The sequence below is a fragment of the Hibiscus syriacus genome, unplaced genomic scaffold, assembly GCF_006381635.1.
Source record: "Hibiscus syriacus cultivar Baekdansim isolate YM2019G1 unplaced genomic scaffold, ASM638163v2 tig00112699_pilon, whole genome shotgun sequence".
Taxonomy (NCBI): domain Eukaryota; kingdom Viridiplantae; phylum Streptophyta; class Magnoliopsida; order Malvales; family Malvaceae; genus Hibiscus; species Hibiscus syriacus.
Genome location: NW_024063387.1, coordinates 539,457 through 611,545, shown reverse-complemented (window position 1 = coordinate 611,545; position 72,089 = coordinate 539,457). Strand labels below are relative to the sequence as shown.

Here is a 72,089-nt window from a genome sequence, read left to right as displayed (position 1 = left end):
ATCCAAGACTAAAAAAATGGTTGGATGGTATGTCAAAGAATCCAAAACAGTCAACAAGATACCAGAAATAACTGAAGTAATCCCGATAGAATACAAGCTAAACCGCAAACATCTGTTTCCAAATGTTCAGTTAAGACGGCTAGCACTCTGTAAACACTTGCATATGCATCCCACATCACAAGTACCGCTGATTAATCTCATCAAATTCCTTGAGAAGTGGATCAATGGTTTTGATGTATGAAACGACTAAAAGGAAAAAGTTACTTCAAAGCTTGTACAGTCCACGCATCATAGTCAAGTGGCTATCTTAGCAAAGTTTCGAGCATTTTAACCGCTATTTCTTCTTCGTTTTGAATATACTCGGTTAACATCAATATTCTTTACTTGAAACAAGGTACATAGACAAATGTTGTTAGATCTAATTAGTTTAAATATATTACAATGGCTCTGTCACAATTATAATTTATAAGCATCATGAATAACCTTAAAACTCGTACCTCAGAACCCGAAGTGAAAAGAAAAACAAATAACATAACTATTTTCATCCAAATTTCAACAAGTGTTTGATCGATTACAAATCAAAAACCAAAGGAAAAAGACAAGATCTTTAAGGAATTTTTAATAAAAAAAACTTGCTATAAAATATCCTGTAAAAATTTCACCACAAAGGCTATAAAATTCTCACCTTGAATATTAAACCAAGCACAAAAACTCCATCATCAAGCATCTAAAAACAAGAACATTAAACTAAATAAAAGAACATCAATATCAATATCAAAACCAAAATCCTATTTCTACCAAATCCAACGATGATCACTCCCCTAGGAAAAAACCCAGAGATGCATACACTTTCAAAGCAACAACAACAACAGAATAATAACAAAATTTCAGGGATAACAGAAAAAGAGAGGAAATTTGAGTAACAAATAAGAGAAATATAGGTCTTTTCAAATCGGGTTTCGATGACAAGATCAGATCGAAAGCCTACCAACGATAATTTGATCCGTCGTCAGAGCAAATACGCTACGTGGACATTCCGACGATAATTTCTCTTACTCTATCTTTTTGTAAACTAGTTCATATCTTGAACAAATTTTCCCAAAAATAGACGGATCAAGAAGTAAACATTCAAGGATCAAGAAGGCTTTACAAAATCAGGGGAGAGTGGAAGTTTCTCAGTTTCGCGTTGTAACATAGAAAAATGATGCTCCTGCATTAAAAGGAAATGATCATAGCAAAACCGCATAAAGGCTACAAGCCAACAAGTATTCGCAATATAATCATATGATGGTACTGTGAAAATTTAATTAAGAATACATGAGTAAGAAATAAATAGAACATTTACAAGCATTTATACTGAAAAAGACATTTACATGAGAGAAAGTGAACAAAACAAAACCAACAATTAAAGAACAATAAGAATGGAAAAAGCATGAACTAACTCCGCATTGCAATGAAGACAATCATATTTAAAATGAAGAAAGCAGTAATTCTGGTTTCACCAGTATAGACCAAAATAACATCATAACATAATAATAACAAAGGAGTGGAACATTCCAGAGAAGCAAAAGAAGTTATATTTTGATCAAGATGAAAATGAACAAATCAAATAATACATACAAGGATGAATACGTTTAAGCATTTTTTATATCAATGAAGTTGTGAATCACCAACGGAAGTTAAATATACAATGAACTCTGGTATTAAACTAGCACATAACAAAATTTTCTTCTTTCTCCTTTGCAACTTGCTTTTTTTTAATTAAATATATAGATTAGTATCTGGGAACTTTTTACTTCCGATTTAAACTTTTTACAACCACAAATTACACCGTAAAAGCAAACAATCGAATCCAAAAACCCAATTAAACACACCGGGGCCAAGCTTCACACATATAACACAAACCACCCCAAAAAACACAAATTGAACTCTCACTAGTGCATCCCGGCCAAAACAGACTCGAAACTAGCTAGATCTAACCATTACCTCTCCTCCCAACAAGAAACTTTGGCATAACAGTAGGAAACGACCCTGGGACAATTGAGTTAAGAACTAATAGGAATCAAAACGGACATGCACTACACCGCACCCCTAGCCACTCTTGTTATTCTTAAATCATATTTCAAAAAATGATTCTTTTATTTTCTTACTTTAGGACATATTTGTAGTTTTGTACAAATTGTTGGAGCCTCGAGGATAATAAGAAAAAGAATAATAAATCAAGGCACAAAATGGAGTAAAAGAGATAACAAATTGAACCTGCACTGCAAAAGATAGGAAGATCTTTCTGGAGATCCTTGAGCTCCTTCAAAGCCGCTTTGCATAAATAACCTAAACCCTAAAACATCATAAAAATAATTTGGAAAAAAAATAAGGAAAATGAAATCCAAGGTAGAACACCTTTGAAGATTTTAAAGCAAGCCCATAAATTTTTAAATTTAAAGAGAAACAAAACAAAGAAGTGAATGAGAAATTAGAGAGAGGAAAAAGAAGTACCCGATAGAAATCCTCCTATCGTAGCTATTGTTTGGTAAACGGGGAAACCTTTGATGATAAAATATCCAAAACATGCGGTGTTTGTATTTAAAAACACCACTTCACTAACTTATTGCGGCGTTTGTTTAAAAACGCCACTACTGCACTGATTTATTGCGGCGTTTGTTTAAAAACGCCATAAAAGATAAGTAAATAGCGACGTTTTCCAGAAACGCCGCTAATGTACTGATTTATGCGGCGTTTGTTTTAAAAACGCCACTATATGTACAAAAATTATCGGCGTTTATTTACTAAACGCCGCTAAAAATGCCACAATAGTCTCAACTTGGTGTAGTGTCTGTAGCAGCGTTTGTATAAAAACACCGCTAAAGTACTATGTTGTCGTGGTGTTTTTTTGTAAAAAAATGCTTCTAAAGAACCCTATTACAGTGTTTATATAAAAACGCCATTAAAGTACTACTCTATCGCGACATTTGTTGGAAAAATGCCAATATAAACGATCCCTATTGAGGAGTTTGTATAAAAACACTGATAAAGTACTACTCTATCGCGGCGTTTATTAGAAAAAATGCCACTATAAACGATCCCTATTCTGGCATTTGTATAAAAACGCAGCTAAAGTACTACTCTATCACGGCGTTAGTTTAAGAAACTCCGCTAAAGTATCGTTTTGTGGCGTTTGGATTGTAAACGCCGCTATATGCTTAAATTTTACGACGTTTACTCTCCAAATGTCGCTAAAAATGCCTCTACAGAATAGTTTTGCTGTAGTGCAAGTTTTTCTTTGAATAAGTAGATTACGTATGCTTTCGATGGCTTCATAAAAATATCTGCTAATTGATTTTCAGTTCAACAGTAGATTAATTTTACATTTTTATTCTTCACCTGCTCTCGTATATAGTGATACATTGTATCAATGTGTTTGCTTCGGCTATTGGAGACATGATTCTTGGCAAGAGAAATTGTAGACTTGTTGTCGACATAAATTGTAGTTGGTTCTTCTTGTGCCAAGTTTAACTCATTCAAAATATTCTTTAACCATAATGCTTGGCAAGTGCATGATTCAAAAGTGCTATTGTTTGTTTCTTCTTTGAAGACCATAAAAAATCTGTAAGGCCAATATATAACAAAGATCCATAAGTACTTTTTCAATAATCAAAGTCTTCCCCATAATCATTATCATATTTACCAATTATTTTTGAAGTTTTTGAATGTTTGTAGTACATGCCATGATCAGTCATACCTTTGACATATCTTAAAATTCTATTTGCTACAATCCAGTGATATTGTTTTGGCTTCTCCATGAATTTACTTACCAGTCCCACAATGTATTTCATATATTGTCGTGTAATAGTCATATACATTAAACTTCCAATGATGATTTTAAACAATGTCGGATTTACTGGCTCTCTTATTGAATTAACACTTAATTTTATGTCTGGTTCTGCTGAAGTGGCAATTGGGTTGCAATCTTCTATTCTGAATTTACTTAAAATTTGCTCTACGTATCTCTTTTGTGAAATAAATATTCCATCTTGCATTTACTTCACCTCGACTCCAAGGGAGTATGACATTTCACCAATATTTTTCTTTTCATTCTTTAATCATAGCTTTCTTGAAATCAATGAACATACCTGGATTATTTCCTATGAAAATCATGTTGTCCATATATAAACACACGATCATGATATCACCATCTTCATTTTTCTTCGTATATAAAGCATGCTCGTATGGACTTTTCATGAACTCGTTTCTCTAGAAGTATTAATTTATTCTCGTGATACACGCTCTTGAAGCTTGCTTTAATCAGTATAAAGCTTTATTCAATCGATATACTTTGTCTTCATTGCCTTTTTAATGTATCTAAGTGGTTGCCCAATATAAACTTCTTCTTCTAGGTAGTTATTTAGAAATGTTGACTTCACATCCATCTGATAAATCTTTCATTTATTTTGTGTTGTTGCTATTGTAAGAAGTATAATGGTCTCGATTTTTATTACTGAAGGAAATACTTCATCATAGTTTATCCCTCGTCTTTTTTTTGTAGTTTTTTTGTTGAGTTAATCGATCTGATGAATCGGCCAAGAGGGGGTGCATTGACAATTAAAATTTTGGTGGAAGCTTTTGTAGAAAATTGAAAATATTTGCAGTGGTTCGATTTTCTCAACCAAAGTCTACGTCCACTACCTTAGCTATCCACACTAAGGATTTTCCACAAATTCACTAATTTGTCTTTCTTTTGAGGACAAAGAGTAACCTTACAACTCCCTCAAGAATTATACCCCAAATTCTTGAGAACACTCTCTCCCAAAGAGAAAATTACAAATTCACAAACTTTACAGAAAACCTCACAAGGTAGATTGTTTGCACAATTCTAGAACAAGGAAAAAACACTCAAAGATAAATACACTTGAGCACAAAATGTGTTCTTGAAAGCAAAATGAATATTGAATGAAAATTGGCTTGAATTTCTCAAACCTGAGGTTTGAAGCTTTATCTCTTGATTTTTTTTCAATTTTTATCGATCATAGGCTTCAGAACTTGTTTAAATACACCTTGGATGAGTTTTGAACGTTGGGGGTCATTGGTGAAGTCGATAGAGCCATTGTGGAGTGAATTCTACTTCAAAAAGATGTTGGGAGCGTAGGGCTATCGGTACACCTTCAAGGGGTATCGATACATCCTGTGTAAAATTCAAATATTTCGACCGTTATTACACTAAGTGTATCGATACCTCTCAGGGGTATCGGTGCCCATTTGGCATTCTGTTTTTCTCGGAGCCAAAATCAACATGAGGGGTATCGATACCTTTAGGATAGGTATCAGTACCTCTTTCCATAGGGGTATCGGTACCCTATGGGGTATTCGTACCCTTTTTGCATTCGATGTGTGAAAAGTATCAGTACCTCCCTATTTAAAACTCATTTTAGCTCGATTTGGTTCGAAATAATTTGTAAAAATTATTTCAAAAATATTCTAAGATTGAAGCACAATTTTTCATTTAAGTAAGGAGTTAAATTGACATTTGAAAACTTGGAGTAATATATGTGATATTCGATTAATTTGATCGAATATTATTTTTGAAATTGAATATAAAATCTTAAAATTCATTGACACTTTATTTGTTATATCGAAACATCAAAATGTTTTCAACACTTTTGCAACTAATCTTGCTTTGTATTTCTCAACTTTTCCTTATTTGTTGGTGTTCGTCTGATATACCCATTTGACTCCAATTAGGTTGTGACTTTCTGATCGATTTATTAGCTCCTAGCTATCATTTTTTTTCTATCAACGTAATTTCTTCATCTATAGCATTCCATTTGCATCTTTAATCGCTTCTTCATATTCTATTGGATTATTGTTTGCAAGTAAGCAGGAAAAGTGAAACATTTTGTAATTCATAATCATTGTACCTTTTTGGTATTATTCTCTCTCTTAGATCTTCGAACTTTAGTGGGAGATAATTCAGAATTATCTTTTATGATGTTACTACTGTTGTTGCTGCTTGTTAATGGTGATGCAGTTAAATTTTGTTGAAGACTTTAATCATCATCTTGTTCATATTGATCGATAAGATCAATATCATCTTTATCTTCATTAAAAAATAATCCTTCAACTTTCCTTTTCTTCTTTGCTCCTTCTGCAGTATTTTGCTTCATCGAACTTAACATCCCTTGAAATTATTACCATCTAGTTAAGAGGATTATATAGTCTGTAGGCTTTACTTCTTTCATCATACTTAATGAAAATACACTTTTCTCCTCTATCATCGAGCTTCTTTCTTATTTGCGCAGGACGTGGGCATATGCAATGCACCCAAAAATTTTGAGGTGTCCAACTCTCGGTTTTCGACCGCTCCATGCTTCAATTGGTGTCATATACTTTACACTTTTTTTTGGACATCGGTTCAGCAGGTAAATTACACAATGAACAACTTCAACCTTAATATTTCTCGGTAAGTGCTTACCTTTGATCATACTCCTTGACATGTCAAGGATTGTGCAGTTATTTCTTTCAGTAACTCTATTTTGTTGAGGCGTGTATCAAACTGTCGACTGATAGATGATGTCATGTTCTTTGCAGAAGTCTTCAAATAAATCTGATGTATACTCTCCTCCTCTATCCGATCTGAGTATTTTAAAATATTGATCACTTTATTTTTCCGTCATTGCTTTGAATTCTTTCAATTTATTCAATGCTTCTTATTTTTATTTCAATATAAACCCAACTTTTTCTACTAAAATCATCATAAAAAGTCATATAGTATCTATTAACTCCAAGTAATAGTATGTCGAAAAGACCAACTATGTCGGTGTGTATTATCTTTATCAGTCTTCGCGCTTGTCAGGATCTATCATTTCGAAGCTTTGTCTGTGTTGTTTTCCTTTAAAGGAGGCCTCACATAATTGATTTGGAGGGTTGATTTCTTTTTGCTCAAGTGTTACATGGGTATAATAAACTTGAAATGAACTGGTAACTATCTTGTTTTACATCTATCAAAATTTCAAAATGCTAAAAAAATGTTTATTGGTTCCTTTTGCATGGTTTATTGAAGTTGTTGTATCTTTTTCTTAGTTACCAGCAAACAAGGTCTAGAGCAATAATACCACACCTATAATACATAGACACCATGAGCTTTATAATAAGTATAAATAATTATAGTTCCAATTATGCGATCTACACAACCATGCAGTGAACACAGAGCGAACTATTCTTTCGCCTTTTACTAAAGAATACCGTGTGTTCGTTGCAGAAAGTGGCATACGCCTATTTTTAGAGGGCTCTTTCATTGGAAAAGGCCCTAAAATTCGAGTTTAAAGCTTCTTTTTATAATATCTTTATTTACCTACTGATATCTCCCTAAACACCATCCTGGCTCAAACTTAGTTGTTTTCTCTTTGTTTACTCATCATTACTTTGTGTTGATCATTATGGTCATAATATGTGCATGACATGTTTTGCTTCTTGCTGGTCAAGAACAGATTAGTGGTACTTTGATGTTTTTATGTTAAAGGTTTTATGTTCTTGTTATTTGGATTTAAGTGATAAATATATATTAGATGCAGCCCCGATCCTGTTCTTTTCGGGGCCTTAGGCAATATGATAGACTGGTGCCCCTATTTAAATTGAAAAAGAAAATTACCGTTGTCATTGATTAGAGAAGGTTTAGGAGCTTTAATGTTAATAACGGTTTATTTTTTTGCGAAATAAGGAAATTTTTCATGAGTTTAGGTGGGTGGAGATTTAGATTGAATTTTGGATCTTGGAGAGAGAGAAAACAAAGAATTTGAAGAGTTTCTAATGATAGTGATGAAGCATCTGTGATTCAAGGGTCTTTGATGAAGCTTAAGAGTTTTTTGGGTTTTTGATAAAGGCGTACGTGATTGATGAGAGAGTAGCAATACATCAGTTCTTTTCCCTTTATATTTTTGTCTTAATATGTTTTTTATTTATTTTATTTTTAGCTAGAACTATTTTTAGATCCAACATTATATCCCTGCCCATCTTGGACCATTGCCTAACTCATACACCCCTAAGGGTCGGGACTGATTAGATGTGTCAATTCTTTTCCATATTAAATAACCGAAACTAGTCTAACCGTAATCTAGTATGAATTAAACATAAATATTTAAATATTGAAACAAAGATTTAAGAGTCTATATGATCTTTTTATTGTGTTTGGAGTCTTTTAATCCTTACTTTAAATGAAAAGGTGTCGAACTCATTAGTAATCATTTGTGTCGTTTACCCTAATTTTATTGATTATCCTGCCTTCGTTTTCCTATTAATTAATTGAGTTGTGTATTCATTATATTTGATTGTTTACTTAATGGGAATAATTTTTTATGGTACAAACTTAATGGGAATATTAGAATCTTTAATTTTACTTGGTTACTATGTAAGTTTCTAGGGTAAACTACGTAATGGTCACTAATGTTAGGGAAAGTTTCGTTTATATCACTGATGTTTAAAAAGTAACAAATTGGTCACTAATATTATTGTTTGTTATAAAATGGTCACTCGACGTTATCAGTCGTTAATATGCGTGACGAAAAACACACCTAGATAGTTATCTGCTGAGTTGGATCATTGACCGACATGACACAGCTGGACCATTTTGACCGGCTCTTATTCTTCTTCAACCCGTTCCCATCTTCTTCTTCACTTTTCTTCTTCATTTTTTCTTTTCACTTTTCTTCTCCTCGCCACTTCAATGGAATCTGTCCCATTCCTTCATCACTAAAGCTCTTCGATTCCAGCCAAACGCCTTCACAAAACAAAATTATCAACATCACATTACACTATCAACATTTTCTTCTCCTCGCCACTTCAATGGAATCAAGACCTTACAAGTTTCGATTAGATACCCAATCATTATCTCAGGAAAATGATCCAAGATTGCTGCGCGGAGAATCGGAGCCATGGCGTTGAAAGGATCCCGACGCCGAGAATCCCCGTAAGCTCAGACGAGGTCTCGAGGTTCTGTTTTCGGTTACCGATTTGAAGAGACGATTGGACCGATGCGACTGTCTAACTTCTGTTCATAAAATCAAGAAATGGGGTCTCGAAAGCGAGTGAAACAGGCGATGCATCATTGCGAACGATGTCGCCGGAGTCCTCGATGCTGCATTCGCAAGCGACTCATTGAAGGACAATGCCAATGTGTTGGAGGAAATATTGTATGTAATGAACTGGATGTTCCCAGTTGCTCAAGAAGCTCAATTGTTACTTGGATCAAAACCTTCTTTGCGTTGCATGGTCTGGTTTTTGAAATCAAACGACATTTCAGTGAAGCAAAACTCTATTAGCATCCTCAAAGAGCTTACTTCTTGCGACCAGCTATACGGAGAATAGTAGAGGCGGATGCACGCACTAAACCCCTAGGGACCCATTATTTAGGGGGGAAATAAAATTTAGAATAATATGTTAAAGAAAAATGAAAAAATAAACATTTTTACACCCACATTATTTTTAAGAAAAGAAAATTAAAATGTTAGACATCCTTTTATAAATTTTTGGATCCGTTACCGACAATAGTTGGCCGCAATTGATGGGGTCAATGGAATCCTATTCAAGTTCATTAAAGACCCAATTTCTCCTTCGATCACGAAAGCTTCCCTCATGGTGATTTACCACATGGTTTCATCACCAAACGAGAAAACCAAGGCTGAACTTGTAGAAATGGGTCTGGTTTCTTTGAAAATCCAAGTTGAAAGTACTTGGGTTCATTCCTTTGGGGGTTTCATTTTGTTGTAAAAAAAAACTAATAGATAACAATTTTACCAGAATAATTTGTTGTTTTTGTTTATATATTTGATGGGAAAGAGAAAGAATGAGGTCAGAAAAGAAGAAAAGTGAAGAAGAAGAAAAGAACTTGATACAATGTATTCTTTGTCTCTTTCTCATGGTCTTATTGAAGTTGCCATCTTTTTCTTAGTTGCACCTACGAGACAAAGTCCACAGCAATAATCCCACATAGGCAGTACACAGCACCGTGAGCTCTAGAACTAGTATAAATACCAGCAACTCCTAATTGGCAAATCACGCAGCCATGCAGTGAGCACAAAGCGAACTATTCTTTCGCCTTTTACTAAAGAATACCGTGTGCTCTCTGTAGAAAGTGGCATACGCCTATTTTTGGAGGGCTATTTCTTCGGAAAAGGCCCTAAAATTTCAGTTTAATGTACGTTTTTGTAGTATTTTTCCCCTTCTATGACGCGGTAGTTCTGAAGTAGTTGGTTCTAATACTTGCGTTGTGCTGAATCTGCAGTGGTATTTGTTATCGAAAGAACAAATATAAAATAGGTGAGCTTTTATAAAAGAGGTTTGCTAATGCTCTGCTTTGCGAGTTAAAAATGAAGACAAAACTGGGCCATGTGAGTTAAAAATGTACAACTATTTCTTTGTTAATGGCTGTGTACCATGTAATCGAAGTATATTGTTAAGGATTAGCAGGTGGTTTGTAAGTTGCTACTTGTAATGTTTCCTGCAGGACGATCCGAAGATATATTCATGCAAGTTCCAAAAGCTTTCATGTTGGTCCATACTCCATCAACGGTTCTTTTCACACGGTATGCACTCCATATCTTATTTCTGTCTATTCTTATGGTGGTTGCTCTTGGATGATCTCAAGAACTCAGCCACCAACTTCGAGAACGAAGAAGAATTGTCCTCGAGTAATATATTCGGCGTATCGTATTCCATTATTTCCCCTGCCATTAAACACCATATTTGTCTCAATCAGTTAAATCTGGCCTTCTGCAATTCTTATTAGCATTTAACCATGTTTCAAAGGTTCCTTTATGCCTATGGACTTACCTTTATCAAGAACCAGAACCAAATCATTGTCGATAACGGTTGGTATCCGATGTGCCACGGTGATGACCGTGCACCCGCTTGTCTCATTCCTTATCGTCTCCTGAATTACATTGTCTGTGGCTGTATCAATGGAAGCCGTTGCCTCATCCAACACTAAAATTCTCCTTTTCTTTAGGAGCACCCTTGCCAGGCAAACAAGTTGCCTTTGTCCAACACTCCAATTCTCTCCGTCTTCAGCCACTGACAATTCACCACATTTTAGTATCAACTACACTGGAAATTATACAGAGTCGAATATATATACTGAAATTATTAAAATTTTAAACCTGGAGCGTCGAGAAGTCGTTGATCCCGTCGCACCATGTCTACAAGATGACATTTGTTGATGGCCTGTCATGAGTTTATATCAGCAAAACTGGATAGTTCAATAGAAATAATTTCAGGGAAACCAAGTTTTTAACATTTACCTCCCAGATTTCATGATCGGTGTGTTGTTGCAATGGATCCAGATTGGCCCTTATGGTGCCTTGAAACAATGTTGGATCTTGTGGGATTATTCCCAATCTGGACCTCAAATCCTGCAGACCGATCGTCGTGATATCTACTCCATCGATCATAATATGTCCTCCAGAGGGCTCTACCACCCTGAAGAGAGCCTGAATCATAGTGGATTTCCCACTTCCTGTTCTGCCAACAACTCCGATTTTCTTTTCTCCAGGGAAAGTGCAAGTTATACCCTTAAGAACCATAGGAAGTGTAGGCTTGTATTGCACCTGAAGGTTTTCGAGTTCGATTCTTCCTTGGGTTGGCCAGTCAGGCATCGGTCTGCAATCCTCGATCACCAGGGGAGCTTCACTAGGTATGTTTGAGAATTGAAGAATTCTTTCGACTGATATCATTTTGTTCTCGACGTTGCATAAGTTCCATATTACCCATGCCTGCAGTACATTCAAGTTCAAACCATATGTAGCTGCCAATCCTGCCATGCCTGATACCAGATCAACATGCTAGTCAGTTGCAAACTCAACATTATAGAATCAAACTGAACAAACTTGGGATAAGATCAACTATCAGGATGATCAAGAAAAGAGAAAAGGTGGAAGGAAAGGAGCTTACTGGGGTCAATAGCAGACCGGGGCAAGCTCACCAGGATGATCAAAACTAAGAAGAAAACGAAGTTGAACAGAAAGTTGATTCGAACGCACAGCCACTCCATTGTGCCAGAGTTATGGAAAGCTACACGAGAGTAATCATCGATTAAGTTCAAGTTTTTCTCTGTGAACCTGTCTTCCTGACTGAAACAACGGATTGTTGCTGCCCCTGCGATAGATTCTGAGAAATGATGCAAAATAGGAGCCTTTCGAATCCCAACCATTCTGGCTAGCTCCCTAGCAGTCGTAATATAATAGGTCTGTAGATGATTTAGCTCGTTTAGAATATGTAACATCAAGAAGAAGTAAATAAAAAGGAACATTCTAAGTGTCGGTGCAAGTTACACTAGTCATTGTACACCTTTTATGTTGTGTGAGCCATGTAAGATATGGATTCATGATGGTTTGGTACTTGCCTGATACCAGAAGGATATACCGAGGACGACAAGGAAAAGAAGAAAGATCTGCCATGCGACATGGGACATAAGGATGATGATGCTGAACAGCTGAATCAAAGCAAATGCCAGTCCGGCTACCCTGTAAGGAATGTCCGTGTCTAATGTGCTTTGATCCGTAGAAGACTGTAACAACCAGAAGTAGCCAGTTAAGTTTGATTTCTAAAACGAATTAGGCGATATTATGGATTCGAAAAGCAGTTGAATTTTGTAGACTAACCCTGCTGAGGATTCGACTAGATGGAGTGGAGTCGGAGAATGAAATCGGTGCCTGGAAAACAGATGTTATCATTCCAAGGAAAAGACTTTGAGCGGTCTCAACGGCGATAGTTGCCAGCAAAACTGCCCTTCCCAGTATAAAAATTGAGCTTCCACCAGACAGCAAAACAAATATGCCTATTAATTGTTCTCTTGATACAATGTGATTGTCATCAGTTGCCCAAGCAATCCAGTAATTGCTCCCCATCTGCAGCCCCTGGAAGAGAACTTGACAAAGGAGGACAACCGGCACAAGAGCTCCCTTATAAGCAGCAGTAACGAACGTCGAGTAAACACTCCATTTGACCCGACCGGTTTCAATCTCTTCTTCTTGACTCCTTTCAAGAAGCTTGTCATAGCAATTGGATTCTCCATGTTTTTCTTCTACGACTTCGGTTTGACTTATTTGGAGCTGCCCGGCAACGCCTTCTCGGTGGTTCACTTGGTCTAGTGATTTCCTGTGAGCATTCATCTGCCTCACAAGTTCACCATCAGAATCAGCTATCAACTCCTCATATTTTCCTGACTGAACAATGAGGCCATCTTTCATCACCTACAAGAAGAATCATAAAGAGCAGAATGAGAGACTACAACAGTATGCTCATGGTATTTTATCTATACCATCACAAGATTATTTTACCAGAACAATATCTGCAGCATCTAAAAATTCCAGTTGGTGTGTAGCATAAATGACAGTCTTCTGAGACAACAATCCTTTGAGACATTTCTGCAAAAGAATGATCATAGATGAACACGGGAGAATGCAACTCGAGTAATGAATGGAAACCGAAAATGTGTTACCATTTTTTACCTTGAACAAATGTGTTCCTGTATGAGCATCAACTGCACTAAAAGGATCATCTAGGATATAAATATCAGAATCACTGTAAACAGCCCTTGCTAATTGAATCCTCTGCTTCTGGCCTCCGCTCAAGTTGATCCCTCTCTCTCCCACAACGCTCATATCTCTATCTTCCCACATCTCGATATCTTGGTTCAACGCACATGCTTCAAGAACAGCTTCATAGAAAGCTTTCTTCAAGTCCTTCCCAAATAATATATTCTCCCTGATACTGCCTGTCTGAATCCAAGGCCTCTGAGGAACATAAGCCTTTTTCCCATCAACCTTAATGGGTGCACCCAAAATCCTTGGGATCTCACCTAGTATGCTGCAAAGTAAGCTTGATTTACCTGAGCCAACAGAGCCACAGACAGCTACCTTGTTACCTTCCATTATTTTCAAATTGTTGGTGATTTTGATGGTTGGTTTCTTCATCTCTTGGCCACCTGTTTCCCAAGCATATTCTCCCATCTCGATTTCAATAGCGACATTGGATGCTTTTGCACTATGTGTAGATATGGCCTTCCTTTGTTCTTCTCCAAGGAACTCCTGTATTCGATCAAATGAGACTTTTGTCTGAGTAATCATGGAAATGAGTTCTGGAAGGTTGTATATAGGTTCTTGAAGGACCCTAAAAGTTGCTACGGCTGAAAGTACGGTCCCGGATGTTAACGGTGCTTTTACCAGAAGGCAGACACCGAATGTGACGACGGATACTAAAGTCGGTGAAGCCCAAAACAGGAAGGCAATAGCTGAGCATGTATATAGATACTTCTTAAGCCAGCTTCTCTCTGTTTCTCTAAGTCGAAGAAGCTTCTTCAAAAAGGTGGGTTCCCATGAGTGTAATTTCAAGACTCTCATGCTCTTTAGAGTCTCCGAAGTTGCTTTCGTTCTCGAATCCTTAGCTTCCATGATCTTGGAGTGAAACCTCTTTTGCCTACCGGCTAATGGAGTGTTACTCACCATCACCAAAATCGTAGAAAACACGGCTGCAAAAGCCGGAGCCGCACCCATGTTCCGGTATAGTATAACCAAGGCCAGAAACACTTGGATTGGTAGCAGCCACACTCCATGAATGTACCAGCAGAAGTCTCCTATTCTCTCAGCATCCATATTGATGAGGTTTATGATTTTACCATTGCTGGGACCAACAAACTTAGTTGAAATCGATTTTTTGTAAATCAAAACCGTTAGAGCCGCACGAACCCTTATTCCGATTCTATGAGCACCAAAGTACCACAGCCGTTGAGTTAGCGATTCCACAGTCTTCGAAAAGAAGAAGATAAATGCAAGAACCAGCCCATACTGGTAGCTTGAACCATCAGATTTTCAGTTAAGAAATTCACAAAGCTAGTGATCAGGAAAGGTCCAATATAGGAGGCAACTGTGTTAAGTCCTACAAAATGTAAAAAATAAGCATTATAATACGCTGCATACAGAATCCGAAAACAAATTCAATGAATTGAGAAGAAAAATACCTGCAAAAACTGCATTTACCACCAGGGATTTCCATATGGTACGAGCTACTCCTTTTGGCAATATATAAGATTCCGCTTTATGTTTTCCAAGCGAATCTTCGAGCAAGGACGATGCGTTATCTGCGGTTTCCGACTCTGGAACCGGAGAAATATGGTGCAGTTCGAGTTTTTCAATCCGACCCCTTTCGAAAAGAGGGTTTAGCCATCGAAACGTGAGTTGACTCCATATGCTAGCACTAGCAAAAGTAGCATCATCCTCATCATCTTTCGATGAAATTTCATCGTCTTTATCGAGCAATGGACGTCGAAGATCATCGTTTTCACCAACAGCAATAGGTAGGCAGCAGAAAAGCAATATCATCAACAAAGGAAAAGAAGCAACATCAACGATGTCGGCTTCCGGAAAATGATAAAGCAGTTCCAAGGATTTGAAGTGATGCATAACATAAACCGATACCAAAAACATCACAAGTATGCCGGAAAACGCCCACCATAGTACCAAAACTAAAGGCCACCGTTTTTGCTCCGTGAAAGTTCTGTTTTTCGAACAGAACGAAACTGAACTTGCTAGAAACCAAGTGACGGCTGAGCAGACATGTTTTGTAGAGACGAAACCACGATTCCAATAAACATAAAAACCAAAACCCAAGTTCAAAATAAAAATGAAAACATTAGAGATCACACTTATAACCCCAAAAACTCTTACTTTTCTCCCTACTCTGTGTTTAAAATCTGGGATAACATCACTATGACTAAAACTACCAGTACCATTTCCAAGCCTCAAAATATGTACGGTAATCCATGTCAGTAAAGCAAAAACAAATGGTACATTCACAAGTTCTAAAAACACCTCCATGAAAGCTGGATAAGGATCCTACTTTCCCTCTCCCCAATCAAGAACCATACATTTAGAAAGAATAATGGCTCTTTGCAAAAGAAAAAAAAAACCCTACTCAAATAACAAGATATTGGTCACACTCACGTTCATGGCAACAAGACAAAACTGTAGCGGTGGGTTCAAAAGGAAGCCGAAAGATGCAAAAAGAGTATGGGAAAAGCCGTTTGAATGTGTGAAGAAAGCATGTGGCGCTTTGCAAGGTTCGAGGATAGTTTCAACAGCACTTTCATTAAAGCCAAAAACATGAATACAGTCGCTGGGAAAATTAAACCCTAAAACAGTTTTTTTTCAACTTTGGGTCGTAAAATCCGGTGGCCTCTTCAAGCTATTTTATAGGGTTCATTGGGGAGGCCAGAATCTTTGGAAATATGGTAAGTTTCGGCAAACATGCGTTTGTCAAAATCACAATGATTTAAACAATGTCGACATTGTAATGACATTCATAATTGATTTCTACTCATGGGGTGGTCACGTGTAGAATTACAAAATATGATGACCATCCAGCTCAGTTGGTAGAGCATAAGGTTCTTAATCTTGAGGTCGTGGGATCGAGTCCCACGGAGGGCATTTCATAATTCAGAGGTCTCTTACGGAAGCTGCTCTCAACCTGGTGTTGGGGGTAGCCTACTATCTTACCTCCCCCTTACCCCATACATATAGGAAAAAGGGACAGCTATTTTGTAGGTAGTTGAAAAAAGTAATGCAAACTCTAAATATAAATATAGAAAAATAATAAATAATGGTATAATTTTTTTTATAATTCAATCTTTTTGAATCTTGCATTAAATCATTTATATTCTTTCTATATTTTAATTAGTGATAAGATTTGAGAAATTAAAAAAATAAATAAATCACAAACACTTCAATTTTAAAAACACTTCTATTTAAAAAAAAAATTAAATTAACGGAATAATCTTCATTTGATAAACTATATTTACATGTTAAATTAATTTATTTTAAATAATAATATTTTTTATAAATGAATCTTAAAATATTAAATTGATATATTCGGTTTAACCAATTTTTAATACATAGAAATGACACGATGAAATATCCACCCTAATATAATTATGTTTTTAAGAGTCCACTTAAACCAACTCTAAAATATTAGTCAAATCATCTAACGGTTAATAACACGATGATCAAATATCAATGGATGAGATGGAATTGTGCACGCCAAACTCAAACCAATGTGCGCCACCATATCTGATGTGTAGGCTCTAATTTATGTGTAGGCTCTAATTGACCGATGACTTTAAAAAAATGAATCTTTCCCTAGCAACTCCAATAAAAGATTCCATTATAATTTTTTTGGGGTAAACTACATTCATGGCTACTTGGTTTTCTGTGAATTTTTAATTTGATCACCAAAGTTTCATAAATAATGTTTTGATCATTATAATTAATGATAAATCACAAAATGATAACTCTCTTATTCTGAACATTAACCAAAAAAGTTAACATTCAATTTGACTCCTAAAATATAGTTTAAACAACACTTTAGTCCTAAACGAGTTTTAACTTTTTTATAAAATAATTATATTCTTAAATTAATTCATCACAAACACACTGACCCTCACCACTCAACCAGTATATCATATTGATCAAATAAAAAAACATCATTTTTTTATATTCATATTTAAATTTTTAAACTTATGTATTCTATTTATTTTGTCTTAAATTTAAAATAATTTAATAAATTTATTTTTTTATTTAAAAATTCATCAATTTAATCATTCTTTTAAGTGTACCCATCAAATCAAAATAATAGTTGGATAATTGCGTCCTACCATAAAACAATAACAAATTATTATTAAATTGCAATTATATCATGAAAATAACAAAAAAATATAAAATTTATGAGAGAAGAACAAACAATTTAGGAGGAAAATAGATATTAAAATGATGACATTTTCAAATATGAATGGTTGAATTTATTGGTTTATTTTGAATTAGGATGAACTTGATATTATATATATATATATATATATAAATATAAAAATAGGGTTTAATTTTATTGGTATATTTGAGGATTAATATTATTATATCATCAGTGATGGATCTAAAAATATAAAAATAGGTTTAAATTAAACTTTAATATTTTTTTAAGAAATAGGTATGCAATTTTACTTATTTTTCTTCTTCTTTTAACATATTAAACTATTTTTAATTTTATTTTTTTAAATAATGGATATGCACTTGATCCCATATGGTGTCAAGCGCATCCGCCCCAAATTATCGTATCAAATTTTTTCATTAATATCATCCATAATTAAGTGGTTTAGAGTGTAATTTACCTATAGCCCAATGCCCAAAAGTAAAATTAAGTGATTCAATGTCGATTTGCATTCCACCCTCTATTATTTTGGTGTAAGGGGAAATGTGTTCCTTTGAAGGTCATATTAATTTGCAGTTAAAAATTGATGAATTTTCACTCCAACATTATGGTATGGTGGTTGAGTTGTGAGGGTTGGTGACATTGATGATAAGTTAGTTGAGGAAGATGAAGATTTTTTTTAAAAAAATATTTAGTTAAATTATTTTATTAATGATTAAAAATTGATATTTTAGTTATAGTTTAAGGATCAAGTTGGATATTAATTTCCTTTGTTAATGTTTCATACCATCAATCTATCGAGAGCCAACAACAGAATGATCATTTTATAATTTATTGATAACATTAATGATCACAATGTAAATTTTTGACGATCAAAATGAAAACTCATCGAAACTTTAGTGATCATAGGTTTAGTTTACCCACTATTTTAGAAAATAACATCAAACCATATATTTATTTTAATAAATTAGGTATAAATCAGATTTCAAGACATTTTCCTAACATTTATAGACAATTAATTAATAAGAGAATTATGGAGATATTTGAATCGCATGCATAACTTTTTTTACCATTGGAATCTCTTTTATTTAAATAAAAAAAAAAGAATAAAGGTAGTTGAAAAGATTAAGGTAGGAAAAGTACAAATGGCAGCTAACATATGACTCACGTCTCTTTCAAGAAATATCAAAGCATTCGAGTTATTAGATAAGACTGTTTACGTCATCCTTTGTCGTCATTCATAGTTCTTTTTGGATAATATTAGGTTAAAGTTTCATAGACCTTTTTGGATAATATTTGGTTAAAGTTATTCAAATAGTTTTTTTATCCTAATTATTTACTAATTATTGACATATTTGTAACTTATATAAATTTCACAACTAACAAAAATTAGGGTAAATTACTAATTTAGTACTCTACATATTCATAGTATTATATTTGGTTATATTTTGATCAATTGTCATTAATTTTGATCATTGACTTAGTAGATATGATAATATAGATCGATATAATAATAGTAGCAGTCTCTAATATTATATATGTTACTAATTGCACGAACCAACTTACCTCAGTGGTTAAAGGAATCGTTGTTGTTCCTAGAGGTCAAAGGTTGGAGCACTAGCGAGTGTAGCAGAGTGATTGAGTGTTCATTGTCAAATGGTTGAGAGTATTTAGAACAGACACTATATTGTAATCACCTTAGCTTAATCAAAAATATATTTTACTAATTTAGTTTGAATTTAAAACGACTCAATAAATTTAATTTAATTTTTAACATTTAAAAAAATATTAATTTAACTCTTCTTCTTCTTCTACTATCCTTATTTTCCAGATAAATATATAATTATCTTGTTTTCCATCATGATTATATTATACCTAACTCATATACGTGGAGGAAATGCTCGCATGATTAGGGATGAATAAATGATTTTATATTTTTATGTTAAAAAGATGAATATTTAAAATTTTAGAATATGGTGAACAAATAAAATTCCAGGAAGATTGAAAATAAATTATAAAAAAATACAAAAAATCTAAAATATATGATAATTTGATTTTCTTAAGAGGGACGATTACCCTCACATGCTCCCCTTCGGTCTATCATTATGTATGATTATATTATATCTAAGCACACACAAAAATTCAAAATCATGATTCACGTCAGTATCGTGAACCACCATATCAACACCGTGAACTACCACATTAACATTGTATGATCAACGACGAAAATTGTTGATCAAATGACCAATTTTTTTTTGAGTTTGAGGATCATATTGAGTGCAAAAATAGTTAGAGGGTCGTATTGATTCTTTTTGTAAAGTACAAGAGCCTCAAGTACCATTTTACCTTAAAGTTATGATAACCCCAATTTCTCATCTAAAGCTTCATAGTTGAGTAGAGCAACCATGTATTGTAAAAGAATATCCTCTCCATTATCTCTAGGTTTTGGTCTAGGTCTCAACAAAGGACTTTTATTTTTAAGGGTTCATCATAAATCTGATTATGGTGGTCTCATGGAGGATGTCCTCCCTCTTACAGGAGTTCTTGAGTTAAAACAACTATTTTACCTACTGTACAATGTCGGTGGCTACATCGAAAGGAAGCCAAACAAGGTACATAGTTTTCTTTTTGGACAAACCCACGAGTTTGTTTAACTTGGTAGGTTTGCATCTCTAGTCTATACATTGATGATAAAAAAGAGAAAGGGGAAAAATTAATTGAAAAAAGAAAAAGAAAAAAAACGACATTAGTGTTTTGTATTTATGTTAGGATGGTTGGTGAAGAACAAATTTCATAAGAGGCATAAAGCTTTTAATACCATTACCATTAACTTGATAGAGGTGACTCGACACAAGGATCTTAGCTGTAAACAAAAAACTTTGATTCCTAAAAGAGGTTGCAAGAAGAAATTTTGATGGGTAAAATGCCTCATATCAACGACGAAGTTGATAGAAGTTTGATTGATATGCAGTTGTAGGGTAAGGATCTCCATAACCCCCCCCCCAAAAAAAAAAAAACCTTTTCTTGGAAAGTTCACTCATGGTCCTAAGTTATTGACTCTTTTTTGGGAGGAGAAATAGAGAGCTGTGAGTTATTAACTAAGTTACTATTTAGAATTTGTATTGTACGGGTACATTGGCCGTAGAAAGTTGTAGCATTGGGAATAACTCGCTGATTTCATACATTGGTGAAGCTAACCGGATTGTACGACTTTCTTCCTTCAAGATCCAACCTAATTCTGACCACCGGTTTTTAGTTGCCTATATCGGTTTCTTCAAGGTCTCTAAAGCAACCATTGACCGAGATACAACCCTTTTGAGCCCATAAATATGTTCTTACAATACATATTTCTTCCCCAACCTTTCGAGTATGGTAAAATTATCTCCTTTGAGGGTGATACTCTTCCCTTCCATCTCTTTTATTTTCTGTTTGTGCTTTAACTTGCAAGTGATGATATAATATTTGAAGAAGTACTTCATCCCATGGGTCAACTTGATGGGCAATCGAGAAACTTCCTCCTAAAGTATAAGAGGCTATCTTTCTTCTTCCATTGGTGTATTATCCTTGGACAAACGATGGTGGATTGCTTGGGCTACATGGTGTAACACCAAAAACCACTCTCGTATAGTGATTGGATAAGGGTTCATTATAATAAACCCCAATCTAATAGTAACAGGGCAAGATAGAATAGACTGATCTACATTGACTAAGACCATTCTATCTCCCCAAACAAACAAAGTTTCTCGACTAAGAGCTCTATAAGGGACTTAAGAGTTAGGTCGTGACAAGAATTTTTATATTTATCTGTATAGCCCAATGTATATGTAAGAGAATATAAGACTTAACATTGTTTAGTAGCCTAAAAGGGGGATGGTGACAGAGTTTTTGAGACCACACTATATTTATCTTTTTTTTACTTAGAAACCATGTTTGAAGGTTCATCCATGACGAGTTGTCCTTAGTTTTTTGAGTTTTCAAAGCTAAATACTTCCCATGTAACACCCTGAAAATTGGGTTAGTAGTTTCGGGTATTAATGTTGGGTTAAAAGTGTTTATTTAGGGCTAATTAAATTATTGGGCCAAAGAGGAAGATGATCGTGCCTAGAAAAGAGCCCATAAGATGTTAAAAGGGGTATTTTTGAATTAGGGTCTTAATGAGGAGGACCAAAGGAGTAATTTTCCCATGGTTTGAATCAAAAGCTTATTCCCCTTAATTGTGCTTGTGTCACTTATGTTGAAAAAGGCTCTCATTTGTCATCTTCTTCATCTCTTCTTTCTTCTCTTCTTCCTCTCTAATTTTCCCTAAAGGTGAGAACTTCATTATTTAGCAAGGCTAGTCTGAAATTATAAAGGTAAGAAGCGTAATCTGCATCCTTAGAGCTTCATTTCTAGCTCAAAATCTTAAGGTTTGGCCATGGTGGCCAAAGTATGGGTTTTAGAGAGATTTTTGGTGTAAGGTCTTGAGAGTGTCTCTAAATTATTCTAAGTGTTTAGAAACATGTTTTTAACCATTTAGAGCTTTAAAATGAGGTTGTAATCCCTTTTTTTGTTTTTGGTTATTAAAAGAATTTGAAGAGTGCTCAAAGGCCAAGAAAAAGGACAAGTTGATACTTAGGTGATCTTTGGAGCTTTCTTCCATCAACCGAGGTTAATATAACACATAAATAACTTCCCTCTACCACACGTAGGTCATAAATCTATGTTTGATTGCTTGTTAGGTTCATGTGTGTAAAATGGGTCTTTATGGGTTATGATGGAAGCGTGCATTTTGTTGTTGCTTTTTGATGTTTAATAAAGTATTATAACATGAAATTGTAATTTTAATGAAAATACTAAAGCTTTCAAATTAAATTGTTCAAGTTGATTTTCCCTTGAAACCTGAAAATCATCCTCACATGATTTCATAAAAATTCATGTAAACCTATAATAATTATCGTAAACAATTCATATTCCTATCATTTTAACTTATAAACTCATAAAGATTCTAATACAACAAACAACAACAAAACCCAATTCCCATATGCAATGGGGTAAGGGGGAGGTAGGGTAGTAGGCTGCCCCCAACGCCAGGTTGAGAGTAGCTTCCGTGTAAGACCTCCGGCAGTCAGAAAATTAAAAAAAAAATAGATAAAATGCAATGCATGTATAAATAAATACATAAATACATAGTTGAACAGTATTCATATGCAGACATTAATATCATTAATATCAAATGCGCGTTTGTACTTGGGCAGTAATCCCTGCAAATAAATCCATACGAAAAAAATCTCTGCATATAGACAGAAACGTAAGACCCGACTAAATTTAAAAGTGAAGAGAATGTTACACAGAAGTCAACGAAAGCAAGCCCAGTTCTAAGCCTTCATAAATACCAATAACATAAACGTATAAAAAGTAGAAGTTACCCACACTACTCGACTACCCTAGTTTTGAGTCTCCATACTTTCCTATCAGAGGTCATGTCCTCGGTAAGGGCTAAATCCATCAAATCAGATCTCAAGCAGTCTTCCCACTTCCGCCTTGGTCGTCCTCACCTTCTGGCACCGTCGACTGTAATCGACTCTACCCTCCTGACCGCATCCGACGGTAGTCGCCTAAGGACATGCCCAAACCACCGTAGTCTTCCCTCCCTCAATTTTTCGGAAACAGACACCACCCCCAAGGACATCCTAATAGCAGAGTTTGTTGTCATATCCCACAGAGTCCTACCGCATGTCCATCGAAGCATTCTCATTTCTGCGGCCTCTATCCTCCTTACATGATCCTTCTTGGTTGCCCAACATTCTGATCCATATAGCAGTGCTGATGTTATTGCCATTCTATAAAATTTTCCCTTAAGTTTTAGAGGCACCTTCTTGTCACACAAAACTCCAGTAGCGGCCCTCCACTTTAGCCATCCCGCCTTTATACGGTGTGTAACGTCATCTTCTACAGCCCCATCTTTATGTATCATAGACCCTAGGTACTTGAAACAATCCTTTGAGGGGAGAACGTGTCCTTCTATGCATACTTCTACATCTTCATCGTTTTGGTCCCCACTGAAGTTTGAACATAAATACTCTATCTTTTCAATATTGATCCTTAGACCTTTTTCTTCCAAAGAAGTCTTCCAGGTAGCCAGTCTACTATTCAACTCAGATTTTTGTTTCAACAACTAGGACAATATCGTCAGCGAAAAGAATACACCATGGTACACCGTCAGGTGTCGCACAATAGATGTCGTCCATAATCAAGGCGAAGATGTAAGGGCTAAGAGCTGACCCCTGGTGGAGTCCGATTTCCACTAGGAATGTCTCGGTGTCGCCAACTGTAGTCCTGACGTGTGTAGTAGATCTACAATACATATCACGAATCGCCCGGATATAAGCAGTTGGGATCCGTCTCGTTTCCAAAGTCTTCCAGATTGTATCTCGGGGAACGCTATCATAAGCCTTCTCAAGGTCAATGAATGACATGTGAAGATCTCTAGACTTTTTCCCTATATTTCTCCATAAGTCGTCGAAGTAGATGAATCACCTCCGTGGTAGACCTGCCTGGCATAAAGCCAAATTGGTTTTCCGAAACCCTAGTAACTTGTCTCAACCTAACCTCTATCACCCTTTCCCATAGCTTCGTGGTATGACTGAGTAGTTTAATACCTCTGTAGTTACCACAACATTGGGGATCTCCTTTATTCTTATAGATTGGTATCACCATGGACTCTCTCCACTCCTTTGGCATCTTGGCAGTCTCTAAAATAATATTAAAGATGTTGGTCAACCACTTAACTCCCTCTTCTCCTAGGGCCAACCACACAGTGATAGGAATTTGATCAGGACCGACAGCTTTGTCCCTTCCCATCTTTCTAAGAGCCATTTTAACTTCCTCAAACCCAATCCTACTTGTAGGACAGTCATTGGCCGTAGTATGATGGTCGGCTGACCCATCAACAGTACTATCTCTACAGGGAGAGGCACCGTCATTAAATAATCCAAAGAAGTAACTACCCCAAACCATCTTAATATCATGATCTTTCGCTAAAAGAACACCATTGTTGTCCTTAATAAACCTAATGCTACCTAGATCCTTTTTCTTATTCTCCCTAGATTTTGCAAGCCTAAATATGCCGTTTTGTCCATCCTTGGTGTCTAATCTCTTGTACATTTCCTCGTATGCCTTATCCTTTGCTTTAGCCACCGTTTTCTTGGCTTCCCGCTTTGCCTCCTTGTATCTTTGTTTAGCTCTCGACCTTTCTTCGTCGTCATTGCATTGTAGAAACTCCTTGAAGCAAGTTTGCTTTGTCTTCACCTTAGTTTGGACTTCGTCGTTCCACCACCACGATTCTTTATGTTCCTTGGCATTCCCTGTCGACAACCACAGGGTGTTTTTTCCCATCTCTCTGATGGAATTTGCCATATTTTTCCATAAAAAATCTGTATTATTTGAGTTTGTAGTTCCAAAACCTGTATTAGACAAAACTTTACTCCTAAAGTCATCAGCTGTCGCTCCATGTAACTTCTTCCAAAGGATCCTAGGTTTACCCAGTTTAGCCCTCCTATGAGTGCTCCGCCCGTGCGGTACGCGAAACATCAAAACCAATAATTTGTGTTGCGATACGCATGCCTTTTCAGGGGACACCTTACAGTCAATGCAAGCCCATCGATCCCGATTTCAAACCAGGATGTAGTCGATTTGGGTACAATGTACCCCGCTATGAAACGTCAAGTTCGCATCTCTCTTATTAAATAAGGAGTTAGTGACCACCAAATCGTGTGCAGTAGCAAATTCAAGCAACGTACATCCCTCATCGTTCCTGCTACCATAACCGAAACCTCCATGAACACCGTCAAACCCGTCGGTTGCACTACCTATATGGCCATTGAAGTCTCCCCCTATGAAAACTCTTTGGTCCTCCGGAATGCTCCTAAGTACATCATCTAACTGATCCGAGAAGCAACGTTTCTCCCCCTCCCCTAGGCCAACATGTGGGGCGTACACTGAAAGGACATTCACCACTTCCTCTTCTATAATAACCTTAATCATCATGATCCTATCCCGGTATCTACAAACTTCAACTACATTTTCCTTAAGCCTAGAGGATACCAAGATACCCACCCCATTTCTAGCTTTATCTACGCCTGAAAACCACAACTTGTACCCATTACACTCTCTGGCGCGAGCCCCTTTCCACCTAGTCTCCTGAAAACATGCAAAATCTATTTTCCTATTATTAAGTACGTCGGTCAGCTCTAGTAGCCTAGCATTTAATGTGCCTACATTCAACGAGCAAACTCTAAGTCTAGTTTCCTTGTCACCACTATATCGAGCCCTCCCCCTATACGCCCTATGGGCTCTAAAAGACGGGCATGACCTTAAGTAATCATCTATAGTCGAAGCTATGAGAAACTATGAAAAATGAAACCAAAGAAGACAGAAGATGCACCAGAAAAACGCTAGAGAATTGAGGGGTACTAAAAAGCCTAGTTGGTTACTAAGTACGAATTTAATTTATTGCTAGTAAGTTTATTAACAATTATAAGATAAATTGTGTAATTAGGTTAATAATAATAATAAGTAAGTTTATTAACAATTATACGGTTCAAACAAAGATCGACTGGAATAAAATATACGGGGAAACAATATTAAAAGTACCTGATTCGTGGTGATTTGAGCTTAAAAGAGAGAGCAAGCGAGAGAGAGAGAGAGGTCTAAGAGTTTACTTTTCAAGTCTGGGTAATATCTTAAAAATCCAGATACAGTTCTCAAGAGTAATGAACGAATCAAAAACAACTGGATCACCTAATTAACACATAAATATCACTGATCCATTCAAAATAGACCAAAATAAAGTCTTAAATCTCTACAAAACAAATTTAAACTACGAAGGCAAGCCGATCTAAAAGATTCACATACAACGGACAGATTTAGTAAGAGAAAGCGAGGAAAGAATATACTCAGACAAAAATAAAATAAAAGTAAAGAATAAAACCCCAAAAAGAGAGATCTTTTAGCTGGAAGCTGAAGAACACAAGTAGATCAACCACTTGTTTAGCAGTGACTGGAATATGGGTGTTAAAGGGGTCGATGGTTCTCGGTCGAGCACAAGGGAGATGGGGAGAGATCAGAAAAACTGTAAAATTGCACAATAACCCAGCAAACAAGTCGAGATTATAAACAAAGAAAACGCAAACGGAAGAACCTGTTGAAGCTGGTTGTGGATCCAAGAAAAGCTATTGCTTTCTGCAAATATATCTGTTTTCCTTGATGGCCGAATCAACTTCGCCTTTTCAGAAAAAGAAGAAATTGAAGATAAACTGCAATTCCAGAGCAAAAATAGAAAGGAGAATTTCAAGTTTGTTAGGTCTAACTTTGTGTAGACAAGTACAAAACTTTGTTCAAAAGATTCTGATGAATAATATCAAATAAAATCACAATATAATGATTTCTTTTAATTGGATGTCATTCATAACTTTAATATTCATTTTCATATTCTGCCATAACTTTTATATTTATCTGTATAGCCCAATGTATATGTAAGAGAATATAAGACTTAACATTGTTTAGTAGCCTAAAAGGGGGCTTGTGTGGGACTTTAGAAAATCTCTTTCATGCCTAAACATGGCATTTTCGAGTAGGGGTATCAGTACTCGATGAATAGTATCGATATTGCCATTCATTAATCTATGCTTGATTGTTTGTTAGGTTCATATGTGTAAAATGGGTCTTTATGGGTTATGATGAAAACGTGCATTTTGTTGTTGCTTTTTGATGTTTCATAAAGTATTATAACATGAAATTTTAATTTTAATGAAAATACTAAAGCTTTCAAACCGAGTTGTTCAAGCTGATTTTCCCATGAAACCTGAAAACCATCCTTATTGATTTCATCAAAAAAATCATGTAAATCAATAATAATTATCGCCAAAAATCATATTCTTGTCATTTTAACTTATAAACCCATAAAGATTCTAATGAATAATATTAAATAAAATCACAATATCATGATTTCTTTTAACTGGACGTCATTCACAACTTTTATATTCATTTTCATATTTTGCCATAACTTTCATATTTATTTGTATAGCCCAATGTATATGTAAGAGAATATAAGACTTAACAATGTTTAGTAACCTAAAAGAGGGCTTGTGTGAGACTTTGGAAAATATCTTTCATGCCTAAACATGGCATTTTCGAGCAGGGGTATCAGTACTCGATGAACAGTATTGATATTGCCATTCATTAATCCTTAAGAAGAGTGGATTTTAGGTTAGTAGTACTGATACTCATTCAATGAGTATCGATACTTCAAGTTGGGTATCGATACTTGAGGGGTAATATCGATACTGAAAATAATTTACAGAATCCAGTAACCAATTTTGGTATTTGTTCTCATTGGAGTATCGATACCAAGGGTAGAGTATCAAATCTCCCCATCGGTGTATCGATTTGAAACATTGAAGCTAATTTTGATATCGATACCCATGTCAGTATCGATACTGGTAGGCCTAGTATCGGTAATGTCGTCTTGTTTTGGGCAGAAAATTTATTTAAGTTTGTAGGCTTGGAAAGGGAGTTATAAGGGCATCGAGACTTCTTTAATAAGAGTACAAATGAGAATATTATTCGAAACCTTTGAGAACAACAACATTAAATTATGTGGTATAGAACTAGCCTTTGTTAGACACTCGAGAAATATCGAGGACACCAGGGTCACTTTAGCGTATGCATGTGCTTTTTGAATTGTGAGTAGAGATAATCATATATTCTTCACTAGTTCTAAGGCACTTTTGTATCAGTGCAAATGCACTTCTGAATCAATGCTGAGGCATTTTAGTAGTGCTAAGGCATTTCCGTGATAAAATAACAAACCCATATTATGTTTTCATATGATGTATCGTTACATAATATTATGCTATGATCTATGTTCGATACATTTCGTTGTAGCATGACTTAAATTGCTAAGCATTCGTAGTTAATGAATGCATGTAGTATAGTGTAGTCGTTTATGTGGTACCGAGCTTGTAGCTAAGCGTTCAGAATTATTTTCGTTCTCAGGTTAGTAGGTGTTAGATTCGAGAGCTTATCGCCAGCCAGTAGTATTTTTAAATATCAAGTTGCAAAGTATGCCTTAATTATCTTAGTGGGCATGTATTTCATAGACCCTTTTGTAATTGAGTTATAACTCTCGAATTTATTTGTATTTTGAGAATATTATGGGAGCTCCCCGAATTTGTAAACTTGAATATCTTTATTTTAATTTTATCTTATGGGATGATTTATGATTTGGAAAATGAAACATTTTAAGAAATATTTTGGGTTAGCCACTTCGGTGGTCCCGTGTAATATCTAAACTTAGTGGGTTTCGGTCGGATCAGATTTGGGTGTTACATCCTAAACACTTCCTTTTTGGAAGCAAGATGAGAGATAGAGCTTCATATGTCTAGACCAATATCTTTAAAACAAATGAGGTGATTCGAGAAAGTTTTTTTTTGTAGAGTGGGGTTTAGGGTAAGGCAAGAATGTTCTTAGATTCGTGGGGAGACTTTACCCTGATCTCATAATCGTCTTCGTATTTCGATAACCATGAAGTGCCAATGAGATGTGTGGATTTTATGCTCCCTGGGATCCCTCGATGGGAAGAAGATAATATCAAGGTGATTCTGTGCCCGAGCGGTGCTGTAAATGTCCTTGGAACTCTCATTACCCCTACTCTTGATGATCGGCCGTTATAGTGCCACCATAACACGAGAACCTACTTTACAAGATTTGGTTACTGTTGGCTTTTAGCTAAGAAAGGGATCCCACATGATCAGAACAAGATTTGGAAAATTCTTACCAAGCTTCGCACTCTTCCAAAAATCAAGATTTTTGGATAGAGAATTTGCCATGAGATTCTTCACGTCTGTAAAATGCTTAAAAATGCAAGGATCTCAGATGAAAAGCGTAGAATGTGTAGGGGAGATCTTGAAACGACGATCAACGCATTAAAGGACTGCCACAAGACTCAGTCTATCCTCCAACTGTTGGGTCTTCCAGCCTCAATTGTTAATTGGCAAGACCAACGTGTAAAGTATGGATAGAATGTGCGGATTTTCAGATGGACTAGAGAGGTTTTGTGTAAATAGCCACTCTTCTTTGGAACATATGGAACCCAAGAAACAAATAGTTACACGATGAAGAGATGTAATCGCAAAGGGATGTGGCAACAGCTTCTTGAGGACTTTTCTCAGAAGTTTTAGAGAACAACCAACCTTTTTGCTTAGCACCCATATAACACCCATCTTCCGTATACTCTTCTATACATGAGATACGTATGTCACATCACATTAAAATTATTTTAACATTTGAAAAACCGTAGAATTTTGTTTTAATTTTTAACCACTTCAAAGTATGATATTCATATAAATAAAATACTAAAACTATAAATTTAAATACATTACAAAATATTAAATTTAGTTTCATTACATGTCAATTAAGTTTTTAAAAGCTTTTGTTATTGCACTCCACCTGTTTGTGTTTGTGTGTGTGAGAAGTTCTTCAAAAAACAAGAAAGAAGAATGTTTCACCAGTAACTCTGTTTGTTCAAAACTTACCACCTAGATATCATTGGACTGGGTTAAGACAATTATTCTATAGGCATGGAGAAGTTATTAGCTCTTACATAGCGCGGAAGAATGACAGAACAGGAAAACGATTAGGTTTTGTTAGATTTTCTAGCAGAGAAGATTCAGAGAGAGCAACTCAAAGATTAAATGGATTTTGGATGTTTGGCTATTGATTATCAGTCAAAGAAGCTCATTATAGAATCAAGAATCAAAATTGGAAAGTGGATAGACCTTCAACTTCAATCACAACAACCAGGGAAATACAGCGTAAAAGTGTGAATGGAGAAAGTTCGGAGGAACAAGTAAGAAGGATGAGCAGGATAATACAGGGGGTGATGGATGAGGAAGTTGTGAGAAAGCTTCAGAAATGCCTAGTAGGAACGATGTCGACAATTTGTTCTTCATCTCAGGTGGAAGATAGACTACGATCAGCAGGTCTTGGTGTAATTAAGATCAAGTTTCTAGGAGGAAGAGATTTCTTATTATAAGTTGATGACGATGAGCTATTAAGAATCATGAAGGAGCATAACTGGTCATATTTAACTGAAATTTTTCTGGAAGTGCAACCTTGGTCAGAGTCATACAGAGCATCGGAAAGAGTTACATGGATTAAGCTGTTTGGAGTGTCATTGCACTGTTGGAATCATGGAACGTTTAAGATGATAGCTGAGCAATGGGGAGAATGTTTAGCGATGGGAGAAAACACATTTCAAGCTATGGGCTGTGAGGAGATGACTATCCTTATAACAACTAGTAGGAAGGAATCAATTGACGAAATCGTAGATTTGGAAGCAAGTAGAGATATTTTTAAAATTAGAGCAGTAGAACAACCCACAAGCAGAAGTGATAATGCTGGTCGAAAGCAAGAAGAAAAAGAAGCTACGGCTATGGTTGATTTTGAGTCATTGACAGGAAGAAGTTCAGACTCATCGGACGAAAAGAAATTAGAGAGGTGGCAGGAGAAAAATGACAGTCAATTGTGTTGTATGGGGAATATACCTAGAGGTGGCGACTTGTCGGGTGAGGACGAGGATGATAGGAATATAGGAGAGGAAGCAATTGTGGGACTAAGGAAAAATGATGATGGATGGGAGAAAGAACAGAAGCAAATTGAAGAGGTTATTGAACTCGAAGAGAGAGATGTAGAAGAAGTTAGCCGGATTTTACTGAAGAATGCAGGCGTTAACGAGGAAATGAAGAATAACTTAAATGATTTGTCTTCATGTGAACGTCTATTTGAGTCTAAGGCAGTGGAGGACATGGTTCACATGGGATTCACAAATGATATTTCTAATATAATTTCCAACAGTGAGGAAGCCCAACATGATGGGATTTTGTTTGATGGGGAAGTAGGTAAGTCGAATCACGGGATATATCGAGAGGATAAAGACCAGAGGCTTGGTTTGTCAGCACAAATGAAGGAGGATTTTGTTATGCTCAATTCCAGTCATAACCAAAGATCAAAGGTGGGGAAAAATAAAAAATATTTCTCTATGCAAAGATTTCAAGAGAAGTATGTAGTCACCCAAAGAAATAATAGAAAATGCATAATCAAGAAAAATCAGAAGAAAGTGTTAAACGAGGAAGAAGTGACTGAGCTAGAAGGTAGATCTTTATCTGATTTTGACCTACAAGCAAGGTGGCAGAGGCAAAAGATGAAAGCGAAGGAAACATTACAGATTGGCAGAGAATTGGGTATACAGTTTATAGGTTCAGAGGAGGTTCTGCTACGGGAAATTATAGCTATGGAGGATTTGGAAGGCGAATCACAATCTAAGAAAGACAATTTGCAATCTCTATCTATTGAATTTTAGCCGAAATTAATGGAGAAAGTGTCAAAATCAGATGTTGTTGCATGAGTGTGAAATTATGAGACCTAGTGGTTTTTGCCTTTTAAATTCATATTAGCATGTAGGTGTTACTTTGGTTATTTTGGGTGTATTGGTTCAAGGAGTCTGTGCAATCCTGGTTGGTCTGCTGCTTTGATGGGATAGTGTGTATGGCAAAGATAGGTGGTGTTGATGTTTGCAAGAAGATTGGATTCTGCTGGTATGTCTCGAAATTTTGGTTCGTTGTATGTTTCACTTTTCTATGGATCGTCTCCTATTTGATGAGGTACGGAGAACGGAAGAATCGAAATAATCTTCTTCGATGTCTAACTGATGCACGTTGGTGTAGTTAGGGAGATAATTTCGAGAGTTAGGGATGGTATTAGGTATATTCTATGAAGAAATCTATTTCGAATAAGTGAAATGAGACGTCAAGAGGAAGCATTTCGGATTGAAGCCAGAAGCTTGGTGGTAGAGGTGTTGTTGCTGTTTGCAAGAAGTTTGGTTTTAGTTGGGCTTATAGTATTGCAGGAGGTTCAGTGCAGCAGCTGTTTGAATGTGTTTTCTTTGATTTCAAAAATAAAAGTCAACACTAGCTTCAAGTTTGGTTTGGACTCTTCTTTGGAGGTTTTAAAGATTTGGGTTCTTTTGAAGGTAGTATGGTTTAGTTTTAAGTTTACAGTTACTGCTGCAATTTCCAATTTTATATTGCGGTACCTGATTCTTCTTTGAGCTTCTTCTGTCTGGTTCCATAATATGATACTTCTGGCTATGTTTTTGTTATCTATGCATGAGATGATGGCGTCGAGGAAGCCCTTTCGATTGGTTTTGCTTTATTGGTTTTTAGTTTTTTTGTTTTGTTGGATGTATTGGTGTAATGTTCTGATGATGGATGTATTTGGGCAGCAGTGCTTGTTGTTGTTCTCTTATGTAGCACTCTTTTCCTCCAATTTGTTTTAGGGAGGTTTTTAATGAGGCTCATAAGGTGAACTTGTCTTCTGCATTAATTTAATAAATTGAATTTTGCCGAGCAAAAAAACTAAGTTTTCAAAAAAAATAAGATTGTCCTAAAGTTACTGATGGGACAACCTTAATTGATTATCGTTGCTGCTACTGCTGCACTCCTTACACAACAAATCTTTGCCTTTACCTACGCGTGAAATCAAAACACGTTAAGTATTTACTTAGTAAGACATAATACTGTAAAGATATCAAACTTTATACATAATTATCTTATGAATATTGAATGACGATTTTAAATTTCACAAATCCATAGTGACCATATAATCATTTCTCAGTTACACCATAGTTCTTTCAATAAGTCATCTAAATTATTCTTAGTAGGCACAGCCTATCTATTATTCTATATATTTTCCCCCTATTATTTATTATTTACCCGGTGTACGTTAATTAGAACGTACTATTCATATATTGCACCAAAGTGCCAATTGATCATATATCTGTTATAATTAGAGGTGGGTATATGGGCTAAGGCCTGTGGGTTACCCGTTTAACCCGCGGCCCGTGCGGGTTTTGGACATCAAAAAATGAAGCTCGTTTAAATTAAGGGCTTTTTAGCCCGACCCGTTAAACCCGCTGGTTTAATGGGTATAACCGCGGGTAGCCCGCAAAACCCGCTTAATTTAAAATTTATAAAATTTTAGAGAAAATAAACTTAAAGAATTTTATAGAAAAAGAAAATAAATTACCTATAAATATGATGTTACTTATAACCATTGTAGTTCTTAAATTTATTAGGGCATTTGTCATAATTCTACCGTTACTTGATATATTTTTCATTTACAATGTATCAAATTATTCTTCATTTTAAAAAATAAAAGTTAAAAGATTTATATAGTATTTTAGTCTTATAAAATTTACATCATTATCACTTTGGTATTTAAAGATTTTTTATTTAATTTTGACCTTTATTTTTTTCATGAAGTATGTTATCCATTTCGTTCTTTAATTATAAAAAGTCACGTGATATTCTAATAATATATCACATAACACGTAATATTTGGATTAAAAATAAGAAAGAAAAGTAAAAGAAAAAATTGAAAACATACTTTTCAACTTTTAAAAGCTTTTACAAAAGAAAAATTGTTTGATTTGTATAATGTTTGACTTTGTTGAACTTTTCTGTTTGAATTTCTGCTTGCAGACACTTCTATGTCTTCATATTATAGCATTGAATAATCGTGTTTTATAAAAGTATAATGTGGTTATTGTTCTATTTGTTTTTCAATTTGGTGATATAAGTGAATATTGTTTTTTTTAATTTGAGTTTAAGTAATTATATCGTTATATATATTAATGATTAAAAATTTAAAAAAAATATTATTTTATAATCATTTCTTGCTATTTAAAATAAAATTTAAATATTATTTATTATTTTGACGGTGCTACCTTCATTTTCAAGTTACTGGATCATTTTTAAAGGTGTAGCAAGTTAGAACATTATTTTTTATTGCTTTTAAAGCATTTAAAATTATTTTTATTTAACGGGCCGTGGGTAAGCCTGTTTAACCCGCCGATTAAACGGACGTTAAACGGACGGGCCACGGGTCTTAAAATTCAAAACCGTTTATGATTGCGGGCTTTTTAAACCGCTCCGTTTAAGCCTGCACCGTCAAAACCCGCGGACTAAACGGGCGGGTAGCCCGTATACCCACCTCTAGTTATAATCATTATGGTCAGCACCTTAACTACTGGTAATACACTATTTTGTGTTTTTATTTTGGGCATCCTTTCATACACATTATGTAATGTTTACGTTTTTTTCCCTTTAGGACTTCCATTCATACCAATTATGCATTGTTGTACATTTTTATATCTGTATAACAACCATTCATACCACATATGCACCGTTTATATACAAATGCATTATAATTCCTTTAGTCTTTTAGGACTTCCAAATGCACATCTAGGCCATTTATCTTTTACTCAACGGTCTTTAACCATTCACCTAACTAGCATAATTGACATTGTTCTGCCAAATGCACAGCTAGGCCATTTTCTTTTACTCAACGGTTTTTAACTATTCGTCTAACTGGCAAAATTGACACATTTCTGCCAAATGCACAGCTAGGCCATTTATCTTTTACTCAACGGTCTTTAACCATTCATCTAACTGGAATACTTGACACCTTTCTGCCAAATCCACAACTAGGACTCAAAGGCACTTAGCATTTCATCTAATTAGCATAATTGACACCTTTCTGTCAAATGCACAGCTAGGCCTCAAAGGCATTTAGCCTTTCATCTAACTGGAATAATTGACACATTTCTGTCAAATGCACAGTTAGGCCTCAAAGGCACTTAGTCTTTCATCTAATTGGCATATTTGACACCTTTCTGTCAAATGCACAATTAGGCCTCAAAGGCACTTAGCCTTTCATCTAACTGGCATAATTAACACTTTTCTGTAAAATGCACAGTTAGGCCTTTTATTTTAGACCAGTTTCTACTATAATAATCATTCATAATATCAATTACTCATTTCCATCATTATACATTATATGGTTTATACTTATATTGCTCATGCAATAATCCCAAAATTATACTATAATTTACGTGGATTGTTCATCCACTACCAGTACATCAATTCACCTTCTTATTATGAGCTTCTGATAATTGCACATATATTTACCATAAGGAAATTCATTCACCTATTATAAATTTATTAGTTCGTACATGTTGTGTCCATACGGAAATTCATACACATAGTACGAATTTCTCAATTTTGCACACAAAGTACCCATACGAAAATTCCTACACTTAGTATGAATTTCTCAATTTTTTGCACACTCAGTCCCATTTGACAATCACCATACATATATAAATCAATCATATTTCTATGACTACAGTAACATATACGTACATAATAAATGCGCTCACCTGGATGGTCTCGCTATTATACTCAAAATGCAAAGTTGATCACTCCGGTACTTTACCTTTGTCTTTACTTTTGCTTGACTCGGGAGCTTGATTTCGACCTACTCAAGCATCCCATAAAAACACATACAATATCAATTTGTTAGTATATTTCCTAACAATTATACTCAAACGTTACTCAAGAGTACATATTATTAACTTTCTATAACAATTTCAACCTAATAGGTTGTTCCAAGCTCAATAGTATCGATACTACTACCCGATAGCGATACTTCTATACTACGGTAGCGATACCCCATTCTGGTATCAATACCAATTTTAGATTTGATGTTTTTTGGTATCGATACCCTTACTATGGTATCGATACTACCTCGTCGATATCGATATTAATTGAATCAATATCGATACTGATTGAATCAATATCGATACTACTCAGCTAATTCATCTCATTTTAGCCTATAGTATTGGTACTGTTCTATCAGTATCGATACCCTTGCCCAGATTTTTCAGTTTTCAACCCGATTATCACATAAATGGGGTCAAATTTTGTTATATTTACACCATACAATATTATCAAACTCTTCTTTAACTATCTATACTAGCATTCCTTCATTTTAATACTTAAAACATCTATTACCCCTCAAGATCATTTGATTCTAAGAATCACACCAAAATTTCTAGCTTGTTTTAAACTCATCCAATGCTTCTAATCTATTATTTACTACTTTGACAAGTCAATTCTACCAATAAACATCAATAAACACTCATATATCAACATATCATTTAAAAACCCATTTTCTTAAATCTCTAATATTTCCTCCATTTCATAGTTTTAATCTCATATAACCTTTCCTTAAGCTTACCTATTACTTAAGGTTACAAGAACCAACCAAAATCAACCGAAAACATGAGCTAGATGAAGCTTACCTTAAGCTATGGAGGAACACTCTCACCCACATAAAGAATAAGAGAAATAAGTGTTTCACTTTCCTCTATTTCTTAAATCCCTAATTTAAACGGGTTTTAAATTCATTTCACCTAAAAGACCAAAATGACCTTTCAATAAACGATCTCTTACAAATTGGTCTTACTTAAGTCATTTCTTATACTTTAACAATTACTCAATTTAGTCCTTCAAATTTTTTAATTCCTTTCAAATTAATCATTGGCCTATTATTTGAGGTATTACACCCCGAGGAGACACCGCTTGGACCTACAAGTGGACCCGTCCCCTGCAAGATATTTTAAAAATCAATGTGGATGGAGCCTACAATGTTAGGAGTTCAAAGGAGGAATTTATGCTAAGATAACTATGCCCTTGAACAATTTGATACCAGATATTTATTTTTTTTAAAGTATACTTATAAATCTATTTAAAAATTTCCAATTGTTGACGAAGTTTGGTCGAACCTGATGTGGAATAGATTTTGATTAAGGATGACAAGACAAACTGCATTGTTGTATTTTTCTTGGTATATATTTTCCACAACTATATATTTGTCATCAACCATTGGAAAATAAAAACTATATTTTCCACAACTCATAATAATAAAACAAAGCCTGGTCTCTAATATTATATTGCTCGTGCAACTTAAAATTAATTAATAAAAAAACCAATTTTCGTATAAAAAAACAAAGGAATTCAAGATTCAGTAATACACCGTTTTAATTATAAGTTTTGAAGGATGTATTTATGATATATAATGTAATATATTGTAAGTAGGTGCAACTATGATTTATCATTTGAAAAAAAAATTAAACAATTTATTTTTAAAAAAATTATAATAATATAGTATCATTTAATTTATTAATAATATATAAATTATATACTATTAATTCATCAAATATAATTGTTTTTATATTTACATATATAGGAACCTACCAAGTAAGAGATAAGAAGAACCGTGGACAAATTGAAAACACAAGCGTGCTAGAGATTACTTTAGCTTTTATTTCTCTCTTTTTCTTTGTGTCCTTTTCATTTTCATTTTAATTGTAGAGTTAGTGTTCATATTTATCAATTTCATTTATTATATTTTTAAGATTTTAAGATTTCAATTACAAGTTAAAAATTAATAGTTAAATTTGTTAGTTCTAATTATACTATCACTCTTAATATTGTGTGTAAGTTATAAATTTAGTATATACTCTTCTTTTTTATTATTAATCTGGGTAAGTACAATATAATATATGTTCAAAGATAACTCTCAATTATTTGATATTGAATGCTCACATATTCTTGATGCTCGAACTATGAATCTCAATGAATAACAATAATTTTTAATTTCTTATTTGAAGGCATTATTATTTAGTTTTTTTATTAATATGATGTAAGTACAACATAATATATGTTCGTAGATAACTCTCAATATTTTAACATTGAAGGTTCACACCTCTGACATTTATGGTACTCGAACCCGAGTCTTCAAGAAATAATAACAATTCAGTTATAACAGAGGACACTTGATTCCTTGAAGGCATTATAATTTAGTTAAGATTGCTTTTAAGATAACGATTCATTACAATATAATTTAGTTAATATTGCTTTTATGATAACGATTCATTACAATATAATTTATATTTTTTTCTACAATTTTTTATTTTAATTATTTTATTAATGTTAACGCATCATTTTACACTTGTATTTCTAACGGAAGAAAATATGAATATCTTTTCGAAACAGTCAAATCAAAAGGACAGATTCTCAGTGGTCTGATTCATACACGATAAAAGGAGTAGGAAGAGATTCGTTTAGATTTTGGACTTGGATATGGATATGGGGCAATTTTATATTAAAAATCAATAAATAATTATTTAAAGAAATATAGTCATTCAAAAATTATTTAGAAGAATAACCTTCAAAATGTCTACATCAGACGACCTGTAAATAGCGTATTAAATCTTCGTACCTTCTAACACGCGAAATACATTTGACGTGGGTAGACTTTCTAAGTAAGCCAATAAAAAAATCGGATAAAATGATCTCGCGCATTGCGAAATGCGAAGCAGCCTTTATGATCCAAAATATCATGAGATTTATGGGGATCTCGCGGTCTGCAAAATGCGAAGACAATAAATTCCCTATCCTCTCTTTAGTGTCCATAGGGATATTATTTTCAGGTGGGAAACTAATTTATTTTTAAAAAATTTAATATAAATGCGTAGTGTTGCAATTTATCTTTAAGGTGACTATAATATCATCATAAATAAGATATTTTAAGTGGATTAAAAATGAAGTTGAAAATGGTTAGAAATCATGGTTTTGTGAAGGAAGAAGAAAAAATGGTTTGATAAACAAATTGGAGTATTATTTCTGGCTTGTAAATATGAGTGATTTTAGAATTTATATGTTTAGAGGTATAGCATTGCAACTTATATTTATGTTAAGGCTAATTTGGCCACATACGAGATATTTTAATGGGGTAAAATTGTGTTGGAAAATGTTGGAATGCATGATTTGGTGCATGAAGAAATCAAAAGAAATTGAAAATTAAGTAATATGTGTTATTAATTAAAAACAAATAATGCAAAAAGCTTATTAATTGATACATGGGCCTGAGTGAATGGGACATTTGTTCTTCGTGTGTCCATGATTCCTACATATAGAGCATAATTTATGTTGTCAGGTTCTTTCTTGATGTTCGACCAAATCTTTGTCACAAAAAATTCGGGTTGACCGTGGACGAACGGTTTTTTCGTCGTAGTGCATAATCTGGCCATATTGTAGGTTCATCATCAGTTTCATCTGGATCCCATTAATTTCCAATATGAGGGAACTCATATTCATAAAACTTGAATATAGTTTCAAGTAAGTAAACCCGATTAACGAATCTCGTGTAGGGTATCCAAACAGAAGAAGCAACATCAATGGTGTGTTGCACATGGGAATTTGAAAGTTTGGAAGAATCTGCACTCGCATGTTTTTTTCTCATAAATTAACCACGTATGTGTTGTGTTGTATGCCTTCCAATGGCCTCACAAATTCTGATAAACGGAATAATGACATTTCGCGAGAAAAGCATATGATATTCATCCCATTGGAATGTTGTTGGAATGTTTGCAATTTTCTGAGGAGATATGGGTGGATTTGGTGGACACCTGTCATCCAGTCAGTTGCTTACCTTCCCAAAGTTACGAAAATCGAATGAAAATTTTATTACCTGATGTCCAAACTTATCGATCAAGAGTCTGCAGTCTCGTTGATGTGTGGTAAGTGAGTGTGAGAAGTTTCATCAGTCCACCTATCATTAATACAATAAAATTGTATTATTTGTTAGTAATATTATAAAAAATATATAAAAATTATTTTTTTACCTCTTAAGTAACAAAAATTCAAATGAGACATATGTTTTAAGGATCGAGCGTAAAAATGGCATTTGGATCCAAGCCCACGACTACAACAACAATAAACACTCTTTAATGACATTTTGCGTTAGATCTACGACACTACAAAGATGTCGATACAAAAATGCCAAAATTGTCGACCCCCAACTTATATTTCTTGAATCACTCAAAATTTGAAAATGATTAAACCACATCAGGTGTACCTTATTCCGGGATTTGTTTGGCATTAAAATCCTCTCAATAACTCGTAGTATATGCTCACAAGCAAATCGCTTCAAAAAATTAATAAAATAATATAACTACTTAATTTCTAAAAATTAAATAAATAAATTGAAATATTAATAAATATTCATAGATAAAAATATTTATATTTACCTCATTCACTTTATGCTTCGCATTATGGGGTAGGTTCGTAAAATTTTCATCAAAAATTTAAATTTTATTTTTCCACCATCGCGCGCATCATCGGGCGTATCAATTGCGAACAATACCTCACATACGTTTTTAGGGGCGCCAGCAACACCAGTAATAGTTACTCCATCAATAGGCAGTCCCAAATGAAATGCAACATCTTGCATGGTAATAATTGTCTCCTCACACGGTAAATGAAACGTGTGAATCTTCGGTCTCTACCTTTCCACCAACACATTTATAAGTGGAGGATGCAACTTCACACCGTCACCAGTATACTACTGATATATCTAAAACCCGCTAAATATAAATAGTCAATAATATCAGCATCGAGCGGTGTCACATGATTTTTATGACACTCTAATACACGTTCATATCCCTACGAAATATAAATATTTAAAAAATTATTTAAATGTCAAAACAAATAGACTAAATTAATATAAATAAATAGTAAAAATATAAAATAATATTAATTAATTTACCTCATCATTTCGCCTCCAATAATCGAATATGTGACTTCGATCATGTCTTAATAGACTCGCCGCCATGATATGAAATCTTTAAATATTTGAATATATGAAATGGATGGTGTGATGATCAATAGGAACGGAGGGCACTATTTATAGCCCTTCTCGCACTCGGGGAAGCGCAGTTTTAAATGCAACCCGCGTCCTGTAAAATGCAAGTTACATTGAAAACACGCGGAATTTATTCCATTCTCAGTACCTTGCAGTTTGCAAGATGCGAGATTTCTACCATCTTTTATCTTTTATCTTTTAAATTTCAAAATATATTATAATTATAATATTATTAATTATTTACTATATTTAATATTTTACACATATAATTTTTCATTATTTCAAAATTCACAAAATATATTAGATTTTTTAAAAAATATCTATTTTAATTACTATATTTATATATTATTGTATTTTAATTATTTATTATACTTAATAATGAATTATATTAATTATTATTATATTTATTTATTCTATTCATTTAATTTCTATTTTTCAAATTAGACTGCTATACGAAATTCGAAAGAATCTCGTGCTTTACAGGCAGCGAGATTTCTCATAAATCTCGCGATATTTTAAATCATAAAGGTTATATCGCGCTTGTAATGCGCGATGTCATTTTATCCGATTATTTTATTGATTTACCTGAAAACGTCGGATGTATCTCGTATGTTAGAGGGTGCGATAATTTAACACATAATTTACAAGCCGTAAGGTTGACCAATGAAGATGATTTTGGGATCATTTCTAAATAATTTTTGGAGGACCATATTTATTAAAATAATTATTTATTTGAAATTTTTAAAATAAAATTTCCCGGATATGGTTCAGTGGGTCAAATCCTGCATTTGTTTATCGGCCACGGTTGTTGGGAATCCACGTGGCAGAGAATCTATGTCTTTTTAATTGAAGCCAATATGTCAAACACGTGGTGCAAATGAATAAGAAGTACGGAGCTGTGTGGAGATTTTGCGATATCCATGTGCCATTTTGCCCTACCGTTAATGACTACTTTTAGTAATAACATTATTTTAATTTATTGTTTAAAACTCAAATTATAATTATCTTAAACTTTTATTCTTTTTTAATTTGAATTTTTTTAATATTTTTTCATCTTTGTCTCTGTCTTTAATTTTTATTTAATCCGATAACATATTTTTAATGTTAGTATTTAAAAGCATGTGATTATTAATTCTTTTATTTTTCTTCATGTTTTGTTCTCTGTTTTTCTTAATTTTTTTAAATTTTAAATAAGAATTTTTGTCGTATTGACACGCTTTTATTATTGTGGCACGTGTTTTCTTTGTACTGGGGAAACAATTCTTATGACTTTTAGTATGTTTTCACATTCTTTTACGATCACATTGGTGCTCACACAAAGACCCTCACAATTTTTTTTTCTAATTAATTTTTCGGTGGTCACGTAGTCACATCTCATCTTTGATAAAATGATTGTTTGCTTATATAATAAGAATTATGTAATGAAGCAACCTGCTATATAATTTGATTTACTTACCACTTCTTTATCATTTCGTAAAGCATCTCATTCGACAGAGATAATTTTTATCATTTTGTAAAGCGTCTCACTCGACAGAGATAAAGGTTTTTATGAAGTTTACTGAGTTATTTTGACATTTGTCGTCATTCTAAAAAAAAGGAATTCATTTTCTTCGTATTTTTATATTTAATATTTTTTTTATAATTAATATTTTTTATATTTAATAGTTTTTATTGACATCATTTTTTAATAAAAAAATTTGTGATATATCATTTAAAATTTATATAGATACATTAAATATAATTAATCTTCTATACATATATTTCCAGGAACCTACCGCTCCCAAGCAAGATGATAAGAAGAAACGTGGCCTACCATTCTATATATATATTAATTTTCCGTCCTTTTCTCTTTCCACCTTTTTCATTTCCAGACTTTAGGTTTTCTGTCTTTTTGTCATATTTTTTTGGGGTTCAAATATAATATATAAATTATAGATTTAATTATTATACTGTATTTATTTTAGTATAATTTATCTTCAAATCCACATGCTCATTTGTCCTTTTACAAATTGTTTTCCTAAACATATATTAAACAAAAAAAAGGTATGTGTAGAAATATTTAATTAAAGAACAAAAATGTATTATATTCAGAGGTTGAAGTATTTAATAAATTTAAATTTTAGCTCAAGTTTCGATTGTCCGAAAATGAAAAAAAAAATATTTTAAAAATATCCTAAAACAACATTATCCATTATCCATTTGGATTTTATTATTGCATGCACACTTATTAATGATGGATAAGACGCAAATGCAATATAAAAAGAAAAACAATGGATTGATTAGAATTTATACAAATTATCATGTCAGACTATATGCTCATATTTTATATAAAATACCTTAAATTGATTCAACCAATTCGATTTCTTCTGGGTTCAGAAATTTCAACTTATTTACTAGTTACGTCGTGAATTTAATCTGGATGGGGCTTGCATGCTTAATTGCTTATAGCATGGAGAAGCTACACTCGAGGACTGAATAACCCAAAAAATGATAGCTTGTCACGGACTTAATCGCAATGTGGCCCAACATAGCCTAAAGTGTGGGAAAAAACCCAAGTTCGTGACATGTTGGACCCTTGCACGAGGAAGGTGTATATATATATATTACTGAGAAAATTTGATTGTTAGAATGGAAAGTAGTTTGTTTTCTGGGAAAATTTCAATGCAGCAATGGCTACATCTCAGCCCAAAAAAAAAACATCTTTAATTTTTTTTTAAACTCTTTTAATTTCACATGTAATATTGAAATCGAAATATTGTAAATTTTGAGAAGGACCCGAAAATTTGAAAATGGGTTTATATTTCCTATACAATTTCACTTTTCCGTTTAACTCTAGAAATCAAGTTCAAAGCAAAGTACTGGCCCTTATTTTGGATATCCTTTGAAACATATCCGTTTATGAGGTTTTAGTGGTCCTAGACGAATATAAAAATTAGACCGATAATAATAAATATCGAAAAAAAAATTATAAGAGCCAGAGTCGTATCTGGGCCTGGGTAGTAGGCGCACCTGCCAGGGCCCAAAATTTTTATAGTATATTATACTTATTAAAAAATAATTTTATATTAATAGGGGATTATTTTTAATACTTATTACAAAGGTTAATTTTTGTCTAATATTTATTATTGTGGATTCAATTTTTTTTTAATATTTGTTATTAGGGGCCTACTTTTATAACCTTTTTCTAATATTTGTATAAGTGTCCAATTTTTTATCTATTTTTTTTTCTAACATTTGTTACTAAAAGCCCATTTTTTCAACACTTAGCCCAAGTTTTTAATTTATTTTTAGGAGTGTAGTTTAAAATTTAATTTCTTTTTTAATATTTATTTGTTATTATGAATCTAATTTTTTCAGTACGATTTATAAATGTCTAATTTTTTAGCATTTTTTATTATGAGAATACTGCTAAAATTTACTTTTTCTTTTAATATTTGTTATTAGGGGTCATTTTTTTTCAATATTTGTTATTATGGAACTACCCTTAAAATTTATTTTTCAACACTTGTTATTAGGAACAATTACTTAAATAACGGTCTGTAACCTCAACAATAACAATGATATCGTATGAAATTGCGATATCCATAATTATTATGTCACAATAGCATATGTTATTAAAAATTCACAATATCGATATTTGTAGTGACTGCAATATCATCTGTTATGTTCTCAATAGTGATAAACACAACACGGTCAAAAACACAAATATAAACCTTAATTTAAATCCTTGATAGGGGCCTAATTTTTTTTTCGCCCAAGGGCAACCAAAATCTCAGAAACGGGCCTAGTAAGAGCAAGAAAAAATAAATAAATTTTGTTAGTAAATTATTTTTTACGTTTAATAAACTATCTAAGAAATACAGACCATCTCAGACATTTTCGGGACTATAAGCGAAACTAAAATATAATCCCTTATAAAAGGAAAGTACATTCTAAAACTTTGAATAATTGATTTAATATTATTATATTAATAAAATCGTATAAAAATGGTTAAATCAAGGGCTTAAACTATAAAAGTAAAATTATGATTGAAAAAAATTAGGGACCTCAATTATAAAGGTAAAAAGTGAGATTAAAAAATTAGGGGTCTCGATTTTAATGTTAAAAAGTGAGATTGAAAAAATTAGTGGCCTAAATTATATAAGTAAAAATGAGATTGAAAAAAATTAGTGACTTCAATTATAAAGGTAAAAAGTGATATTGAAAAAATCAGGAACTTAATTATAAAGGCACAAAATGGGATTGAAAAACTTAGGATAATCAATTATAAAGGTAAAAAAATGGGATTGAAAAAATTAAGGGGCCTCAATTATAAAGATAAAAAGTAAGATTACAAAAATTAGAGACCTCAATTATAAATATAAAAATTAAATTAAATAAAATTAAAGGGTTAAATTATAAAAATAAACAATATAATAGAAAAATTAAGGGGCCTATAAAAAATGGGGGCTGAACAATTGCTTGGGTGTACCCCTAATGGCCATAAAAATAAGAAGTATAATTTTAATGAAAAGCGGAAATAATTTAAAAAATATCATATCAACATCGTTGTTATTTGTTAACGATGAATAATCAACAATAGCATATGTTATTATTTTTTAATTATATATGAATTCCACAACTCAGGCCCCCTTTTGCCCATGCCCAAATACTAGCCTGCTTTGGAAGCAATATGTATGGAAGATGTTCAATAGAATGCCTAAACCTAGACCTTGCAAATTTGACTCGAACTGATTTACACGATCCAATATCCTATATTAACCCGAACATGGTAATTAAATTTGATATGATACTCGAATCATACCCAACCAGAACCATACCCGATTAGTGAAATCGAAAGCAACTCGAACCAAAATTAACCCGACCCGAAAGCAACTCGAACATATTGAAACTGATAAAAAGTTATTAAACAATAAAAGTTATTTTCAATAATAAATTAATTTAAATAAAATTGATAATTTATTTAAAATATTAGATTTATAATAGAAATAATAGAAAGTTTAAGAGGAATATAAAAGTAAGAATCTAATTGTAAGATTGAAAAATGTAATAAATAAAGTTTACTTATATTACTTGTAATAAAAATATTAGATTTATAATAAAAATAATAGAAAACAATTAAAACAAAGGAAATAATGTTAAATTTATAATAAAAATAATATGAAGTTTACTTATGTTCGAACTAAAATTTAACAAATAAAGTTATGTGTTATTTTTTAAATTTAAGAAAAATATTAATTTTATAATTGAAAATAAAATAAAAATTTTAATAAAAATTTATTTCTTTATCAAATAGTTCTCATTATAAACTTTTCATACGAGATCAATATAAAATTTTGATAACGAATTCTAACACGTATTACAGGATCGTATTTGTGTCAAATTATCGATTTATCATCTATAAATGATGGTTTAATTCAAAATATTGAACGATTGAGAATTGAAATTAGGCATAAATAATAAGATTAACAAACAAGAAGACATGTTTTTACAAGAATATATAAATAATTCTATATATACTTGATTTTGATTTGACTCATAAACAATTCAACCCGAATTGACCTGATATAAAGATTGACCTAAATCGAAAATCAACTGATCTGATATTGATCTGAACTGGAAAACAACAGATCAGATAATCACTAGACCCTCCACCCGACCCGACTCAATTTACCGTATGCCAAAACTAGATTCAATCCAAATAAAATTAATCTAGACCTAAAACTATCTAACTCAAACTCGATTCGAATGACCCGTTTGTCACCCCTACCTAAACCTAAACCTAAACCAAAATTTTAGCGTCGCCTGAGAGATTCGAAGATCGAATTCTTGTGGGAAAATCTCATGTACTTAGCAGGCATACGTCTTAACCACTCGGCCATCGTATTTAGTAATTATTAGATTTTGATATCGATTCTTGACTGAATTTGGTTCACCCAATTCGTTTTTCCCCCCTGATTGAATCATTACATTATCAGAATCGAAGTTAAAGAAATAGGTAGGCAGAAAAGTGTGCGTTTTCGATGAAGCTCTTGCCACTGCAGAATCCTTTCCTTCCCTCGACAGTGTTGGTGATAGGCTCAATCGACACGCCAAGCTCTTCTTAGTACATCTCCCACTCCACCCTATGTAATTGATTGGGAAGATCTTCCCGATATTCTTTTAATTTATTTTTGGCCGAATTTGTGTTCTTTTAATTCGACATTTATGACTGAAATAGAGAAACCCAAATCTTAATTTTTGATTAGATTGCCCAAAATTTTGAAAACGATTTTAGATTTTCTATACAATCAGTTTTTTGTTTAACGTACAAGCTAAATCTTAGCCTTATTTTATATGTCGGTTAGATGTTTGATAGAATGCCTAAACTCCAAAAATACAGCGTCACCCGAGAGATTTGTACTCTCGCGGGATGAACCCATGTACTTAGCAGGCACACGCCTTAACCACTCGGCCAAAACAACTAGTTGTTGAATGGTCATGAATAGGTTACTTTCGACTAAATTGATTTAACCAATTCTATTCTTCTTGGGTTCACAAATTCAAACTTTCACTAATTACATCGTGACATTTTATATCAGAATGGAGCTTAAAATAATAGCTATGGTAGAACAGTGCGCTTTCGTTTAGCCCATGCCACTGCAAATAGTAAGACTTCCTTAAAATAATAGTAAGACATTTAAGACTGAAATCGAGAAAACCCCAAATCTTAATTCTGATGAGAAGACAGCTGCTTCAGACTCCAGATGACTACTGCATGAGGTTCCAAATGTTATTATTGCAGAGGAAGTAGAACCTGAAACTTCACCACAAGCTGGTAACCCCCTTGCTAACCATTAAGAGTAGGCAGAAAAGGAATGCAATTGCTACTAGGTTCTGTGTTTTGCAACAAATACAAACTTATTCCATTTGTTGCAGTTCATTAGCTTGATGTTACAGGAACAGCTAATCCGAACAAGAGGAAGTGATGTCGGGAGCATGCTGGTTGTGAATGTACCAGAAGAAAACAGTGCGCCATAGTCGAACACATTGGATACCACTCGAGTGACTGATTTGAGTGACACGATGATGAAGAAGAACATGTGGATTTAAACAATGTTGAGTTTTTCAGCGACTAATGGTGTAATTTGAACTAAAACTTTATATCTCAGTTTTTGTTGTGCAACTAAAATGCAGCAATGGAGATGTTTAATAAGTTTTTAGCTATTTTTTCTCTCTCGCTTGTGTTTCTTAACATGATAGTCAAGAAAGAGTAAAAAGTGGAGATGCGGGGTATCGATCCCCGTACCTCTCGCATGCTAAGCGAGCGCTCTACCATCTGAGCTACATCCCCATTTGTCTCTTTGTTTCAATACTATATATACCATATCTATAACCAATATGCCGTAGAAAAACATAAACATCTTCGCTTATGATGCTATCCTTGGAATAGGTGAGGACGTGAGGTGACTTTAAATAGTATAAATTTAAATGTGATAAATATATTTTTGAAAAAAAATATTATTTTCGCACGAGACTACCCACTATCCCTAATTATCCTACGTGTCCGCACGTTTTCAAAATGAAAAAGGACGGACCCACCTTTTTGACCGTTAAAGGTGCAATTTAAAATGTCAGCCGTTTCTCTTCTTTTTCTTCCCACTTTTGATTTTCATTCTCCGATTTCCAGGAAATTCATTTCCATTTTCCTCTTCACCTTATCCGATCCCTAATTTTCTACTATATCAATCCCCAATCCGCACCCTTTCCTTTTGAAATACACTTTGATTGTAGAAGGCGGATGGCGTCAAGATCACTTGCCAAAGATATTATCACTCTTCGCGGCTCAGCAGCAATCGTGAGCGAGTTTTTTGGTATGTGTTTTCTCAAATCCTGCCCATGTGGCGGTCTCTCTCTCTCTCTCTCTCTCTTTTTGTGGTTGTTGACAATTCTTTTTGCCTAATCTCCTTTTTTTTCCAGGTTATGCTGCGAATAGGTAAAAGATGAATCGATGTATTCATCTGGGTCTCTCCTTAATGATTTTCAGGGTTTAGGGTTTAATTAACCAATTGTGTTTTTGTTTAGCATTCTTTACAATCGAGGGGTTTACCCGGAAGAAAGCTTCGCGAAAGTGAAGAAATATGGACTTCCAATGTTGCTTACTCAAGATGAAGGGGTTAAATCCTTCATTTCCAACTTAACAGCCCAGCTTTCTGGTACAATATCTTCCATTTTTCCTTTTACTAGAGAACTGGACTAAAATGGCCTACATTTTATCATGAGCAAGTGTTGGTACAATATCCCTTTCATTAATCATTTCGTTTTGAAACTGAAATTGTTTTGAAAAAGAATGGCTGGAAGCTGGGAAGCTACAAAGGGTTGTATTGGTTGTCATGAGCAAGGCCACCAATGAGGTGTTGGAGAGGTGGAATTTTAGCATTGAAACAGACAGTGAGGTTGTCGAAAAAGGGTAAATTTTGTCTTCTCTTTTTTATTTGACATGTTTATTTAATCAGTGTATGGTATTTGTTTGAAATCTGAGAATTTGTTTGCAGTGTGTCCAGGGAAAAGAGTGACAAAGAAATCATGAGAGAAATACAAGCAATCATGAGACAGATTGCTTCAAGTATTACCTACTTGCCGTGCCTTGATGAACCATGTAAGCCAATAACATCAAAACTAAACCCTGTTTCCCCCAGATTTAGTAGTAAGTGTTGGATCCATAACATGGATTGGGCGCTGGTCCGGATGTATTTGGAACTAGTGTCGGACATGGATAGAGTCATCTTCTTCCTAGGTTTCATAGTCGTCTCTCTCACATGTGGTGTTGTTTACAGGCGTGTTTGATGTATTAGCATACACTGATAAAGATGTTGCAGTGCCATTCACTTGGATTGAGAGTGACCCCAAGTTGATTGCAAATCCTCAGATGGTGAAGTTGCATTCGTTTGATACTAAGGTAAAAATGGTTGCAAAATCAGTTGATCAAAAGCCATTGAAATCAAAAAATAGAGGTTTCTTCATCATCTTCTTCTTAAGAAATTCTGTGTGTGTGTGGTTGATGCAGATACACAAGGTGGACACTCTTGTATCATACAAGAATGATGAATGGGACGAGCAGTAGTTTGATCGGAACTCCCTTTTTCTTTTTCCTTCTCAATTGTGATTTGGGAATCTTCTATTCACTTGATACCCACAACTGCCATGAATTGTTTTTCGTGGTCCGTCATCTTATGCTTTGTTAATGAAAATTCCCTGCATTCCTTCCTTTTTTTTTCAACTCGAGAATAGAGCTTCGGCTTATTAATGAAACTTCGTAAATGCATCCTAGTTGAAGGTCTTTACTTGATTTAATTTTTTTGTCTTGAAATTTTAATTTATTTAATTATTAAATTTAAAATTTTGATCTGATAAAAAATTAAAAAAAATAATTTCATCTTTTAAAGTTTAATTCAAACACTATTTAGGCCAATTTTTTTTTTTAACAATTTTTTACTTAGGTAGAAGGAAAGAGGAATTTTATTATTAACTATTACTGTATTGACATTCTAGGAGAAAAGAGATGTCCGCTAAGATTTTAATCAACAACTCTAGAGATTGTTAATATTAATCAACTAATCTAATCCAATTTAATTTAATTTTTGTCAAAACTTAACTGTTTAAATACTACAATGAAATCCCAAATTCCACTATTTAGTCGATATTCCCAATTGAGCCAACGGGAGAGAACACATGAAAAGGCTGTCGATTCGTTCTTTAAAATTCCATGTTCATTTGCTGCCCCTTCCATTCTCGTTGCTCTGGAGTCGCTGGTTATGGCTGCGAATGTGGAAATAGCTATGACCATAACCTAATTTTGTTGGGTTTGAAATCAAGAAAATACCCATTTTTCGTTCTTTAGCAACTCAACTTCTCTCAGGTAAACACATTTGCCCATTTATTTTCCTATGGTTTTTACTTAAAACCCCCATTTATTGACTGAAAGAAGAAAGCTGCTTGCTTTGTTCGGCATTTTTTAATCTTTAATTTTGCTTTCGTTGTTTTGTTGGATCATATGCTTTTGTACAAGTGACTGATCACTTGCAAGAACAGAATGCCTGCATTTCTTGAGATTTTGGAAAGAGGTTTTGAATCTGTGTTGGGAAATAGTCGTTCTGGATGTATGTGCTTTACTGATATTGATATAGGAAATCAATCTAATTATTTTCCTTTTTGGTCCAGAACTGAAATCCACCCATGTTTTGTAACAATAAAAACAGCTAATCCAAAGCCTAGTTCCCTCGCAACGTGCAATTAATTGTAGCACCACTAGATTTTGTGCCATTAGTACGTACTTCCATTGTCTACGAGCAGGTGTGGTGGTGAAGTGGATGTCAAAGATTTTGTACCATGATTTGGTTCGTTCGGACCAAACTCTCCGGCCAAAGACCACAAGCACCTTCAGTACTTCTTTGGGTTTTTGGAAGGGGAAATGCCGAGCTGAGAAAAATATTTGCGTCCAACGAAACCAAGGTTTTCTGATTGCAGGTCGCGAGGTTACTTCATTAGTATTTGCCATCCATTCGGATGAGCAGCCGAATTGGCTCGGTGCATCCCCAGATGTTCTTGATAGCTTTCTAGGAGGTGGTGTTCTAGAAGTGAAGTATCCTTAATAACAAAGGCAAACCTGAGACCGCACACTTCAATGGTGAACCATGCAATTCTATTACATGCCTCAAAGTTCAGGGTCAAATGGTTTACTTGAACCCATGTAGTCCACAACCACAACATTTGGAAGCCTGGCTAATGAAAGCATATACTGAATAGTAAAACTAGGCTACATTCAAGGTCGTATTAAGGAGGCACAACAATCGGTGATAATCAATAGCCAATACAACCAGACAAGTTTAATGAGAGCAAATTGTATATAAACATGTACCATTGTATCATTTGATAGTTCATCATCACATGGAACGGAACACAAACAGAAATTCCGATTATTAAGTAAATAAGTCGGTGATCATGAGAGTGGGCGTCAGTCACATTCGACGGCCACCACAGTTTCCCAGTTCTGAGCAGAAGGTTCTGTAAACAGATTCCACTTTTGAACACATAAGTTAATACTTGAACTGCTTCCTTGGCAAACTCACTTTCCACCTTTATTCTTGACATCAGCAATGATCATCCACAAGCAAACACAAATGTGCGAGAAGAATCCACCAAAACCAGAATATGCTTCTCTTGGACAACATATGCAAGTGCACTTCTCTCTTTTCTCCAAATATCACTAACCCATTAGCTCAGAGAATCTAAGGCTCGGTCAAGTCCAGTAATAGGCTGAAATTTTGAGCAGAATAAACAAGCAACGATAAAGATGGAGACAAATCATAGTATATTGCTTTCTGGCTGCCTTGAACTATCACGAACACATCATCTTAAGGGCATTCAGAAACCATAAAATGTGAAACATTTCAGTCTACCCATGGAGATGAAGGTTTGCAGTTTGACGAAGAGTGAGTTGTGACTTTGAACAATCCGAACAAAGCAACTCCAGACAGAAGTTCTCCTCGTACTCACTGTCATTAAAGCACCTCCCACATTGAACACATCTTGCCACACAAATAATGCATGCCCTGCATGACTGAGCAGCACGCCCTTTCTGCTGGCAACCCTCTGCTGGACAATCATAAACAAGCCTCGCGTTTTTGCATCTTGGGCACATTTCAATATCAATGGCACGATCATCTTCACAAGAGAGATATATATTTCTTCTGCTATAAAAATGTGGCTTGAGCTCAACCTGCTGAATTTGGTTGTCCACACCCAACAAGAATTTCAGCTCTTCCAAGTGCATTTGTGTCACACCATAAAGACTGCCAATCCTCAGCTGCTTCACACCTAGTGAGCCCATAGACTTCAAAGCCTTTAGGCTATTCAGAATACCATCGACACTTAGTTTTGTACATCCAGGTACACTCAACTACAGGAAGAAAAAAATATTTAGTTAGTTTGTACATCCAGGTACACTCAACTACAAGGAAGAAGAAAATATTTAGTTAGCTTACAAAAGAAAAGAAACAATATTAATCCATGTAAAAAGATGGAGGAAATATTTTATTTAACAAACATTTCATAATTGAAGCTACTAAAATTAAAAACCAAATTCCCAAAGAAAACAGAAACAATTATGAAGTTTCCCATAAAAAGCTAGAACATGCAATATTACAGCCAACAACTAGCTCAGAAATTTGTTTTATAGTTGGGTAGCAAAGCATATTGGCAAAGTAGAAGCTAAATCATTTAACCCAACAACACTGAAAGTTACTTAGAGCAATTCAGTATATGCATTGGACCTAGACGTATGTGATGCTCCAGCATAAAACATAAAGGAACACTAAATCACAGAAATCCTCTTCACATACATGCCTCTATTATGTGAAAAACTATATTTTTTGTTTTATATAGTCACTTCATGAGAATATATACATTCATCATATTGTGAATATGTCTAAAGATTGCAGGATTTAGTTGTAACTACTCACATTTTCTTTTAAAGCCGCATACCAATATAACAAAAATCAGGGAGCTTATAGCATTATCATCATGCATTCTATGCCGACATATGCATATTCAGTCATTTTCTGGATTACAAAACTACTAGAGTTTAGATTCATAACTGTTTATAATTTTCTTGAAGTAATCTGTAGCAAACAAATAAGTAAGCACAATAATCCAAAATCGGAGAGCAAATTGCAATTTCACTCGTTTGAATTATAAGATATTAACACATTCATACAAGCATAATCCATAATATTCCAGTTTGTATAATTCTTACAATGATAAGATAAAACCCAAATGCAGATCAATAAATTCAAGGATAAGCGCACAAGTAAAAACACCTACAACGAAGTAACCAGAACAACCAAGACTTAAAAAACAACAGAAGAATCAAAATTTCAATCAACAAATCACCTTGATTAGTTTTGGATTATTTTCGACCACATGCTTTAGGCCTTCATCGGTAATCCTTTGGCAATCAACCAGGCTCAAGCATTGCAAGCTACCTTGACATCTACTAGCTATTTGTAAAAGAATCATCAGTAATCTTCTCATTTAGTGGCGGATCAATGTGAATACTCCTCCATAAGAGAGGGTCATTCTGAACTATAGATCTCAGAGATGTACAAACATTTTCAATGACGAAAAGATCCCGCACACCAAGATAACCAAGGGCCAAAATAAGAGCTTCATGAGGAGATCTTTCATGTCCCTCAGAAAAATCCTCAGAGTCCTGAAATTCTTCATTTTCCTGATCAAGCAAATCCATATCTCCATTTCCAAAAGACAAAACGTCCTCTACATCACATGCTGGTCCAAGAGCAGCACTACCAGACACGTCCCCTCTTTCCTTTGCATGAGGACACCCACCAAATCCACAACATATACCACCTTTACCTTCAAATCCCATGCTTCCTGGGAACTTTTGGAACCACATGGCATTGTTCCAAATAAAGTTCAATCCGGCAAACAATTGATAACTCCCATCACCAGTCGCCACATCATCTCTCACACAGCAGCCATAATCAGTTTCCAAATCCTCAAGCCAACCAGTAATTGCAGTGAAAGTAGTGGAGATGTCCATTCCAAAAGGATCAGACGGCAAAAGATCAACAATGTCATCAGAAGAAGTCTCCTGAGAACCACATCGATCACCACTCCTATCTCTTCCATAATCAAAGCAATCATTCAACTGATGATTCGAAAACCAAGGTTTCGAACACCCATCTCCATTCCACTCCGGGATACCTTCAACCAGGTATCCATTTGCGATTCTCATAGGAGAAACCAGATTGTCTTCATTCATATTAGCAGGAAAGATAGGTCGATGGGAAAAATTCAAAGCCATTGTTCAAAAACAACCAATCCCCTAATCTTTCTTTCAAATTTTAACCAAACATCCTGAAGACTTTTCTTTAAATGCAAACCCTAAAAATTTCCTCCTCACTGGTTTTCTCGCTCTTGCTTTTTTCCCTTTCTTTTTTCTCTCTTGAAAATGAAATTAAAATGAAAATAAAAATGGGATAGTTTAGCGGAGGATCTAAACTAACAAGAAAAACCCTCGATTTTTGACGACAAACTAAAACAACGCACCAAAATTTCACGGAGATTTTCTTGTTTAAAAATACCTAAAACCAGTTAAAAGACCAAAATGGAGAAAAACAGAAACGGTGGCGTAACTGAACTCTCTACACACCCCCAAAAAATCAATATCAAAATTTCTAAAATCTCAATATCTTTTCTTCTTCTTTTTCAAGTTTTTTTTAATCCCTCAAAACTAATCTAGCAGAAACTAAGGTTCGCGAACGAATCAAGAAAAAGTAAAAAAATATACATTAGAAAGAAAAGATAGATCAAGCAAGGAAAACCTGGATTGAGCGATAATCAAATGCAAATAATGATTAAGATTGCTACCGAACAACGATTCCCGAGTTTTACTCCCGCGAAACGCAACCAACAAAGATGATACCAAAATAAGAAGGATTATTTTGGGTTGGGAGAAGAAAAGAAAACCTCTTCGAATTTAGGGCCGAAACTAATGATTTTTATTTCTTCTTTTAGGCTTGCTGGTGGTTGAGAAACTGGGGAACTCGATCCAATACAGGCAAACGAGGAAGAGGTTTTATTTATTTTTCTATGGAGTGCGAGAAAACGCAAGATAGAAACAGAAATGAAAAATGACTAAATGGAAAATATGCAATTTCGGGGCGAGAGAAGAAAGTGGCGGATACAAGGTAACGCTGAAAACACTCAAATCCGTGAATTTTGGCTCCCATGTAGGATAGATAAGCCTTCAATCGAATCCAAAAGAGTCGAGTAAAAAATTTAAAGTTTTTAATTCGTATTTGATTTAAATTTTTTTAATCGAATCGATTTTTTAAATTTTTATTTAAATTTAATTATAAATATTTATAATATTATTTCATTTCAATTTATGTGACTTTGTATAATTATATATACAATACAAATATATTTTTTATATTTTTTTATATGTGATATACATATATTATATAAAATTTAAGGACTCGAGTCAAACTTGAAAATAAATCTACTAATCACTAAAAAATTTAAGTTATTCAAGTTGTATTTTACAACTCGATTTGAATTTGAACTTTTTTCGAGTCTAGTCAAGTTTATGAAATTATAATTCAAACTCAATTCGAGTCGAGTCTTTTCGAGTCAAATCGAGTTAAAAAAAATCGATTTTTCAAATCGAGTCGAGTTTTGCTCACCCTTACAATCATGCCTACTTTAAGAGTTTTTTTTTTGAATTTTGAAAATATAAATATATTAAAGTAATTTTAGAAATAACAAAATTATATATTTTTTATAACACCATCCATATTTAATGCTCATTGGTAAATTGATTCCGAATCAAATTTTGTACACAATTGTTTTTTAATTTATAATATTAAATATTTAATTAGACTATTGTTTAAAAATATCTAATACTTTGTTTATTTAAACTAACGGGTAGAAATAATAAAAATAACAAAATTTATTCGTAAAATTAAAAAAAAACACTTTATGAATTTTGATGATAATAATATTATTATAAAATATAGTCATAAATTTTAAAAATAAAAATAACTAAACGATTAGAATTATGATAAAAAAATTTAATACTATAATAAAATTATATCATATTAAATTTTATAAAATTGAATTAAAATCACATTTTAACTAATAATTAATTGATTTAGTAGGACAAAATATCATATCTCTTACGTAAAATCAAAAGTTTAAATTTTGATACTTACAAATAAAATAAATTAAGTTAGAAGAATAATTTTCATCTATGAAATACTAAATTTAAATTGGTTGATTAATATAATATATATAAATAATTATAAAAAATAGACTTGAGTTTAAAGTGATAAATGGAAACGTGTTGGTGCAGTAAAAAGCTTGAGGAATATTCTTTTATTTTCCTCTGTGGCGGGAATGGTAGAGAAGGAAATCGACGAGCTATGCTGGCTTCCTTGGGTCGAATTTCCTTTTGGGAAGGAGTTAGCGTTTCCGAACCGTTGGATTTTTTATTGGATGACTGAAGAACGGATAAGATTGGGAGAGTGTGATTGGCGGAGAGGGATACGTGTCGTCCAAGTTTGTAAACGGGTCAAAGATTTGGGATCTCCGCGTCCGGACCCACGCTCCAACCCTACCAGGTTTGAGATCCGAACCACACTACTCCTGCTCTCTTTTTGGTCAGTTGTGCTAATCTATTTTCTTAATATCTTTCATTTGGAGAAAAAAATAGAAATATGAATAACAATAAAATTGTTTTAGAATGTGTAGATTATTTTGTGAAAATTGACAATAATTTCTATAGAAATATAAATTTTAATGTTTGAGGCACAGATATAATATTGGTAAGCGTGGGAGCTAAGTATTTGTGAAAGCAACATCTTCTCCTTGGTAAGTAAGTGCATGGGCGTGGCTACCACGACTTGAGATAATATTATTAAGGGTAAACTGCACGGGTGACCACTAAATTATTATCCATTTTTATATTGACCACTGATGTTTTGGTTTGGTTAATCAGACCATCAAACTATTTAAATGATTCAATTAAGCCACTTATCGTTATTTTTTAACGGAGTTGATGAACTGTCAGTTAATAAAATTGATATAATTATATATTTGGTCCTTAATATTTATAAATTCTATCAATTTAGTCACTATTTTAATTCAATTAAATAAAGTTAACCTAATAAATTAATCAGTAAATTGGAGGTGACACGCGTCAATTAAATGACTAATTTATTAAGTTAAATTTATTTAATTAAATTAAAACAATGACTAAATTGATAGAATGTGTAAATATTAAGGACCAAATATATAATTCTATCAATTTTATTAACTGACATGTCATAACCTCCGTTAAAAAAATAATTGTCGATGACTTGATTGAAGCATTTAAATAGTTAGGTGATCTGACTGAACAAATAAAAACGTCAGTGGTCAATATGAAAATGGATAATAGTTCAGTGGTCACCCGTGTAGTTTATCCTACTATTAACATAGAATAGGAAAAAACGACGACGTTGGAGCCAATGTTCGAGCTTCAACTAGAACTATCTTTCGACCAGATAACAAGGCATGAATCCAACGCGACTAAATTTTATTATTTATTATATGTAAATTAATATACATGGAACACCAACCTTCTAATCACTTTTGATTTCTTCAATCGGTGTTTAACAGATGTCCGGGTTCAACAAAGAGTTGATTTTATTGCAAAACAAAGAGCAGCCTAACGTGTCCAAAGACATCTTTTCCTCTGGAATCACCAGTTGCTTTGCTTACATCGGTTGAACAAGTTGTCGTGCCACAAGCTTACTTCCACTGGCAAAGCAACAGTAATCCCTCGTCCCCAAGCCAAACCACCCCATCCCAGTCCCCCAAGTCATCTATTTTCTAGTCATATTTTATAAGAAATTCCAAATATATTTGTTTATCAAGGATAAAACTTTTTGAATTATTATTTATGGTATTGATTATATTTATTTTATGACACTATTTATGTCCATTATCTATTAGAATTATGAATAAAAAATATTAATAAAATATTATCATAATTTAGAATTAACTATCTCCGTCCATGTCTCTGAGTAATACGCGTGTGTACCATGTACGAAGCACCCACTGCTCTGCGCCGAACACGTAGGGTTTAGATATAGAGTTGAGTTGGGTTGGATTTGAAGTAGGAGAGTTATTAGAATTGGTAGCCGAGTAAGCTGAGGCATTCATTTCACCAGCTACCGCATTGCGCCGCTGTAGATTCTAACCTCAGCGTTTACACCTGTCCGCCTTCATATATCCTTCCCATTATGCTTTCGGTTGGATGTTTGGATTTTATTCATGATTCAAATTTAATTCTAAAATTATCAATATAAGATTCTTTTTTTTATATTTGTACCAAAAAATATTCTTTTTTATATATTTTATAATATATAAATGATTTTTAAAGATTTTAAATCTAATTTTCATCCTATTCAAAAGAGAGGAAAAAGAGAATACCTTAAAAATAAGAGTGTTTATAGTAAATTTAGAATTAATAATTAAAAAATAAATAACTTAACTGATTGACCAAATATATTTATTCATAATATATAAACAACTAAAATAGACGGTAAAATTAAATAAAATCAGAAGAATATGCACGGTTATAAGAAATTATTTTTCAGGATTAACATGTATCTATTTATCATATAAAAAAAATTTATTCAAAAGGAACATACCACTAAAATTTTAGGACGGAAACCCTAAACCAAATCCTATTATAGAGTATTAGTTTGTTGAATCATTCGACTATTAAAAGTTACAAATGGTCACTTGACTATTTGCTATGTTCCAAACTCGTCATTTTCTGTTAATAAGTGGACGATACTCTGAGCTGAACGTTAACCTGTTGACTGTGATATGATAAAATATGATCCTAGAATCTCAAACGACTATCATATCCTAGTCATTATGTTAAGGTCTAGCTTAAATAATTGTCAGTTTTAACAATAAATGATAAGTTTGGAACATAATGAATAGTTGGATGATTATTTTGTAACTTTTAATAGTCAATAGACTTAACAAAGTAGTGTTCTATAGTCGGAGGACTATTTGTACACGTTACCCTTTTAAATAATAGTGTTGGTCATTCATTAACAAAAACGACACAAAAGATGTAATCATGTGGCTCATGCTCTCGCTAGTTGGGTCAGTTATTCTGGTAGTGCATTATTTTTTTATTCGGTTTGTCCCGATATCATTGCTAGTGACATTCGTAAATATGTAATTTCTTCTTGATTAATGGAATTTTGGACACTCTTTTCCCTTTATTAGGATTAGAAGGGGTTTTTAATGAGACCCGTATTATTTTTAAAAAATCCAACACAAAAGCAAAAAATTACAATCGTAAAAATAATATAAAAGCAAAATTTTAAAAATGAATATTAATTCATTTTGATGTAACTATAAACCATATCTATGTCCAACCATTGTTCTCTCTTTTGTTTATATAAGGTTGTTTTCTAAGGAAGATGCTATGCAGATTCTTTCAGTTCCTATTGCACTTTGTGCAGAAGATGTTATTGTTTGGGCTAACCATGATTCGGGTATCTAATCAGTTAGATCTGGTTATTGGTGGTTACAGAAACAACATCATGATAATGAGAGAAAGTCTAAATTGTTGTCAGTTATGACTAAATTGAAAATTCTTCCTAAGATACGTGTGTTTGCTTGACGGGTTGCCCGGAATGCATTACCTATGGGTAGTCGACTTAAAAGTGCTGGTTTTGGTGATGGAATTTGTCCTATGTGTTCTAATGGGGAGGAGACGATTATAAATGCCATGAGGGACTGTCCTGTAACTTTGGAGACTTTACTTCTAGAAGATCTGCCTCCTTCTATATTTTTAAGTACTATGGATAGTCCTTTATTATGGATGGAGGAAGTATTCTCTATTCTAGGAATTGATGATTTTGCTGGTTTTTTTATAATTATATGGAATGTCTGGAATAATCGAAACTCCTTTGTTCATTCTGACAGGTTTCAACCGGCGTAACTCTTGGTGACTAATGCAAAGATATTACATCAGGACTATTTAAGGGCTATTAGTGTGGGGATGAATAAACAACGGTCTACAAATACTGCTATACGATGGACTCCACCTTTGGAGGGAGTTATCAAAGTGAATGTTGATGGTGCCTTTGTTGCGGAGCACCGACTGTCTATAATTAGAGTTGTTGCTCGTGATAAGTGTAGACATGTTTGTGGTGGTTTGACCCAATGTTCTGTTGGATGTTTTGAGGCGGGTTTTGCAGAACTATCTGCTTTACTCGTTGGTCTTAGAATGACTTGTGATATGAGATGGTCTGATGTTCAGATTGAAATTGATTCCTTGATGCTCGTCCATAAGATTACACAAACTTCTACAAATATTTTCACCCTTGGGGTGTACGTTCAAGAGGCTCATACTATTTTTCAGGATCATCCTCGTTTTTGTATTTTGTATACTCCTAGAGAGTGTAATCAGGTTGTTCATACATTAGCCAGTTGGGCTTTAAATTCGGGTGGTTCTTTGTTTTTTGAGTCGGTTTTTCCCGACATCATTGTTCAGGATGTTAAAAACGATGTCATTGATCTTTGATTAATATAATTTGGGCACTATTTTCCCCTTATTAGGTTTAGAATGGATTTTTAATGAGGCCTATGAGTTTCATTCAAAAAAATGAGCATTGTGTTAAAAGAAATTTATTATTTTGTTTGAATTATATATTTTTTTAAAACCGGTAATTCTCTTTTAATGTTTTATTATATTAGCATTTGAATGTGGTTATCAATTAAAATACGAAGGTTAAAAACCACTCAAATTAAATTAAATATAGTTCATTAATTTATGACTGTGTTTTGATTTTATTTATATATATTCTGAAAGTTGTATTATGTCTATACTTTATGGTTGTAAATTATATTTTTTTTATTATTTTCTTTTGTTAATTATGAAATGTAGGTGAGAGTGTATTACATAATTTATCTAAAAGTGAGGTAAAACTTCAACGACGAGGACTTGGATGCTATCACTCTATATTTTTTGCTTCATATTTTTACTGTATAATGTTACTGCAGAAACATGCTTCCGATAGTGAAAAAGAAAACGAACACAAAAATTAGTACAAACACAAAAGGGAGTTTTACATAAATTTTTATATACTCTTAAAATTTATCTTTTTAATATTTGCTATTAGAAGTTACGTTTTTAAATTTTCCCCTAGCATCCAAAATCTCAAAAACGGACATAAATACAACTATTAAAATATATAATTATTCAAAAAATTTAAATTTTAAGATAGGTACGTGTCGATCCTGGATGGACTATTTCCAGAAACGGGCCATTGGTCACTTGGGCAATAAACAATGTTTAACTCGCTTAGGCAGGGTTGGTCCATTTATTCAAGTTGCTTACAACACCAACGACCAATCGTTCAAATTTATTCAAGGGTTGGGCCATTACTTACTGACATAATGTTTTACTATATTAAAAAAATATATACTACTGCAAGTGTTGTTATATTAGTTGCATAAAAATTTTAATAGTCCAATCGTCATTTTTTAAAAGTTAAAATAATTAACAAAAAATAACTTTTAGAGTTATATTCAATGTTATTTTTATAAATCTGGAGCAAGTATAATATAATATATATTCAAAGATTTCTCTCAATTATTTAACAATAAATGTTAATATCTTATATGTACGATGTTCGAACTCTAGACCTTAAACGATACATATCATTTAACCATCTAGATCACTTAATTCACTACTCGATGTTTTTTTAAAATAAGAATAAATTTAACAAAAATATAAAATTTGAAGGCAAATTTATTACAAAGCCTTTAGTATGGACTCGCCTAGAAAAAAGGTAGATTAGTATGCAGCTACAAGGCGGATGATATTTTCTAGGGTAAATTACAGAGTTGGTCACTTTTATTTCAATTTTATAAACGTATGGTCATTCAATTCAAAAAACATAATTCATAGTCACTTTCTTTTTGTTTTAATTAAGCTGTGATAATTGAAATGATGACTTCCGTTAGTTCGATGACATGAGACGTTAGTAAAAAGGTTTAATTTTTTTACTTTAATCCTGAACTTTAGATAAAATACTAGCTAAGGATCATTTTATAAATTTAAATTAATTTAGGGATAAAGTTCTAATTTACCCTTTTTATATGTTTTCTTCCTCGACCCCATCTTCTTGCTTCCCACACCTCTACAACCATGACCCTCGCAGACCTAAATCCACGCCGTCGGCCACCGTTCATCAATGGTCACTACTCCGAATGTCGTCGTCAGCGAACGAAGAAGTCCAAATCAATATCAATCGGAGACGAAGAAATCCAAACGCCTCTTCAATTTTTTTTCTATGATGACATCATGTTTCATTATTCGGCAAAAGAAATGCGCTGCAATAATGAAATCAAACTACTTGAAGGTCCGATTTGTTTCCCTATCCCAGTCTTAATTTTATTTACAAGCAAAACATTATGAATAACAGATTTTTTGAAACCATTCTAAAGATAATGATTTCTTCAAAAATGATTCATATTATCCAGCAATTTCATAAATGATCAGATATGCGCTTCAATAGCATAAGTCACCCATTATTAAAAATGTTAGGGCGTTTTGTGTATACCTTAAGCCTCTGCCCCAACCAAAAACCAAAACAAAGGTGAGACCGTCAGATATAGAGTATCAGAAATCTGCAAAACCATCAGAGATTGACAGTGGTTTGGACTTTTTCCTTCTCTAACGTTGATGTTCGGAGTAGTGACCACTGACAAACGGTAGCTGGCGGCGTGGGTTTAAGTCTACAAGAATCACAGCTCTAGAGAAGAGAGAGGTGTGCGGCACAAGAAGACGGGATTTCGGAAGAAAACATATAGAAAAGAGTAAATTAGAACTTTGTTAAATTACTTTGAATTTATAAAATGGTCCCTAATTAGTATTTATCTAAAGTTTAGGGGTTAAAGTAAAAAATTAAACATTTTTACTAACGTGTCATGTTATCAAACTAACGAAAGTCAATGTTTCAATAATCACATCTTAATTAAAATAAAACGAAAATGACTACGAATTATATTTTTTAATCGAGTGACCATACATTTACAACACTAAAACAAAAGTGATCAATTCTATAGTCTACCCGATTTGGAATTTTAAGCATTGAATCAGTCATATTAAAAAAACAGAAACGGTTGGATTGAAAAAATAATAATAAATTATTAAATCGGGTAACATATAGGGTAAACTACTAGTACTAAAATCATCTATTTTATTTCTTTTTAATATCTAAACTTTCATTTATTTTAAAATTATACCTAACAATGACATTTTATTTCATTTAAGTACCCATCATTAAAAACTTATGTTAGAATTTATTATGGGTAAATTAAATCATTCATCATTTAACTATCTTCACTCTTATTTTGGTCACTAAAGTTTAAAAAATTTAATTTAACTATACAACTTTCAAATTATTATTGTTTTAATCGCTCTAATTAATTTTATTAATTTTTTGTGACATGAAATTTTATTATTATTTCATTAATATATAATTAAAATAAAAAATATAAATCTAAAAGTTAGAGTGATTAAATTAGGAGTAATTTGAGTTAGGCAATTAAATTAAAAATATATATATAAACTTCGGTGATCAAATAGGAGTGAGAAAATAGTTGAATGGCGGATGATACAATTTACCAATAAAAAGGTTTCAAGTACAATAGTTTCATAAAGTTTTTAACGACGTGGTACCTGAACGATACAAAAAATAAATATTAGGTATGATTTTGAAACAAATAAAAGTTTAAGTACTAAAATAAAACAAAACTAATAGTTTTAATACTAAATGTATAGTTTATCCTAAATATAATACTAATGAATATAGATACGTTTAGAATTATCAGTATTTGCATGAACCAAGCGACCTCAGTGGTAAATGAATTGTTGTTATTCTTTGAGGTCTTGGGTTCGAGCACTAGAAATGTCATGGGTATAAGCGTTCAATGTCAAAATGGTTGAGAGTTATGTTTGAAAAGATAATGTGTTGTACTTACCAATATTAATAAAAAATATCTATATTTATATTAAAAATATATGAGAAAATAAATGACAAGATAAATATCAAAACTCGAGACAAATAATAGTAATGCTTAAGTATACAAAAGGTGCCTAACTTATGCCATTTTTCCAATTTAGTGCCTAACATTTATTTCGTTCTAGTTTGGTGCCTAACGTTTCATCACGTTACTCAAAATGGGTTAAACCATGACTGGCCGTTAAGTTTGGTTGTTAACTCATTAAAAATGCCACCTGACATATTTTTTAATATTAAAATATGTCACCTTAAACCCAAAACTTTGAAAACCTTCATTTCAACCTCTAAACCTACGTCGACCACCTCCTTTTGCCTTCGACAAAGTTCCACTCGACCTCCCCTCCCCTCCCCTGACGACCAAAACTCCTATGAAATCATGAATGATCGATGGTCCATCGGCTATAAAAATCGTGTGGCATCACAATTTTCATCCTAGGGTTCGTGAGGGCATAAAACGTTGATTCGTCATCGATCGGTCACGATTTCATGGGGGTTTTGGTCGCCGAGGGGAGGGGAGGTCGGGTGGAGCTTCGTCGACGGCAAAAGGCAGTGGCCGGCGTGAGTTTAGGGGTTAAAATGAAGAATTTCAAAGTTTTGTGTTTATTTCAAAATTTGTATTTTCTTTTTAATATATATATATATATATATATATATATAATAATTTTAATTTTTAAATTTTAAATACATTTTTTAAAATTATCAGGATATAACGCGTGTCACTTAAGGAGAAAATTAACGCCATTGATGGCCCAAACACCTAAATGAATAACGTTTATAATGTTAGATATCAAACTAGAATGAAGTAAATGTTAGATACTAAAGTGGAGAAAGGAGCATATAGATTGAGCACCTTGTATACTTAAGCCTATTTGTAATGGGAAAAAAACATGATGAAATTAACTAGTACCCAATTATTTGACTTCCGCTCCATGGTTACATTTCACGTGGCAAGCGGAAATTCTTTAAAGTATTTGTCGCTCTCAATCTAACTTGTGACCAGTTATATTTTGTCGGAATATTTAAAAAAGGTAAATTACAAATTTGATGTTTAAACTATTAGTTTTAGTATCTAATATTTTACTTTTTTTCAAAATCATAACTAAAGTTTAGTTTTTGTTTTATTTTAGTACTCAGACGTTAAAAAATTAAGGCGTTTAGTACCTTAACTTTAAAAAAAATTCAAAAGTTAAAAATTTTGAACAGAGTACTAAAATGAAATAAAAACTAAACTTTAAGTATGATTTAAAAAAAAAATTAAAATTTAAGTACTAAAACAGACTAAAACTGGTAGTTTAAGTACTAAACGCGTAATTTACACTTTAAAAATATGCTAAAATTTTCAGGTGCAATTGAAATTGTTGTTGTTTGTTTACTTCAGAATGATTAAGCGCGGAATGATTCAAATGTTGAATGATTCAGAGGCTTTGTATGAATTAGCTCTGAATGTGACATGTTGTTTGATAATGGCTTTGAATAATTCAGAATGTACTTTGATGCTGAATCATTCAACACTGTTTTGCTGAATCATTCAACACTGTTTTGCTGAATCATTCAACACTGTTTTGCTGAATCAGTCAGCACTGAATCATTCAGTACTGTTTTACTGAATCAGTCATCACTGAATCATTCAGAGGTGCGAAACAAACGCGCTGAATTGTTCTATTCAGAGCCAAACAAACAACCCCTTAATTTGTCTTGTTACTATCAATATTTTGTTGTACTCAATTTAAAATTTTCAATAATATTTTGAAGTACAACCGAATTTGTTATTGCAACTTATAATATCTTTGCTATCAACTTTGTTCAAACTTGTTTTTTAAACTTTGGTAACATTTTCGAGATATATTTGGAGTTGTTATGGCAACTAAGAATATTTTTTGCCCCCAACATAATTTGTTACTGTTAATATTTTGTTAGGTCCAATTTATATATTCCGATAACATTTCATCTGCAATCGGATTTATTACCGCAACTTATAATATTTTTAATTCCCAATCTACTTTATTATCGTTGATATTTTGTTAAACCCATTTTGTAAACATCGGTAACATTTTCAGATCAACCGAATATGTTATAAAAAATGACATCGTTTTCTATTGCACGTTACAATGTTTTATATTTTACTTTATTTATTCTTCAATTTCATCAATAACCTCTCAAAATCAGTCACATCATTTTATCACCGTTATTTTTCATTTTATTAATTTTATTAATTTATCGATCGTGAACGATTTATCTCTTAATGAAAAAACAATCGTTAACCGATATTTTCATATTACAAAGAGGTGATCATGAGGAAGAAAGATAAATGAGAGAGATGATTGTAAAGATGCCCTCACCTATTTCATTCGTGTTGAAGGGTATTTGTAATGAGTTTTAGTGCGTCTATCAGTTGTAAGATCATTATGATTATTTTTAGATCGATAAATTAGATAGATTTGATAGTCAAACTTTGAATTTAGTTCAAACATATCATGTGAGTGTCTATAAAAAATTTGTTGGAAAAAAGGTGAATTTAATTGATGGATTTAATATTTATATTAAATTCATAGTCCTTTTGACTATTGTAAATTAAAAAATAATTTTTAATTTAAATATTAGTAGGATAATTACTCTTTTAATAAGTCAATTTAAAAAGGTATTTGTTATCTTTTTAATTTTGAATATTAAAAGATAATTATATAATTTTGTATATTTTAAATTAAAATAATATATGTTTAAGTTTGAATAGTAAAAGGAGTTTACCTTTTGACCATTGCAAAATAAATATATTATTTAATTTGAATATTAGTATGATAATTACTCTTTGAATATGTCAACTTAAAAAGATATTTGTTACCTTTTTAACTTTGAATATTAAAGATAATTATATACTTTTTTATATTTTAAATTAAAAAATATTGTTATCCGTTTAATGTTGAATATTAAAAGATATTCGGTTGGATTAAATCTCTCTTGAAAATCCCCTATAAATAGTGAGTAAACATGTTAGGTTTTTCACATCTTAACATATCTCACAACTTAGTTTTTCAAGAACTTCTTTTATCTTGAAAAAGTTTTATCTTCCTTATTTTTTTTGGTGATAGTCGAAGGCAAGGAGCGTTTGTGATATGTGCATATGTGCTACTGTAACTGATAATTAGTTGTTGTATCATGGGAGACAGACGAGCAATGAACTCGAGTACCAAAGGAGTGGCCGAAAATCTATCTTAAGGAAATGTGTAGCAACGAGCCTCAACTGATTCCGATCGATATATCAAAATAAAAGGAGTATTTTATTTCCATTTGTTTTTATCTTATCTTCTAAGAAGTTTAACATTTCTTGATTTATTTTCTCAAGATTGATTTTGTCTCAAATTGTTATTTCGGATAACAATATCAAGATAAGATTAAACTCGTTCATTCTCTTTATCAATTTGTACTTTTTTATATTTTATAACGATATTTATTCATTATTATTTTTGTATATCATTATCGAATTAATGTGTAGGATTGTTTAACAATATCTTGTTTATATAATGGGTGAGTGATATGTTTGACGATTGAAAGTGTTAGAAGTCATTTTTTTTTGGAGAAATAGTCATGTGATTTTTGAATTTGTCCAAATTTGTAAGGATGGGGTTCAATACTACAAGGCCAAGATTATTTTGAACTCGTATACTTCTCTAATCAATTTAACAAGCAAATTTGTTTGGACAAGACATTATAAAAATGATTTTTTTTTATTTGGAGTGGTTTGAATTTTTTTTAGTAAGGTGAATGTTATAGTGACGGTGGAAGTTGACCGATGTAATTGACATATTTCAAAAGACAATTGAAGCACTCAACGTCTTTAAGTTTTTCATCACTGAAACACCATGATTAGTCTCCCTCTTCGTTATCATTATACTCAACCGAAGTACCACGATTGATCTTCCAAAGACATAGAGATTAAGACGTTGGATTTTGTCGGAGAAGAAAAATTGAAGACGTTGAGTGTTTCAGCCGTCTTTTGAAAAACACCATATACTTTTGTCAACTTTCGACGTTTACGGTAACATTTAACCTACTTTAAAAAAAATTCACAGTCCAATTTCAACTTTTTCCCCCCAAATTCCCATAAGAGCATTTTTGCCCAATCTAACACATTGGGGTATAGTTGAACGTTTGATCGAGTCAAGTGATTAGGTAAAAAAATTCGAGTTATTTGAGTTGATGAGTACTATTTTATATCACAAATTTGATTTAATTTTTTTGATTCGAAAATAGTTTATAAAATTTGAGTAGAGTTGAATCAAGTCAAATTTTTAAGTTTTTGTTTAAATTTAAGTGTAAATATTTATAATATTGTATACTATTTTATTCAAATTTAAATATTTTTTTATAATCATATACAACACATTTTTTTATATGTGATATACATATATCATATAAAGTCGAAGAACTCGACTCAAACTTGAAAAACAATTCACCAATTACTAAATCGAGTTATTGAGTTACCATTCGAGTTGTTTTTTACAACCCGATTTCAACTTGAAATTTTTTCGAGTCGAGTTTATGAAATTACAACTCAAACTTAATTCGAGTCGAATCTTTTCAAGTCAAGTCGAGTTAAAAATATCAATTTTTCGAGTCAAATCGAGTTTTGCTCACCTTTGATAATGTTGTCTAAAAGCACTTTTAGATAAAATGTTCGTTTTGATCACAAAATCAATGCAAAAAAAGGTAAAAATTGAAAAAAATATTGTGGAAATGATGGTTTCAAACCAATCGCAAAAGCTGAGATTTTTAGCTTTTTTATTTCTAATTTTACGTTTAGAAACAAATTTATATTTTTATCCTTACTAATACATGGCTCCCCTCATTTACTCTGGATAAGAACTTTGAAATGTATATTTTTATTATAAGTTAAATTGGTATATTTTATATATAATAATAATATTTTATTTATAATATCCATCTTTTTATTTTTGAATGGTCAAAAAAATAAATACATCATTTATTATTTCACTTTAATTTTTACAAGAGTTAAACGGAATTATTAAATATTATTTTAAAATTGGGTAAATTACGCATTTAGTATCTAAACTATTAGTTTTGGTCCATTTAGTATCCAAACTTTTAATTTTTTTCAAAACAATACCTAAGTTTAGTTTTTTTGGTTTCATTTTAATACCACAGTTCAAAATTTAACATTAATTTTTGAATTTTTTTTTGAAAGTTTAGGCATTAAAATAGACCAAAACTGATAGTTTAAGTAATAAACACGTTAAGTTTTTAATGACGGAATACTAAAATGAAACAAAAACTAAACATTAGGTATGGTTTTTAAAAAAATTGAAAGTTTTGGTACTAAAACAGACTAAAATTAAAAGTTTAGGTACTAAAATGGACCAAAACTAGTAGTTTAGGTACTAAATGTATAGTTTACCCTTTAAAATTCAAATGTTAAAAAGTATTGATAATATATTTTTCTTAATAAAATAAATATTATTAATAACTTATCTTAAAATATATTTTCATTATAGTGTGAGTTGATATATTTTATATCATAGTATTAAGAAGTGTAAATATAATTTAAATGTTAAAATTTTAATTTACAATATAATATCTAAAATATATATTTTATTTTTAACTTGTTTCATCTAGTATACATTGTAAGCAGTTGTAGCTGAAAATTCTTATAGTCGTAGATAAGAAATTCTACTGTTAAATTTGTTTATTGAGCATCACATCTGAAATGTATACCGTTTAGTGGGTGCTGATCCGCTGGAAGCTTGTATACCATGTTAAAGCTTTTGCTGCAAAAGGGGTGTGGATGTGCCCAAAAACTAGACGCTATGCCAATTGCTTGGTAAGGGAAATATTCCTACTTTCTCATGTTTTATGACATTTGATTTTCAATATTGTTAAGCGTTAACTGCAAAATGAAAATGGATACTGTAGTTTTATACAGAAAGAATGGCCAAATCAGGTTATATATTGTAATATATCGTGCTCATTGCTTAGGAACACAAATGAGTATATACACAAGCATTTCATGTTTTAGTTGTTGAACTATACACTTGTTGAAACAACACATACACCTTGTCAAGAAAAACTCCATGAATCCTTTTGTTTCTTTCCTTCATGTCAAGCACATAGAGGCACCCCAAGCAATTCCTCACATCATTACCCTTTAGGCTATAGTTCTGCACTCATGCCACCCAAAGAGAGCTTGATATATCCCATATAGACCTAAGATTTCTCAATACACAAGCTTTATTCCAAGATGATATGTCCTTGATACCACGCCTTCATTCTTTGACGGACATATATTTTTCCAACTCACATTAGGTCCTTTAGCATTACCATTGTTGGCGCTTGTCCAGAGAAAATAGTAAAAAGCTTGGTAATTTCTTTCATGACCTTAATTGGATGTAAAATAATTCTACACCAAAAAATGACAGGCTGAATTAACTGCAAACGACCAGCAAATGACAAATTTAGTCTTGCAACTTTTCAACCTCTATGTAATCTTATCTACAAGAGCTAATAGTAACCAGAGGTGCACTAGATACCTAACTGGAAGTGTACCACTACCAAGCTTAAAATCTGTATGTTTAACTATAAACTGTATATCAGATGTAAATAATCTAGAACTGAAGAGTTGACCCTTAGAATTATTTATTTGCAGCCTAGAATCCAGTAGAACTTGTCTAAAATTTATTTGACAGCCAAAACAGAGCCCATGGTCCCCTTTGTAAAAACTATGACATCATCAACAAAACTAAAGTGGAAAAACTCTTAACTTTTTACTTTAGAATGAAAACCAAAAGCTCCCAATGATCCAGCTTTGTAGAAACTAAGTTTTTGTGACATAGATCAAGTTGATTCTCTGTGATGATTTTATTATTTAAAAATATAGGTACAAGCCTTCTTTAAATAGACTAAATACATGGAGTTGCAATACAAGCCAAATTACTCTAGATAAAATTTTATCTTATTAAGAGATAAGAGTCATGGAATATCTAAACTACTTAGAGATAAGAGTTGTAGGATATCTAAACTACTTAGTTATTA

At 33.0% G+C, this 72,089-nt stretch overlaps 3 protein-coding genes, 1 long non-coding RNA gene, 3 other non-coding genes and 1 pseudogene across 7 annotated transcripts; 5 read left to right on the top strand and 3 right to left on the bottom strand.

The window, feature by feature from the left end:
- Positions 1–9,756, top strand: part of LOC120182649 — a 20,525-nt pseudogene extending 10,769 nt beyond the window's left edge.
- Positions 7,183–7,300, top strand: LOC120182660. Its single transcript, XR_005521850.1, has one exon. It is a non-coding gene; the product is annotated as a U5 spliceosomal RNA (small nuclear RNA).
- A 291-nt stretch (positions 9,757–10,047) lies between the features above and the next one.
- Positions 10,048–10,165, top strand: LOC120182658. Its single transcript, XR_005521848.1, has one exon. It is a non-coding gene; the product is annotated as a U5 spliceosomal RNA (small nuclear RNA).
- Positions 10,166–10,203: 38 nt separating this feature from the next.
- On the bottom strand, positions 10,204–16,171 carry LOC120182623 (putative ABC transporter C family member 15). The gene is given in 11 exon segments (XM_039187548.1): positions 10,204–10,712; positions 10,819–11,058; positions 11,145–11,208; positions 11,286–11,806; positions 11,935–12,229; positions 12,386–12,550; positions 12,645–13,235; positions 13,323–13,409; positions 13,494–14,848; positions 14,851–14,919; positions 15,002–16,171. Coding segments are annotated over 11 exon segments (4,368 nt in total). The 5' UTR covers positions 15,858–16,171; the 3' UTR covers positions 10,204–10,587.
- Positions 16,172–48,638: 32,467 nt separating this feature from the next.
- On the top strand, positions 48,639–66,087 carry LOC120182655. Its single transcript, XR_005521847.1, has 3 exons — positions 48,639–48,716; positions 63,895–63,906; positions 66,077–66,087. It is a non-coding gene; the product is annotated as an uncharacterized LOC120182655 (long non-coding RNA).
- On the bottom strand, positions 48,640–48,712 carry TRNAA-AGC. Its single transcript has one exon. It is a non-coding gene; the product is annotated as a tRNA-Ala (tRNA).
- Positions 49,021–50,561, top strand: LOC120182653 (mitotic spindle checkpoint protein MAD2-like). The gene is made up of 7 exons (XM_039187567.1): positions 49,021–49,232; positions 49,339–49,354; positions 49,444–49,574; positions 49,708–49,828; positions 49,914–50,017; positions 50,196–50,317; positions 50,426–50,561. Exons 1-7 carry the CDS (start codon positions 49,160–49,162, stop codon positions 50,480–50,482), a joined length of 624 nt encoding a protein of 207 aa, XP_039043498.1. The 5' UTR covers positions 49,021–49,159; the 3' UTR covers positions 50,483–50,561.
- On the bottom strand, positions 52,353–55,517 carry LOC120182652 (F-box protein SKIP14-like). Its single transcript, XM_039187566.1, is given in 4 exon segments — positions 52,353–52,753; positions 52,837–53,317; positions 54,310–54,430; positions 54,432–55,517. Coding segments are annotated over 4 exon segments (1,521 nt in total). The 5' UTR covers positions 55,244–55,517; the 3' UTR covers positions 52,353–52,646.
- Positions 66,088–72,089: the final 6,002 nt, after the last annotated feature.

Excerpts from the sequence above, each read along its gene's own strand:
- LOC120182653 (XM_039187567.1), top strand. The coding sequence starts at position 49,160 with ATGGCGTCAAGATCACTTGCCAAAGATATTATCACTCTTCGCGGCTCA. Across the intron at positions 50,018-50,195 it reads GCCGTGCCTTGATGAACCAT|GCGTGTTTGATGTATTAGCA; the intron begins GTAAGCCAATAA and ends TGTTGTTTACAG. Across the intron at positions 50,318-50,425 it reads TGCATTCGTTTGATACTAAG|ATACACAAGGTGGACACTCT; the intron begins GTAAAAATGGTT and ends TGGTTGATGCAG.